At 40.7% G+C, this 52823-nt stretch overlaps 3 protein-coding genes and 1 long non-coding RNA gene across 5 annotated transcripts; 3 read left to right on the top strand and 1 right to left on the bottom strand.

Annotated features, from left to right (window-relative positions):
* The first annotated feature begins 725 nt into the window (after window positions 1-725).
* LOC145449829 (estradiol 17-beta-dehydrogenase 11-like) lies at window positions 726-10203 on the top strand. 2 transcript variants are annotated; one of them, XM_080328268.1, is made up of 6 exons: window positions 726-949; window positions 2258-2400; window positions 3897-4046; window positions 4138-4296; window positions 4757-4913; window positions 9298-9469. In XM_080328268.1, exons 1-6 carry the CDS (start codon window positions 879-881, stop codon window positions 9332-9334), a joined length of 717 nt encoding a protein of 238 aa, XP_080184394.1. In that variant the 5' UTR covers window positions 726-878; the 3' UTR covers window positions 9335-9469. The 2 variants fall into 2 exon arrangements, with proteins under 2 accessions (XP_080184394.1, XP_080184393.1); XM_080328267.1 differs by having other exon boundaries at window positions 728-949; window positions 9327-10203.
* Window positions 10204-10997: 794 nt separating this feature from the next.
* Window positions 10998-18559, bottom strand: LOC145449811 (uncharacterized). Its single transcript, XM_080328244.1, has 2 exons — window positions 18035-18559; window positions 10998-14476 (listed from the first exon to the last, which is right to left on the bottom strand). Exons 1-2 carry the CDS (start codon window positions 18380-18382, stop codon window positions 12620-12622), a joined length of 2205 nt encoding a protein of 734 aa, XP_080184370.1. The 5' UTR covers window positions 18383-18559; the 3' UTR covers window positions 10998-12619.
* Window positions 18560-30619: 12060 nt separating this feature from the next.
* On the top strand, window positions 30620-31651 carry LOC145449949 (neuropeptide Y receptor type 6-like). The gene has a single exon (XM_080328390.1). The coding sequence runs from the start codon at window positions 30620-30622 to the stop codon at window positions 31649-31651; it is 1032 nt and encodes a 343-aa protein (XP_080184516.1).
* Window positions 31652-46318: 14667 nt separating this feature from the next.
* LOC145449846 (uncharacterized) lies at window positions 46319-49610 on the top strand. The gene is made up of 3 exons (XR_013918366.1): window positions 46319-46701; window positions 47986-48116; window positions 49445-49610. It is a non-coding gene; the product is annotated as an uncharacterized LOC145449846 (long non-coding RNA).
* Window positions 49611-52823: the final 3213 nt, after the last annotated feature.

Genomic DNA, 52823 nt, shown 5'->3' with positions numbered 1-52823 from the left:
TATGTGTAGGCCTAACTATCTCAGTTATATATTATGAACTTTCTGATTAACTTGTTTCTGTCCGTGGCGCAAAAAGCCTTCAGTTGTGATAAGCGCCACTCATGCCAATGTTTTTACCTATAATAATAATAATAATCAAGCAGAGTTATAAAAGTAGGTTTAACAAGACTTTAACTTGAAACTGAGCAGTCAACACAATGACTAGGACTCAGACTTGAGTCATAATACCATGACTCGGACTCGAACCTCTGCTTGATGACTTGGACTCGGACTTGACTCGGTGGTGAATTGAAAATGAGAAAACAGTGAGATTGACTTGTGACTCGGAGCTTTGTGACTTGGTTACAACCAATGTTCCCTCTAATTTTTGACGGGTCTGCGCACACTTACCACCTCACTGCGCAGACCTTCGGAAAACAGTGCGTAACGACCAAAAAAAGGTTATCACTTCGAATTTTTTTGTGCGCAACTCGGCTTTTCTGTGCGCGGAGACCGCGAAAGCACTGCGCAATTGTGCACGTGCGCAGCTTACGTGGAACATTGGTTAAAACCCTGCAATTGAATAATATAAATCCCAATATTTTCGGCACACAATCGTCAGGGGTATGTCAGGAACCAGTTGAGATGTGAAATAAACAATGTATAGTATATCAACAATCGTATCAGGTATCAGTTTAATCAACAGGGTATCGTTGGATATTTATGGTAGTCACTTTGCCTAACCATGTATACCTATAAAACGGAAAGTGATCATAATTTTCAGACTTCTATTGCGTCTCTAGTGTAGCAACGACTTTGCAAAACTCCGCATTGGTACGCTGTCTTATACGAATGCAGGAGTCGGATAGTACGAGAAATAACATCCGTCATCGTGAAACATGCATTTCATACTTGAGACCATATTGTTCATACTTGACATGAACGTAATTTTCATCAAAGCGGCCTTCAAGTAAGTGTGTAGGTTAGCGAGTAAAGATAATTATAAACAGCCATAGCAATTGCAACTTGGCGAGACCGAATAATGAAGTTCATATATCGATGTAAATCAGGGGTGGCCAACCTTTTCGGCCTAAGGGCCACATGAGATTTACGAACCATTGCGCGGGCCGCTATGGTCATGGTGGCCACTTGAATGTTGATGTCCGTTTTTAGTCGTCCGATAGGAGCGAACCGAATCAGGTAACGTTGAAAACAAGACTTACATCGCTACGCTTTAAAATTGATAACAATTATGTCATGAAAACTCTGTGTGGTGTGTGCAGTGCGCATTTATGTTCTGGTCGCGCAATGCGCGACATTTTTTCAAAGGTAATGAATGAATTCCATATATAAATATGTTACTTAATTGCATGGGGGGGGGGGGGGTCGCCTCTGTATACGATTGGGCTCATTTGGCAAGGACAGGATTATTCGGCGTTTAGACATACCTATATCGAAGGCTTAGGTGAACATGCTTCCATCACTTTGTGCAGATGTTTCATCGCCGACGATCTCGCTGCCAGCGCATAAGCGAAGTCGTTCAAGAGGGAGCTCCAATACTAAATGCAAGAAATCAAGTGACAATAAATCATGCAAACTGCTAAGAAAAAATTTGAAGTCAAATAAATCTGCTACGAAATATTCTGCTTTATAGTCATGGTCATATACAAAGATCCACGATAAATGTGACGGGCTCCTCGTTACGCCAATGCGTTGGAACTGATGTTTTAGTCATCATCAAATTTCGCGGTCAGGCTAATCAAATTTTGGTTGGCCTCGCAATTTTACCTGATGTTATAACTAATTTCGAGAATTACCTCGCTGGCCACACAAAACCATCTCGCGGGCCACATTTGGACCGCGGGCCACGGGTTGGCCGCCGCTGATCTAAATCTTTGATTCACAGAAGGTTTAACCTATTCTGCGACACGGATAGAACAATAGTCCAGGGTTCAAAAGGAGTTCCCTTACGGATTCGGGTTTCACATTATCATATTTCGCGGTCAGGCTAATCAAATTTTGGTTGGCCTCGCAATTTTACCTGATGTTATAACTAATTTCGAGAATTACCTCGCTGGCCACACAAAACCATCTCGCGGGCCACATTTGGACCGCGGGCCACGGGTTGGCCGCCGCTGATCTAAATCTTTGATTCACAGAAGGTTTAACCTATTCTGCGACACGGATAGAACAATAGTCCAGGGTTCAAAAGGAGTTCCCTTACGGATTCGGGTTTCACATTATCATATGTATGAGACTTACGTTCATGTATTTATAGATGGATATGGCCCAAAACTCGGAAATCAATCGCCGGAGAGGTTTGTCTGATAACTGGCGCCGCCAGAGGTATCGGACGCATGCTGGCGCTAGAGTTTGCGAAAAAGGAAGCCAATCTTGTGCTGTGGGATATCAATTCGAAAGGTTTGCCTGTAATCAACCAGTACTCTTGAGAGAAAGTCAGCAACGATTCGTAACTATTATGAAAAATAAATAATATTCGACAACTGCAGGCACTTGTTTGATACTGTTACCAATAAGCTTGTTCCTTAGAAGAGCCTTCTTGGGAAGCAAATTGCTATAAAGGTCGCAAGAGGAATCACGATATTCAATCCCGCAATCTGGTGGTGCATTTAACTGACGAAAATTTTAATAAAAACTGCACACAGGATTTACAAACTACCGATTTTGCTAGAATCTGAGCGAGCATACAATCGTTCTTGAACTGCTCCTTGTGAACACGTTCAAATTAGAACATTTGCTATAGTTTTCCAATGTTCAAGCACGAATTCTTTACATAATCTAGCACAGGGGTCGCCAACTCAAAACGGGTCGCGGGCCACTTTTCAAATTTCGCAGCGGCCGCGGGCCGCATGAACTCAATATCGGTATAAACTTAGGCAACCATTGTTTTGAAACTCTACGTCAGTACAACGCCGTGCTACTTAATTTAGGCAATGGGCATAGTGACCACAAAAGAAATAATATTTTATCAAAGGAATACAAATACAACAAAAAATCATTATCATTAATTTCATTTTATTTTGGAGTCTGAGCTGTGCACGACACTGGAAACGCTTTTCAGCGAATAAGGACTCAATATTGGGGCTAGCGAGAAACGTTACTTGCTGGAAGACCATCCCCACGTAAAGCTTGATCTTGTGGGGAAGTCTTAAGCCAGTAGTTCTTCAACAATTTTAGACACGCACCACTTGATACTGAAAACTTTCGCTCCCCCCTTATCGTCATATCACAAAATGCAACCAGAATGTTAGCAATCTTAACGGATAGTTTGATGGCATTAAAGGTTATGACTGTTGATATATACAAAATACACGGACCATACACAAAATTAAAATATGTTGTAAATCGCGCAGAGCGCGAAAAATTTTTCAGTTGACCGCAGGTCCGCGCCCTCTTCAGATGCTTTCACTCCCCACATAAGGGGCGCGCACCCCAGTGAACCACTGCTGTATGCCGTCTTATAGGCGTCCCGATCTTGGCAGTGTTTTGGCCATTGCACGTCTAGGCAATATGCCCAGCCCATTCATCTCAGCAGAATATTCTTCCTCGATGGAATGCTGTTGCCATCTCCAAAGCCGTTTTAGCTAGTGACGAATAGTGATGTTGGGCACATGAGAATAGCTTATTTCGAAACAACAACAACAACAATACTTGAAACTGCATTTTGAAATGGTTTTCTCAGCTTTCTTCTGAAATCTCAAATCACGTCGCGGGCCGCAAAATATGACCTCGCGGGCCGCATGCGGCCCGCGGGCCGCGTGTTGGAGACCCCTGATCTAGCAGCATTCACATCACAAATGGTATCTTGTGCCATACCTACAGCGCTAAAACGATGCTTGTTATTGTAATGCCAGTTTTTCGTGAAAAGTGAAAATGATGCTCAAGTTATCTTTTAGGGCTTGAAGAGACCGCTTTGCTTGTGAGTGAGTTTGGAGTGAAAGTATATTGCGACTGCGTTGACATTTCTAGCCGAGAAAACGTGTACAAGGCTGCAGACAAAGTCCGGCGTACTGTGGGCGACGTATCAATTCTAGTCAATAACGCAGGCAAGTTTTGAGTAGGCCTACACAATGCACGTAAGCGAAGTTACCAATCTTTGAAGCGATTTATGAATACGTTGAACATATCTGTTCCTAGGTATCGTGTACTCCAAAGATTTCTTCGAGCTCACTGACGAAGAAGTCATGAATACCTTTAATGTGAATACTCTATCTAACTTCTGGACGTGCAGGGCTTTTCTTCCTGCGATGATGGAGAAGGATCGCGGCCATGTTATATCCGTAGCCAGCACCCTTGGTAAGGTGGAATACTCGTAAAATCGTCTTAAGGTAGTACTGCGCTGGCATTGTTTTAAGATTTGTGGTACGGTCTATAAAAGGAATTGTTAAATATGCTTATCGGAAGCTTATAAAAATCAAATCGAAACAAATAATGATACACGAATACTCGATTCTTTACAGTAACACCCAGGCACTCGATTTTTCCAGCCCATCAACTCATGAGTTGCCAACAACTGCGCTAGCGCATAAGATTTGTCTACGTTGCGGTAAAAAAAGTACAGTTGAATCATTTCGAGGCCCTTGGAACTATTGCCGTATCCATTTCGGGTAGGCACAAAACACTAGCTTCACAAATTCTGGTGCCAGAAATTTATAAACACCACCCTCGAGTTGACTGATGCGGGCTTATACGAATGCGTACATGTAGCCATACGGTGTCATATAGGTGTAACTATTTTATGAAATTTTCGTGGTAGGATTTTTGGCAGCGCCGGGCGTGACAGACTACGTTTCCAGCAAGCACGCGGTTGTCGGATTTCACAATTCCTTGGCGTTCGATTTGATAAAACGGAGAAATTACGGCATAAAGACGACGTTGATATGTCCTCACCTAGTCAAAACCGAAATGTTTGAGTGAGTATCAAGAGTGGAGTGTACGTGGTATTGCTTTGATGAAATTTGTAAAAGCCGACTAAGCATGGATGAACGGAGTTGATATTTTGTAATCCGTGTCTGTTCCGGATTCAGCAGTCAAATCTCGTAAGTCAACTCTCAAAACTCATAAGTCATTGCCTCCCATTCTAAGTTCATAAGAGGCGATGGCAGAATGTCGCCTAAAAATCACATGCTGGAATAGCAAACCGATTTGCAAGTCGACCTAGCGAGCTATGGTTGCCTATTAACCTGTTTCTGGAAAATACGACTGTTGACATGCAACGTTCTTTCGAATTCTCTACTATAGTTGATGGCGATTACCCCTGACGAATGGCAGCCGAACATATTTGGGTATGTTCCAATAATATGAATAATCTATATAACATAGTTAGGTTTGGCAAAGGGTGTAAAACTTAAAATCATATCAACTTGAAGAAGTAGAGAGAGTAGATAAAATATATACTTGAAGGGCTTCGTTACTGACCACCTCTGATCTACACACAGTCACACATTCTCATGGGATGAGGGCATTACGAATCAGCCTGGCTGTGAATTCATAGATAGAAAATAGGGTAAGATATACGTCATAGGACGGGGTGTAAATGAGGCAAACGGTACTTTCACGTAGAAAATTGTGCTTCACACCCATTGGGTGAATGGGGTAAAATGGGCTATACCAATCTTTATTGAGATGTATCTAGTGGTGTAGTGGATTACGCAGGGCTGTGGAGTCGGTAAATTTTACCACCGACTCCGGCTCCGACTCCGACTCCACACATTTTCAATATACCGACTCCGACTCCGACTCCGACTCCTGAGTCTTCAAACGTACCGACTCCGACTCCGACTCCGACTCCTGGGTCTTCAAACGTACCGACTCCGACTCCGACTCCGACTCCAACATTATTACCAATTTACTTCGAAAATTACATGCCACATTGTCGGTTGAATGACTATCATACAACCAATAAACATATGCAAACATATGATTAACGTTGACATGCTAAATTCTTTCATTGTGGCACAGCTCGAATTATCCACTATGCAATTAACATGAAAGAAAGATTTGCTAAATATCCTTCCTTTTTCAAGTTTTTATAACATGGACTCTCTAATATCCTGAAATGTATTAATCATTCAAATATGGCAGATATCCAATCCTGTATAAGAAAAATGTAGATAAAAAATCCAAGTGTAGCTATGGTGTATGAGTCAGCAAATAATAAAGAGATTGAACTTACTAATTTTGTCATTGCACACTACCCTGATTACAAGCACACACACTCTTACTAATAGACATTGGTCATAAATGGAATTTAATAAAGTAGTCAAAGACCATAGCCTATGTCTAGTCTACATGTAGGCTACTTAATCAAGTATTCAAGGATTGGGACTTGAAGTCTTTCTTAATCATTTGTTCGACCCAAACAGCTAAGCTACACTACATATATTTTTAATTTTGTCAAGTGGGAAGCATCGTTTGGTCAAATTTACATCATTTTTACAATTTTACAAAACCAGCCGATGCATTTGCTTTGTGAGAGTATCATGGTATGATTCCAAAAATTGCATCAATTTTTACTGCATCGCGAAAACGCATCTTGCGATTTTCTTCCCCTCTGCAACTGAGTTGTAATTTGCAAGTAATGTCGAATTTTATCTATATCAGGGGTGGGCAACTTTTTCGGCGAAAGGGACACCTGAGATTTAAGAACCATTGCACGGGCAACTGGAATGCTTGATAACCTTTTTTTTAGTCGTCGATAGGAGCGAACCGAATTAGGTAACATTGCAAACAAGACTTACATTAATACGCTCTAAAATTGATAACAATATGTCATGCAACTGTGCAGTGCGCAATCTGGCCCTGGTCGCGCAAAGCGCGAAATGTTTTTGCAAGATAACGACTGAATTAGGTAGGCTATATCAATGAATATGTCGCTAACATACATTGGGGGTCGCATCTGTATACTACTGGGCTCATTTGGCAAGGACAGGATTATTCGACGTTTAGACATAGCAAAATCGACGGTATCAGTGAACATGCCTCTATCATTTTGTGCAAATGTTTTGTCGACGATCTTGCTGCGAGTGCACAAGCGAAGCCGCATGTTGGACGACACGTTATCTCCTAATTGCGAATATAGTTAGACTCAATTCTGTGAATAATATGTATTTATAATTTTCAGAAGGGGGCTCAAATACTGAATGCAAGAAATCTAGTGACAATGAATCATGCGAAGTACCGAGAAAAATTTCTAGTCAAATAAATCTGCTATGAAATATTCTACTTTATGGTCATATACGAAGATCCGGGATAAATGTGGCTGGCCCCTGGATACGTCAATGCGTCAGAACTGTTGTTTTAGTCATCATCAAATTTCGCGGTCATGCTAATCCAATTTTGGTTGGCCTTGTAATTGTAGCTGATGTTTTAAATAACCTTCTCGTGTGTCAAATTTGGCCTGCGTGCCACGGGCTGGCCGCACCTGATCTGTATGGTTATTAATAACAGTGATTGGTGGTACATAAAAATTATATGAAAGCAAATGTTTTCATGATAGAGAAGTTGGAGTCGAAGTCAGGGTCATTCTCACAAACTCCGACTCCGACTCCAGTCAGTATTTTCCCACCGACTCCGACTCCGACTCCGACTCCGACTCCAGCTATTATAGTTTTCACGACTCCGACTCCGACTCCGACTCCATCAAGCGAAAATTACCCCGACTCCGACTCCGACTCCACCGACTCCGACTCCACAGCCCTGGGATTACGTGAACCAACTTCATGGAATTCCTTGGTGTATTTGACTGATAGTCGCCCATTGGAAGGGTGTGAAAGCAGAATTTGGTACTTGAAAGCACGATGTACTGTACACCCTATACGCCAGTGGTTCTCAACCTTTTTGTCTTCGCTAACCCCTTTTGCATAATCACGGACCCCCACGAACCCCCTCAACTTTTAGTTCAAATTTAGCTCAATTATCGTGCAACCGTTACCTGTCATGTGCAAATATTACCCGAAGACTAGTAATAAATAGCAACCAAATGACTCTTCTTTAAAGTAACATCATGCTATATGTAGAAAAGGGATATAAAGACGCAGTCGTGTCTTCAAAACCCGCGCCTTCGATTTGATATACGGGTTCCGAAAATCCATTTACACAAAGATAAGTGGTGGCGAATGTAATATTACCGCATAACGCTTCCGACGACACCTTTGAGTATGATCGCAGCATATATGGCACCAAAATTGGCGAACATATTTTTAATAAAGATCCAGCCTTGTCATTTCTACGTTGCAGCTGACCTTGAAGCTATTTTTGAATAGTGGTTATGTATATATCACAGGAGAAATGGATTCCGTGGCGAGGTTTTTATCCCTTTCTTGGGCCATATTAGGAAAGGAACTTCAGGAATTTCAATTTCAAACGAGTGTTCACTAATTTGCTGAGACTGACAACTTGAAATCCAAAATGTTTTGCAAACCCATTTCGATGTCCCCCTGATTGACGTTACTACAAAACATCCCTATAAACGGCAATATGTTTGTATCTGTAATAGGCTATTGGGAATTGTACCATAAAAATCAGCCTGAACAGTAGGATATTTCATCGCAGACGGCCAAGTTGTGGATGTGAGTCCTGAAGCTTTAACAGTTATGAAGCGAAACTGACTCGCGATTTCCCTAATTTATAAATACAAATTGGGTTATCAATCATTCTGCAAAGTTGGAGGTTTCGCGAACCCTCGGTTGAGGTGGTCTACGAAAACTGAACCTATACTGGAGAAGTCAGAAGCGATCAAATATTTTACCGGATTTGTTAGCTACTGAACAGTATTTCGTTATTTGTGTATTTTAATTGGTGTGGTTTAAATCATTGTTACAAATACTACGTGCCTACACTACATGCATGCTTTCAATAGTCTATTTGTCCTTACGTTCCTTGGTACTCCATTTGTGCTAATTCTAGTTTGTCAAGCATCATTTGGATAAAATGTTGTGTTCGATTTACACCGCGGTATAGTTCTGAGGTACAATCTTAAAATAAAAAGTGTGTATTCACACTCTCGTACCACACGTGATATACGGGTGTGAATGTACACCCGTGGTACACAAAACCAGAACCAACCTCATACTTACACAACGGTATAAATCAAATACAATATGCTTACACGTAGCAAGGCATCACGTATAGGATTTATACCCGTGATATATAGTTCTGAGTTAGGTTCTGTTTTCCTGTAGGCTACCCCCGTAGGGTGTCAATACACATCCAGAGTGTGCTCTATGGTGCTAATCGACAAAAGTTTCGGTCCCTCGACAATTGCATTTATACCGTTAAAATTGAATTGCTTCACAGGTACTTTAATCGCTGCGTTATTTATTTAGTGATTTAGCTCCTCAACGATATCCGCCGCCACTGGACGCAGAATACTGCGTAGCAACCATAATGGACGCGGTGTTGTCGGACAAGCCACATTTGACCATGCCGAGGTTTATGTATTTTCTACACTGGCTGACCACGCTCCTTCCGCACGAAGCCATGGTCAGAGCACAATTTCACTACGGGACATTTGACTTAATGGAGGACGTCGGCGAAATAAAGAAGAAGAACTTTTAAAATCATCGAATTTTTCACGGATACGTGCTGTGCGTGATGGGAAATTATAGAGATCAAGCATATATATTGGCAGATTGGCCAGGCCATCCATGCTAAGAGCGAACAGCGTATTTTATCGAATTATTTACACCGTTATTGCGTTTGTGTTAATAATACACTCCTTACACTTCTTCCAAAATTCAGAAGAGAACTTATTGCCAATCTTCAGAAAATATAGTGACTGACAGTTAGAGCTGGCCACACTGATTCGAGTAATCGAGTCTGAACCGAGTGTTAATTCCTATGATTCGAGTTGAGCGGAGAGAAAGGATTTTTTCGAGTGCTAAAATTATTTGATCTCTCCCACTAAGAGTTAATTTACCAACGAAAACTATATAGTTTCCAAAACATTTTCCTTCGTGGAAGCCTTCAAAGCTCGATTGATCATATGGTAGCATACGAAAAATGTATTACACCGCTTACCCATCAGCATTGTCACCAGTTGTAATTAAACAGGTATGTCCAAAAAATCACCAAATTATATTTCATGTGATGTAAAGCAACTGGCATTATATTATTTATGGTATAGAATGAAAGGTACATATCTGAACTTTCTATTTGAGAGGATCGGGTACCGATTTCGAAATTTACGCATCGAACACTCCCAAACGTGAAGTATAAATATTCGTCGAATTCAATATAATAATCGTTGGATTATAATTTTCATTCGAACAAGTTACACACAATGTACCCATGCGATAAGACACAATGCGATGTAACGAACAGATAGGAGGATGTCGAACGACACGCATCAGTAGATCGATCCTTCACTCTAACATCCACCTGGGCCTAGAGTCACAGTTCTTTTCAATGTTGATCTTTTTAAAGCCGCGGCCCTTTCTACTAGTTATTTCCATTCCTTGTGAGTGCTTTCTTTCTTCTGGTCTTTTTTGTCGCCCAAACTGCGCTCATTACCACTCAATGATGCATATTTATTAAGAAGCTTCCTTCCTCCATACTGCATCGCAACAGATAAATAATAATGAATCTTAATTCGCAATAAGTTACAATGTAAAAGTTACAAAAGTCACAATGCAACACGAATGAAGGCGATTGGGCAGATCGCCAGCCATAATACACGAATCGTCATCAAGAATATACGTAAGAGCAATTTTGGAACAAGAAAATTGACAACTTTAAGTCTGCATTTCATATCACCAGATGTCGTAATAATAATAATAGTGATTCTATTTCGAGAGATGGTCAAAGTAGTCACCGTCGGTACTCAAGTATAAGTACATTTATGAGTAAGTAATGAAGTAAGTATTTTAGGCCTATCTAAAAAGTAATAGCTTTTTAAGTAGAAGTAGAAGTAGTCCAAAATCATAACTACTTAAGGAAGTTAGTACGAGTAGGCAAAATCTGCTTGAAGTAATACCTCATTAGTGACCGCCTCAGGATGAAAAGTGGATAGCGGAATGAAATTTCAACCGCGATGTAATATCACAGATCCATCGCTACCGAGTCAATAGAGATGACATAATTGTAGAAGTCTACAATTTTGATTTGAGGTACTTGAGGATCAGTGATGCATACCATGCCAAGTGCCGATGTGCCATAAAGGAGGGATCATTGCAAAGGAAGAAATAAACAGGCTTTTATAGTCATGCGTTAACCTTGGTAATATATGGGGTGAATCGAAATGTAACTAATTGACAGATATATCTATCACTGCTTTGGCATTATGAAAATAATTGATGTGTTTTCGTAAAAAACGAAAGTAGCCTATAGTGCCAACAGTAGAATAATACTAATCGTGTTAGTATTTTTACATGCACATTACCAATTACACATCAACTCCGAAAATAAATGCGTAAAAAGCAATCTCGCATCCATCCCACTGAATATCTATTGATCCTAAAAATAGAGACACCGCGTCGCAGTCAAATATCTTCGTGACTCTACCAGACACGTCGCAGTCAGCACCAACTGTGTACAATTTCCCGATATTGATTAGTCTTGCGTTGATCGATGGTAGGCTAGTTCACTCCAGATCGTTCTTAGAGTTTACAACGGCGTGACTACCTATTGATTCTAGTAACGATCAAGCGTTGTGCGTGGAGTCATGCCGAAAGAGGCGCGGCAGCACAGCCTATATTATCACACAGAGTTGGACAATTAGACAATTGTCATCTTTTCCAAATTAGATTAGAATTAGGGTTACTGAATTCGAAAAAACTTTGATATTAAATTAACTTCCTGATTCGAAAGGTATTCAGTTTATGTAAAATCAGAGCGCATTATCATAAGCACGATATTGGCAAATGTCTGCACACCGTTTCGTAGCCTACTATACAGTTCTCCTGCAGTATTTTCACGAAAACCACAAATTAGATTCGAATTAACGTTAGAGAATATAGAAACATTTCACAAATTAGATTAGAATAGAATTACCAGCATTCCACTCTAATCAGTCTATAATTAGACAACTCGAAATATCCAGCCGTCCAAGTCAGCCATCGCAGTAATTGATCCCACCTACCAGAGATGAGCGTGGATTAGGATTAGGATTTGAAAAAACCGGATTTGCGTAATTTTGTCGGATTTGGATTGGATTGGATTAGAAATTTTTTTCTGAATGGATTAGGATTTGGATTTACCGATTATCTGGGAGACTGATATGCCGTATGGCGAATGGTGACAAACTTTATTCAGATCGGTTATTAATGTACTTGAGATGTGCAGCCCTATGCTAAGTTATCCAAATCAAGAGAATTGTTGTTTGTGAAGGAAAAAATTCCAATTCCTCCCCTGCATAAATTAACATTTTTACTCAATTAGGATTAGGATTGGACATGGATTTGAATAAACAAAAGCTATGGATTCGGATTCGGATCAGGATCTGTGGTTCCGGATTTGGATTGGATTAGGACATAGAAATTTCAAATCCGCTCATCTCTGCCACCTACACCTACAGAATCGTCGTTTTTGTGTCCGTTTTTCATATTTTGGAAGCATATGTTCGCGGGATGATTCACTTGCTGCTACCTGTTCGTCAAGTTTCTGGTACATCTTAACTGGTTCACATTTTTGCAGTTCCGTAATGATCCGGGGTGCCCCACGATACGTTCCTCACCACAGTGATGGATGGCGCTTCTTTGCGCTTTGAGCCGCGAATCAACTTAATAGGCAGCGTCTTTGTATCCGACGCGTAACGCGTATCTCCATGTAAACTGGCCGGATTCCGTGGTGTATTAACGCCAGCTTTGGGGTACCTCGCTGAGCTACTACGACTACTATGACCGATTCTAGGGTTGACGATGTTCTTATTGGTCCGCGTGCGAGGCGTTTCTTCTGTTTTAGAAGCGCCGTCTCTTTTGCAACGCTGGCAACACCCGAACAACAAACATGACAATATAATCTTAGCCGCCTCCTTGCGAAATTTCCGCGATCCAGCGCAGTAAACGAAAAAAGGCGCTACGCTAGCGATGACGTAAAATATCATGAATATAGCGGACATGGTCGTTACCCAATTCTTTTTGTTGGCTGCTGTCGACTCCAGCTCAACAATGTCACTGTCAAGGGTACCGGTAATGTGTTCAACGAAAACACTGTTTTGTAAATCTACTCGGGATCTCGCTGAAGGCAGGGATGAGGTGTTTGTGAAACCCATACTCCGTGTGACTTGCTGGTCGTGTGAATAGAACGATCCCATCGCGAATAATATCATCACTGGTGCCGATAGTAGCGTGTAGAAAAGAAACGAGATCATGGCAACCTTTGCTTGGCGTATATTACCGAAGAATGCTTCAGCTTTCACTTCGATTATTTCGTCGTCGTTCGGTTCCGTGAGCGACATATCGTCGTTAGCCATTGATGGCAACGAAGGAAAGGAAACCATTGACTTTGTGAAAGGCTCGATCATCGATTCCGGCCTTGGCGGGGGCGGCAGCGATAAATTGTCCAGACTCACGGTTGATACACGAGACAGCGATACTGGTGGGGGTGGAATACTTGACATGGACGACTCCATGTCCGGCTCATCAATAGAAAGACCATCCGGATCCTGTCGGTTGAACCTCGTACTTCTCAAAACCCCCGGCGTTCTCACAGTGTCGGATCCCATGCGAAAGACGGGCTGAGACCGGCTCCCATTATCTCTGCTCTGCGCTTCCACGTATTTGAACAGATCTTTCGAATGCTGATAACCAGGTAAATACTTTGCGATGCTCGTCAAAGTGTGGCATTTTAGCAGCGAAGCTGATATCAAAATGATACAGGCGACTACTAGCAAACCGATGGTGAAGCAGTAGGTGTAAACGTTAGTAGGAAACCAGCCAGTACCGTACGATATTAGTCCATCAATGGAAGGTGCTCTACCTGACTGAACATTCAACAACATACCGTATGACTCAAATTGACCACCGAACACTGCCACCGCAATGGTCGCAATGACTCCAGAGACCAACGGCACAAGAAGTGTCATCACCAAATCGAGAAAGGTGTATGAATTCTGAAACGTATCCAGGAACGTGTCTTGCATCTTCCCGATTTTTATCTGATCCCGCTTCGGTATTACGTCCGGATCGGTCCTCAAATTTCTCGTTCGACTTCTTGTGCTGCCGCGAAATGAATTCCCTTGCTGCTCTTCGTTACCAGTTGTGATGTATTTATCAGGATGAATCGTCCTAATCTCACGATATCTTTCAGTCATCATGAGCAGCAGAATACAATACGACGCTACAAGGGTAGCGTGAAACAAAGCAGAAATCGTAAGATTGTAACCGGTCATCGTTTCCAGTGTATCGCCGTGTGATAGCACAGAGTTTGGGAACGGAAGAGAATATGCGACTCCGGTAGAAGCTAGGATTACAGGAAGTAGTATGACCGTTGTAAGTAACCCGTTGAACGCGAAGGCCATACGTAGTCGTTCTTGAGTCTGCAAGGCAAAAACATTATCGTAGGTATAGTAGCTTGAGATGAGTGATTGTCTCCGCGGTTTTGCATTACAATTAGACCAAGAGCCGACGACCAAAGGAAATCACCGGAAAAATTCTTACTAGAATGCATGTGTGACAAAACAAAATTGATTATAACATTAGAAAATATGAAACTGGATTTTTTCAATGCTAATTCGCCCTCAAAAGCTCCACGGGAGGCAAATATGCTGATGTAGGCTACTTATTTGTGTGGAGAAACATTTATAACATGCGGCGAGTTGACAGTGCAATAGTACATCAGCTCATAGAGCAGTGGTCGGGAACCTATGGCTCGCGAGCCATATATGACTCTTTTGGGCATAAGATATGGCTCTTTGCCAAATATTTATTTTTGTACTGAATTGATCAATATCGCAGCGACTTGTTGCTAAATTTTCATCACGGCCAAAATAACTATTCTCGTGGCAGTATAAACATGTATTTGAGAGGTAAAGACAATGCCGTCTTCGGGTTTAGGGGCTCGGACCCCCTCTCTTCAAAATCATCAAATATAACTTACTGTCACGCCGGCGGCCAATATCACTCGCAAATTCCATGCGCCGGTATTGTTTGTAATATACTGGAGCCGAATCTTGGCACTTGTTAATTGGCACGCTAATGATTAGTTCTCTGATTGCGCCGTTTATTTAGTTGCCTGACATAACGACTTCGTGCTGTTAAGATGTCTCTTCTGTAATAAACGTTTATCGTGTGGCGACATCGTTTCGTGGTGCAACAGGGAGTACAGGCTCTGTATCCTGGCGTGGTGGCAGCGATGAGATTCGAACCCACCCCATCGAAATGACTACTGACTCAAACCTCCTGGCGATGTATCCGAATCGAAATCATGAATTGTGCGATGCGTTGAGTCGAAGAGCACAGCAGATATGGCGCCGCCCATTTCAAAACGCAGTTTTCAAATACACATTGTCTTCCTGATCTACGGCACAAAATGAACTGCTGTGGATGTGACATTCACAATTACAAACTCGAATCACAAACAACGCCATAGCTATCCACGTTCCGTTTTCTCCACGTTCTGTGTAGTATAAAATTTATGCGTGTAGCGCAACGTTATGTTACCGCCGAATACTTTGAGAATGGAGAAGTAGATAAGTATTTAAAGCGGAGATAATAAAGTTGGATTAGCAATTAAAGTCAATTATCGCCTTCGTCAGGATATAGCAACCCAGGATTAAGGAAACCGGTTGATCGCAGCGCATAAAGTTAGTGTTAATCTCTTGATTTATCAAACCGAAACAAACTATAGATAACTTGTTATCGATAAAAACTGCTTACCATTCCTACGCACAAATATTTCCGATAATGACCGTGCCAATGGTATCCTAGGTAATAGCTTCAGTAATTATGTACCCGCCATTGCAGAGCGATAGCAATATTCTATAATCCATTTCTTAGCTGTACCGAACGAATTGGACACGTCCTTAATTTCGCGATGATGATAATTCGACATATCACAGTGGCAGTGTCGCTATCAGCAGGCTGCTGTTGTTGAAAATGATGATTTTCATGTTACATGAGACATATAGCTGTTTCATTCAACAAATTGACAACTGATGGCCTTTAACTAACGCGTTTTCGCATTATGATGTAACAGATAACGCCACTTGATTGAAAACTCGGGACACCTCGACTAACCATCGGGCGTAACCTTTTCATCTTGATGAATCGCGATTAGCAGTATTCAATCACACGATTAGCATTCTCCCGGATCAGCTGACTTTATTATCTACGCCCTTGGATTTTCGGAATCAGTGTGACAGTCACATTCGATTAATATCAGTTGTAATAAATTCTAAGCTACTTATACAAGGAATTGCGTTGTCCTTGGTGGAGGCTTGGCCCGTCTGCCTCTTACCTCTCGTTTCGAGCTTTATTTTCGAACAATAAATATCAGTTTTTACAGAGAAAATGTGGCGCACACGAGGAATCCCATGCAGTGAGTTCGAATTAATGCTACGATGACGTCACGAAATTCCAATTGTGACGTAACAGTTGATTGGCATGTATGGCTCTTTGAGAGTTGAGATGGAAAAAATAGGGCCAATATGGCTCTTCGGGCAAAAAAGGTTCCCGACCACTGTCATAGAGGCTACTGTACCTGAGTGGTTCCATGTATCGCTCAATATTAGCTCAAACATAAATGGCTTGATATTGAAATCGACAGCATAAACACAAGAAGATGGACAATATTCCTGGTATACAACGATAGTTTGGATTCAACACTATAGGTAGACTTGTAGAGCAATGTCAATGCACCACAATAAACCAGATGTTACTATGATGCATGATTCTGCAGAAAGAGTGGAGGCCTATAAGTGGGTCGCTATAAATTCATGCAACAGGGGTTATGCATATGAATGTGTCATCTGATTACAAATGATATATGTCCCCGTCGCATAGGCCTATATGTTATGATTCACGTGCTAGTTAAATCTTCATGTTATTGGTTGCCAAAACGTGTGATTTAGAAACTTTGTATCATCCCTTATGGAAAGCACATCGATTAATTTGATACGCTACTTCAATTTGGATTAATCGCCAAGTTGATCGATACGGTCATATTTGTCCGTCACGAATTGGTATGGTGAGAAATACGGTCTGTTAGCTCAGATTATTATTATTCTCAACAGTTCAAAACACCACAAGATTGCGATATAATGAAAAAATAAGAGAGTATTGAAACAACTTCGAATAGTCTTTCAAACATCTACTACTTTGGCCCTAGAACAATGGTTTCCAAGAATCCCAACGAGGGTGATACCGCTCCCAGTGGGCGATTTTGACAAACAGGTTGGTGAAAATAACGAAGGGAGGAGTTGGGGGGGAGAGAAACCGTACGAATGAGGCGATAGGAGGCGAAAATGTTATAACGGCTATATTTAACTAATCGGCAAGAAATGCACATGAAAAACGGGTGGTTCTGGATCGTTCTCGAAAGATGACTAAAAAGAAGGTACACTGCCACCGATTATTTAAACGCGGCTATCGGACTTTCGGGAGTCATGCCGAAAAACTGACTTTTTTCATATTCAATTCACCTGCGATCAGAGTTTAGTTATATAAAATTTCATGTTTCTATGTCCTCTTTTTCGGCTCTGAAAATCTGGAGGAGGGATATGGGATGGGGAGGGGGGGGGGTGAGAAAATTTGAATCGAGCTTAATAAAGGGGCGATGAGTCGAGAATGAATAGGAACTACTGACCAAAAAAAGCCATGTGAACTGAATTAAAAGCAACAGGAAAGATCATGAAAAGAACCAGTCACGAAAATGAAGTGGCATGTTTCGGTGGGAGAAATATATGTCACATCGTGATCAAGTAATCTGAGCGCAGACAATTATGCATAGCAGTAGAGTCTGCTTGTATTTTGAATTGAATGTGGCCGTGCAGACATGATAGCTGTAAAACTACAGCAGTTTCGTAAATTAACTAGTGATGGTATGAATTTGTTAAAATAAATGTTGATGGTCTATCTTGATACATCTATGAGCTTACCGTCATTGATAATGCGTAGTCGGCTGCTTCTTTCATAATCCGAAGGTCAAGTTTTCTACGCTTTTCAATCTTTCTGGCCGAGGAAGCCGCCTTGCGTTGTAAAATATCACCTCGTAAACTTGAATAAGCCATCATAGTTGCTAAATGAATAGCAAAGCACACCACTGCTAAAATGCAGGTCACAGACGCTGCAGCGACATTGGATGATCGACATCGACTTGGTAGTAGAGCCCACAATGATTTTCCTTCTTTTTCATGAGTCGAGATGTTCACCCATGCCGAAAACGGAGCACAAAACGGCACCTGATGAATTATCTCGGAATAGTGTCGATTCGTAGTTATTTCCATACCGCAAACTTGATAGTAAAACAACTTTGATAACACCGTTCGTTTATTTGCAGAAGCCACGCCGCAATAAGCTAACCGCTAATCAAATCAGGCACGAAATGTTGACAGAGCACAACATCGTCATGCATGTCGGATCAATTTGTCCAGAATGTCTGATACCGGCTATATTTAACTGAAGATTTCACGAATTTGACATGTTCTAAAACTATTGATAATTCTAAAATATCTACAGTGATATCTGGAATTGTAAACTAATCGCGAGGGCTACACGATAGCAAACAAGAGCAAAGTAGCATAAAGATGCAACAGACTGACCGGAACTGTATTCGTCGCGTAGGCTGCGTGATGCGATATTAGGAGCGTATAAAATCAAAGAACAAGCGAATCAAATAAGCCATTTCCAAATCCCAACTCAGTGTAGTAGTATTTCAATCGCATTTCGCAGAACCGTAGCGAACCTAGCAAACGACAAATCAACAAAGGATGACATCTTTCCTACACACCAAAAAGCAACTTTAATGCCGCAACGTAACTGAAATTGCCTGCGATTGATGCATCCCGTTCACTTGATTACAGACAGACGTTGCAGTGGGACTGGAATGGCGGAAAGGTGGAACTCTGTGTTGATAACTGGTTGTTACAAACTACGAACGGACAGACTACTGACCCTCCATTAGCTGAAATGTATTTCATATTCATTATTTGTTCTTGACATTTGAAATTACAGTATACTATATTAGAAAACAATGAAATTAGCACATCCAGAAGCCTTTCTACTGGACCAGTGCCGCATCAGAATTCAAATATTCGAACCGGATGTTCGAATGATTCGCAAAGGCATGATTTCATTCGATCGGATTGAAACTGATTTGAATTCCCCGCGCGAGGGCTTTTTGAGTGGTGCGCGGTGTGGCACCAGATTCACAACGAAGACCTAGGAACTGAGGAGATTGGCTAACTAGGCTAACAGACTGATTTATCAATATAGAACGCCGGATGAATTTTAATCATGGCGAAACGAAAGTATAGTTCAGAGTACATAAAGTATGGAGTCATTGCAATCGAAGATGGGAGATAATGTTTGTCTATATGTTTTGTATGAAAACCTTTTTTAACACAGTTATAAAGTCCATCCAGCGGCACTTTGATTCCAACGACAATTGAGATCCCGTGTCGACATTGGGCTGGGAGCATTGATCATGGGTTATCGGCGCTGCTGGCCATTAATCGGAAGACACGGAATCGTCAAATTGTGCCTGGACATGATCTCCGATGTCCATTGAGTTGCTGTTTTTTTTGTGGAATTCACGGTGCTTGTCGATTGCTATGGTCATTTACACCACGTCAATTATCATCATTGTTATTCCATAGCTACCGACTTGTAGCACGGCCCACTTCTAGGCTTTTATAAGACACTGTTTTCACGGATGAGATGGCGCAGGTGAGCCTAGGCAAACCTCCAACACTTGGGTAGGAATTTTGAAGTTGACCCCGGTCGGACTCGAACCCGCAATCCATTGGTGTAGCAGCTGTGGATAATACCACTACGCTATCCCGCCAGCTCTACCGTGTGTCCATTGAGTAATGTTATGCCCGGGACCGTAACAGCACTTCGTCAGCCTCCCAAAACGTCGGTATTGGGCCCCTCATAGGGTGATAAAGCAAAGCGAAGCCCCCAGAATCCCCAACGGGTTATTAGCTTTTGCCGCGACGTATCACCGACATTTGCTGTACTCGTCAGCGAGGCGGCTTATTTTGCCTAACGTGGTAAGCGTGAAATTTTTCAACAATTCATGATTGAATCGGTCAAAATGATCGGAAATTGCATATATGTGGCTATCAATCCTGTCTGCTCACGTAATCAGATTTTCCGCTAGAGCTGAATGAAGTGTCTTGGAAACTGTGGGGCCGTAAATATGATAATTATAAACATATTCAGGCGAACGGACCCGTTGGTATAATGACTTCATTAGATTATGTTATTTTGTGACCTCCTGCCTGTTATAACAAAATACATTGAAATCGCCCAAACGTACTAAACTACAAAAGACTCACACGATTTCAAATTGGTATTTCTTCACTGGCAATTAAATTTTCCCCGCGGATAGGCATTTGTATTGTGGGCTTCAGATTGCCAGGACAGGAACATTCGGCGCCATCCATTTAGGCGCCTATTGACAATTAAGGTATATGCATATCTCGTTGGATCAATTACAATTACAATTACAATTACTTTCATGCATGTTTCAATTACATTACAATTACAATTACAATTACTCCTTGCATGCTTCAATTACATTACAATTGCAATTACAATTGCTTCTGTTGAACATGTAATTGAATAATCATAAATTCAACCGTGCTCCTTGACAACCGCAGCGTCGTAATTAACAACAATTCAAGTATTCATGTTTCATTCATGATACGCAAATACCCGTTAATAAAAAGAAAAAACGTTTTCGAACTATTCCAGTATGCAGTATGTCGTTGAAAAAAGTATTATAATATATGCACGTGTTAGATTTGCGTATATAGTATATAATTAAAGAAATAATATTATTTTTATCGAGGGACGTAGGAATTAGGATGAGGAGTAAAAACAAAACCGTGCTTTGTCAGATAAGACGTTATATAATATCCAGTGGTCTGGTTAGTTAGCCAGACGAAGTAACGATGCAGCATCGTGATCTGAAATCGTATTGTAGATTGCCAACCCACGGATAGATGCGCAAGATGTGAGTCACGGATGAATGCACCGACAAACGTACTGCAGAGTCAGCTAAAAGCAGCAAACTTTGTAGTCCTAGAGCTGGCGACCCAAGCGTCCAAATTTGATGCATCTGGTCTTTATCGTAAGCTATTGATGCACTAATTCCGAAAATACAAATTAAAATCTCGTCAGGGCAATGTAACTGCTCCAAAATAGCCGTTTAAGGCCGACTGTTCTGAAAAGTGAGAGCACCGCAGCAGCATGACCACAACAATGACCAATTACGCCCAGCGATTGTTCAGAACAATGCCGATTCCCAGACTTTCACGACTATTTTGGGATGGTACCATGGCCTGGAAATATACTTTTATCGCGGAATCAGTGCAACACTAGCTTTCGATTAGGACCATACATATCAAATTTTGACGCTTGGATCGCCAGCTATGGGACTATCAATTCTGCTGCTTTTAGCCGGCTCAGCAGTTCGCTTCTCGGCGTATTCAATCGTGAGTCACGTGCTGCGAATCCATCCGTTGGTTAGTAATCTAATAATTGTATACAATGGCAGCCGAGGCCAGCATAGCGGTAAAAATAAAAAACTTCACCCGCAAGGGCGCAGTCAAGGGCTTCCGCGAATTGATCCACCAAATTCCTTGTCGACATTTAAAGAGAATGCATTATATGTCAATTATTTTATGTTGTGCTTGTCAGGCCTCAATAGCAATTTAATGTAATTGAAATTGTAATTGAGCAAAATTTTTGTCAAATTACAATTACAATTACAATTACACAAAATAAAAATGCTTCAATTACAATTACATTACAATTACATTGAAAAATGTAATTAATTACATTCAGCTCGATTACTAATTACAATTGATCCAACTCTGATGTATATTATATATCTTTCGCTTTGACACCTGATGAAGGAGCTGCGCTCCGAAAGCTCATGCAACTAATAAAGTTATATTCATTCGCAAGTGGACGTCAAATAGAGTGTGAAAGCTACCAAGATCTTACGTTTATATATATCGTCTGCTATCGGCGCAACAAAGTATATATATCAAAGTTTTCGGTCAGCATAAGGGCAGTCGGTTTCGGCCCAGGTTTTCTCGCCGGCGATCGTTACGGCGCATTTCTTAGTATCGCATGTTACATGGCCAAAAACTGTATATGTCTTCGTACGTCGTGGCGCGGTAATGGCCGACGCCCAAACGTACTAAACTAAAAGACGTGGACGATTTCAAATTGGTATTTCGTTACTGGTGAATAATGTTCCCTGCGGAATGGCATTGGTCTTGTGGGGCTCAGATCACCAGGTCAGGAACATTCGGCGCCAGCTGTTTAGGCGCCTATGGACAATTAAACATATATATATTGTATAGTATACATATCGAAGTTTTCGGTCAGCACAAGGGCAGTCCTTTTCGGCCAAGGTCTTATAGCTGCTGGTCGTTCTGGCACACTTCCCGGAGTCGCATGTTACATGGCCTATAAGTTCATATGTCTTGGTAAGTCATGGTACGTAATGACCGACGCCGAAGTGCCCATTTTTATAAATCATGCGTATTTTTTGATGGAGGAAGGGTACCCAATAATCAAGAAATTTGACAACATTAAATCGCGCGCAGCGCGAAAAAAATTTGAAAAAGTTTTTTAAATTTCCAAAACGTTCTCTATGATTTACGTTAATTCACAAAATCATTTTGCCCCCCTTCGAGCTTGCTCCCCCAATTGGGGGTTTGGGGTGCGGCAGTTACGGTCCTGGTTATACCCCATATGGACAAGGTGACTCGGAAGAACCAGTTGTATTTATCACATTCTTGCTAGACATTGGTGTTTTGGAAACACTGCTTTACATTCTGAACCATGATATATTGTCTGGATGCACACTTTTACGGAGGCAACGCGATTGGCCTTATATTTGAATAGCCTGATTTGATCTGATTGTCATGGTTTTATTCGATCGAATCAGAAATGATACGACTTCTCCATGGTATATCCCTAATCCATGGAATATGAATATCAGATCACGAAATATCTGAGAACTGTTATATGTGGTATTGCAGTATTGCAGTATGTAGTATTGCAGAGAACGGTGGTATAAACAGATTGGCGCGGATAAACAATTTTATTTCGCACGGATTCCGTCATTGTACGCGCTGTAGGCCTACTAACCCTGGAGATAACGTGGCTAAGAAACGACTCATTGGCGATGCTGATGCTCGTCCATGACCAGGGAAGAGCTCTAATTGCTCACATGTAATTACCCCTAACTGAACAATCATTTTGAATACCTTTCACTTTAGCATTACATAATATAATCATCATTATATACGAGCTAAAATATACAGCGATGTTATTACGACTCACGTCATAAATTGCTTCAGTGGCAAACCGAAAGTGTCGGGCTTAATTCGTTAAAATAGAAAGCTATGCGAAACATGAAGCAATCGCGAATATAGCAAATTCATATAATAGCTACCATAGGCTAATTGTTTATGCAAGATAAAACAAATTACAATGTCAGAACTCGGAAAAAAACATCATATTTCAAGTAAAGTGTCAGAAGAATATAAACTTATAAATTTAACATGAAATTATTAGATTTTGTGGTATGAAGGGAATTATTTCTTCAAAGTAAATCTTCCGATCCGGAAGCGTTAAGTGGTCTTATTTCAAATTACAACTTTCGTTATTACACATACCGTGACACACCCATGGATCACACGAGCGCCGTATTGCGGATTTGTAATCAAAATCTTTTAAAGCGCAGGCGTGCACCAAACGTAGAAGATATATTCCTGAAAACGTCTGGTACCAGGCACCGTAACAGTACAGTGTGCTGCAGTGTTTTTCGACCGGGTGTATTATTATTACCAGGGTGTGGTATTTTGATAAGGTCTATCAGGGTGTGCCAGATACCGCGACACAATACGCATATGACTATCTCCATTTATAGGCAGGCTCATGCTTCAGTCTCTTCAGACCGAGTTGGCTGGATGTACTGATAAAACGTTTGTCTTGTAAGTTATCACATTATATTAGTGATGTCATATTCAAATATTTCTCCTGGTATAATTAAACCCAATGGTTCTTAACCTAGGCGCTAGCGCCCCCCCCCAAGGGGATATTTCGATTGGTCCGTGGACATATGAGCAATTGAGCATGCGACATAATAGCAGGCAACACTTCGGCATTCGACAATTGTGCATGCGACAGATGAGCATGTGGAATAAATAACATGTTACAGCTACAGTTAGTTTAGGACAGAGGAGGGCAATCCTTTTGCTAATCACGGCCGCATTTCGATTACTTATGTACAGGCCGTGTTATTTTTGGCATTTCAGGAGCCAGATGCCAAAACTGCCAAAAATAAAAATTTGAAAATGCCAAAAATAAGCAATTTTTGGCATATGCCAAAAATAACACGGCCTGCCAAATAGTGTATTTCGTTCATGGTGGTGAGTTAACAGGACCGCGATACAAGCGAGAAGAGCGTTCGTGAAAGGCAGGTTTCTTAATCTGGGTCCAACCCCTCCCATTAGGGGTGAAATCATACGGTCCTAAATGGTGTGGGCACAGCGAGATTGAACGGCTGACTGCATTTGGTTTACGTCATAGGCCTACTTTCCATTTTTCCAAAGGAACTTTTACGACCATTTTTGACCGACTTGACGAGCGCTAAATTTTATAAAACGGGTATCAATTAGAAGCTGCCGCAGTACTGATTATTAAAATATAAATTATATTCTGCTCATGGAACTGGAGCCCCCACGATTCCAATGGAATCAACCACGATTTTTGCATTGTGATCGAGTTGAACATTGTGACGCAACAAACTGTCTGGCTATTTCTGAGCTGCATAGTCTCGTTTTGCCAGTCAGTCTTGTTGCGTCAATGTTCTTAAACAAGCTAACCTTCCCAGGACTCTTCCATGCGAGTTGGTAATAGCCACCTGAAATGACAAAAGTCCTCCGAAAATATATCGGTAGACTGAAGGAGAAATGATAGTCGGGCTACTAAATAGAATGTGTTGAAAGACAACACAGGAAACTCCTAAAGGATCGGGGAAGAAAATTCTTTCGGCGATGAGTTCGATGGCACTGGCGAAGTGATCTCTTTTCATGATGCATGGAAGGCGGTTCGGTCCTCTAAAGATTTTGAAGCTCTGAAAACCTTTTGTGGATGAATGGCAACATTCTTTCCCTAAACGGCTACTGTTGAAGCCGATATTTCCCAGATTCGCTGGGCGAGAAATGAATTTAGGAGAAACTTAGCTGACCTGAGTTTAGAAGCACTGTTACAGTGCAAACGATTTAAGTCTATTCAACAGCTGTACAATCAGCTGTTGAGCGTGTTTGTTAGGCTTTTCTTTCTTTTTTTCTTTTTGCTTATTGGCATTGATTTCGATGGATACTGCACATTTTGTGGTTTCGTTTGACAAACCAGCCCGAATAAAGCGTTTTTGTGACTAATTCAAGGCTCAAACTATCTATTTAGAGGACGATGCCAAAACTGCCAAAAATAAAAATCGAAAAATGCCAAAAATAAGTTATTTTTGGCAGTTTTGGCATATGCCAAAAATAACATGGCCTGCTTATGTAGCCTACGGCTGCATTCCAGGGCATAGCCGTAATGAACTAACTGGACGCAAAATATGTTAAACTGTCCATGTCCATTTCCGGTGAGCTCCGGTCTATTCTACTTTTCATATCGGCCTATTATACGCACCGAAATCGCGAGTGGTAATGTTATGAATATTTACTGGGATTGGTTGTGGTCGCGCGAAGATCGAGAATCTTTCAGGTTCACGAATGGATTCCGTCAATAATAGTAGCAGTATTACATATTACTATTATACAATTGAATAGTATATTCATATTGAAATGAACCCGAATATTTTCGGCTGACACTCGTCAGGGGTAATCGTCAGCAACTAGTAGAGAATTGGAAAGAACATTGTATATCAACAATCGTATCACAAAATATGACGTCACCAGCATGAAATTTCGAATGAGAGAGCGTTTAATGTACTATTTTTAGGTGATACACGAACTTCTTTTGTTGACAGAGTTTTGGTTGGTGTATTTTGATAAAAGTCGACTCCAAGTCACACAAATGGAATTGTGGAATTGTGATATACAATGTTCTTTCCAATTCTCTACTAGTTGCTGACGGTTACCCCTGACGAGTGTCAGTCGAAAATATTCGGGTTCATTTCAATATGAATGAATATACTATTCAATTAGCAGAAATCTTCGATATCGATATGTTCAGATGCCGAATAGTCCTGTCCTTGCAAACTGAGCCCAGCGGGCGGTATACAGTCGACCCGCAATATACCCAACTATTAATAATATTAACTTTGAAAATTTGACGCGCCTGGCGCGCCTACTGGGCAGCGCACTCGTTTTTCAATTTCATGTGGCCCTTTAGCCGAAAAGATTGGCCACCCCTGGTCTATATAGTAGGGATGGTGTGAACGAACGTGAGGTTGACGTTCGCGTTCTGTGTGTGAACCTCGGGAAATTTTAAGATTCGCGTTCACAACAGAACCTTGGTAGGTTCTGCCCTGTGAACCTTTTTCATATATTAAAATCTTTACTTCATTCTAAAATCTTTGGTTCACATTTATTGCAATTCAACTGCAAACCACTCTATGCATGGCGCTGGCAGCATAAACAATCAACACTAAACCAGCATGCACCTTGACAATCTCAAAAATTTCACTTGCCTTGTTACAAAAGTTTGCTCGAAATATCAAGCTTTCCGTTTGTGAATACATTACATGTAGTCAGCGAATGATGCTTATTCAACCAATCAGTGAGAGTGATATCGTTTTCTGATGTAGAAATCTAGCGGGCGTACGGGTCAATCATGACTTCATATGTTTACTGTATCACAATAAGCAAATCCGTGCAATTAGGGTGTTGGCTACTGCTGTATAACTTGTTAATGGGGTAATGTCGGTAGCAAGTATAGAAACCCGTTCAGCACTCTGCTCAATATCCACGTATAACAGTACTCAGACGCCGAAGACATTGTCCGGTCTGGCCTAGACCGTTCAGGCGTAAGCTTATATTCGCTGGCAAGTCCTCATCGAAATTGTTGGCAAAGAGACGGAAGATATTGATTTTATGTGACTATTATATCATTTGATTGCCTCAGTTGATACATTTAGCGACGTTTAAAACGTCAATATGTAGGGCCTACTTCAGCATTCGGGCATTATGTGGCACGAGTCATCGAGTCATCATTATTATAGTCTATCACTTCATTGAAATATAGGGTTTAAATTAGCAATATGACGTCACATGACGTCACAAGGTTCACGTTCGCGTTCACACAGAACCTTTCAACAAGGTTCGCGTTCACACGAACCTGAACCTTTCAGAGGTTCACCTTCACACCATCCCTAATTTACCCGTAGGCTAGTTATCTATAGCAGTGCTCTTCAACCTTTTTCGACGTGGTACACCCTTTTAACGTTTGCTCAAAACTCGTACACCCCTGTTCATTAGGGGTCTTCAAAAATGACTTTTTTCCTCAAATCGTACTGGCTTCTATATAAAATTGTTAGGTTACCGAACTTAAGCCTACACACCAAATTTGGTTCAATTCCAACCACTAGCCGCATGGCTAAGGAAGAAGAAAGTTTCTATTTATAATATAAAAATAAATATCAAAATATGTGAAATTTTTTTGTTCACCCCATGAAAGTATTAGGTTGTCTATAAAAATGATGTTCTTCAAATTCGGTACAATTCCAACCAGTAGAAGCGGAGTTATTGCCGTCAAAAGATTTGGATTTGAATAAAATAGTATTTGCATGGTCACAGAATCTATTCGCAGCCAGTTGGGCCGCCCGCCACGCAAATTGGAATTCATTTCGTGTCAGCCCCAAAACAGCATGACATTACGAACGATAATCAACCTAAACGTAACAGTATTGGGGAGAGTAGGTAAAGCTACTGCTGCAGAAGCGGTAATTCAGATCAGCGATGATAGCAGGCGCACCAGCCTACTGCGTATCAGGCCTGCCCCACACCACACACCGTTGATAGTAGCACATGGGCTGCAAGAGATGTCAGTAACCTCAGATCGTATGCCGCCATACAGTCTATTGTCGCCAATTTGCATCACTAATAACAAAATACTAAATTGAAAATGTATGGCGAAATCGTGGACATAAAATCGGCATTTTAAAAGGAAAGGGTTTCGATTTCAACATTGAAGCTGTTTCGATCCTGGCCGGCTTCGTCACTTCATTTATGTGCATTGCGGTATGTATTAACGTCGGGTAGGAAGTACTGATTCAAGAAGTCTGAGCTATTATCGCGGCGGTTTCCTCAAAAAATCACTAAAAGACAAATGACTAGCTGAACACATGTTTGTTAACTGCATACTTTCCAACACCAAAAGGAACCATTGATCTATTGCCAACGGCTAAATGAATAGGAGAAATATTTTCTTATGACATCAGAATCAACCGGTGTAGAGTATTACACTTGAGATAACATCGTACCATATTGCTCATTAACCTGTGCGTCAACCTGTACTGAGCCATTAACGTTAACCTGCTGTCTTTGTGATAGCTAGCCATTGGCTCATTGTAATTCGGATCTGGTACACCCCTGTACACCCCATCCGAGTGGTACACCCTTCGCAAATTCTGGTACACCCTAGGGTGTACGACAACCCCGGTTGAAGAGCACTGAATCTATAGTAATCTAGAGTCCGCCAGCCGTCAGTAACATGGGATGCAGCAACGAAGATATAGATGTCGCCGTGTCGGCTTGTGACGCCATAATGAATACTTGTCAATTGTCGATAACATCATAGTTGTACCAGAACGCACTTTACTCCATGGCATTGCTGTGTACGGTATGAAAATTCTGATGCGGCGTTTTAACACTGGCACCGTACTCGTTAACATTAAGCCATACAGCTCGATTCAATCTTTAAATAAGCGATTATTATTCAACTGTTACTGTAGTAAGAGCAATATGGGCGGAGATCACGACCTGATCAATTAGAAATTCGATTTGTACCAAATGGCCAATGATTTGACGTTTGATATTGGTGCACTCGTTACCAGTCCATCCGGTGTCGATCAAGTTTATCGGAATATAATATTTTCCCATTGAAACGAATCGAATAATCGAATTAAACACTGTGCCATTGCGCCATGTCCACAACGAATTAAACTATGCAGTATGCACATTAGGGATCTTCAAAAATGACTTTTTTTCTCAAAGCGCATTGGCTACTTGATAAAATTGTTAGGTTACCTAATTTAAGCCTACACACCAAATTTGGTTCAATATCAACCAGTACTACAGGAGAAGAAAGTTTATATTTATTATATAAAAATAAATAACAAAAAATTTGAAAGTTTTCTGTTCACCCCATGAAAGTGTTAAGTTGTCTATAGAAACGATGTTCACCAAATTTAGTTCAATTCCAACCATTGGAAGCGGAGTTATCGGCGTCGAAAAATTTGGATTATGAATAAAATAGTATTTACGGTGACCAATTCTTTAATTATTTATTATAGTAAATACTATTTTATCGTGGTTTGCTTGTATTTCATGTTGTTTGTTTCTTTCTATGACGCCATAATTGGTTGTATGCAATGTAGCTAGATGCATGTTTTTGAAATTCTCCATTTGCTGACGATTGCCCTTGAAGAGTGTCAGCTCGAAAAGCTTCGGGTTTCAATAGATTTTGCAATGAATATAATATTAAAATGTACACTAGGGCTGTTCAAAAATAACTTTTTTTTCCGGATTCCAGCCAGTCACTTATTAAATTGTCAGGTTACCCTGAAAAACGCTGCACACCAAATTTGGATCAATTCTAAAAATGTATAGGACTCCGCAGATTCAATTAAAATTTCTAATTTATTATGGAAAATTAAAAAAAAAAAAATCAAATTTTTCTGCCAACCCCATGAAATTGTTGAGCTTTCTTCAAAGACGTTGCAAAACAAATTTGAGTCAATTCCGACCAGTAGAAGTGGAGTTATGTGAGTTTTTCGTTGATAAATCGTGGATTATCCACCAATCAAGGATAATGTATGAGTTTTGAGGTTTAGCATTCCATTTTTATAGTTGAAGCAGCGCTTTGAAAGGAATCCAAAGCATGGTATGTTTCAGCTCCAGATTATTCTCTCACGCAAATGAGCTTTTCAAAGCTAGATGTTATAACGAGATAATCAGATTCAAAAATTTTTTGGAAAAATATCGCTAATTGGACGAAATCGACGTAGTACAACTTGTTTTCGGGAAATTCTCTCGACAATCGGTAATCAGACTGCCAAAGGCGCTTAACGTGCCGTGGTTTTCAACTTCTGTTTAATAACATGGCTTCCAAGACATGAAGATTACCTTAATGTGCCTATAATTCTTAATTACGAATATACTTTTCAGTCAACAAAAGTAATGGATTTCGCTGATCGTTTTAAATATATATGTCAGACTCGATTGTTTTTTTACGAGACAGTTCGCATAAACTTGATTAAAATGAACAACAGAACTACTAGTAACTCAAGTGAAGTTCCGGGAATTACTTTTGAACCGACGTACGGAATCAATGCTTCAATACATTGTCTCTCGCCAAACGAAATCATCACGACGTGGGTGGCATCGAGCGTGGTATGGATTTTCGGAGTGGTCGCTAACTTGACTACTTTTGCGGCGCTCTGCAAAATGAGGCAAACTCCTCTCAATGTCATTATCATGGGGCTATGTTGCTCTGATATTCTGTCGGCGATTGTATCACCGTTCATCGTGAAGCAAAATATTGTCTCTTGCAGCAGTGAAGATTATCCTTGGAGCATTTTCGTTTGCAAGACGCTGTACCCTATTGCAGCGGTAGCATCTGGAGTTACAATACTGCTCGTTCTGACCCTGTCGATCTGGAGATTTCGCGTCATGCGGAGGGGTCATAAATCAAATGGCTGCATGACCTTGAAAAAGGCAAGAATCATGGTGATTTGCATCTGGATGATTGTTCCCGTTGTGATTATGCCACTGCCAGCGTATTATCTTGAGATTATCCGCTCCCCGTGGGGTATCGAACAGACCTGCATCCTGAAACTGTCCAACATGTGGCTCGCTCACATTTATCATTTTATTGAATTAATAATTGTGACCTTGGTGCCGATATCATTAATCATTATTCTGTGCTCAGTCATCGGGTTTTTTATGATCCAACGAAAGATAACGAGGCAGAAACGCACGACCGACGAATCCTTTCGCGAAGAAGAGAAGCAAGCCTTGATTCAACTTGCAGCCATCGTGGCCTGCTTCCTCATCGGTTACATACCAAAGTTTATCTACGGTATCTGGTACTACGTTGGCATAACGAGCCGTCGGTCACACGCCATTATTTACCTGGTGTCGCGTTGGATTGTGAATTTATCGGAAGCGATCAACCCGATAATCTACAATGTTGCGTCGAAAGATCTCTGGACGTCTGTGACGGAGGTTATCGGAGGATGTCGCGCAAGGGTAATCTCTCTCGCGCATGTATCAAGAGCCCGACAACTATAGCAAACTTAACACTATAATATGTATAGGGGAAGAAGTTTTAGTCTATGTTCTAGTCTATGGTGGGATTATCAAGTAGTACTATTTTAACCAAAAATTCCAATGTTACACAGTAACAGCGTTTGGATCAAGTCACTACCTTCGAGTCACGAGTCATCTCGAGTCATTGCACATTTTGACTCGAGTCAAGTCAAGTCAATCGATTTTCGAAGGTGACTCGAGTCAAGTCAAGTCACTCGTTTTTTGGAGGTGACTCGAGTCAAGTCAAGTCAAGTCACGAGTCAAGTCGCGATTCAAGTCAAATAGGATTTTCGAAGTATAAGTGATGATGCAAAGTCATTACATTTTGCTAACTGGGTGAAAGACAGATTAATCGGACATTTATGTTGCATCAAACTACAAATATGAAGTTAAATATAGCCTGCATGCAAAAATGCGTTGTATCGCTCGCGCATACTTAGAACTGCTAATAAAATACTTGAGTAACTGCTGCGTATAGCTACAATGATAGTGTGTTATTAACAACCGAAATAGAGGATCGAATACGAAGCCTCGAGAAGTCGCAACAAATTGATATGTTACAGTAGCCTACACTACTCATATACACTGACATCCGCGAGAATATAAACGCATAAACGATGTTCGTTCGATCTAAATTATACAAGAGGTTTGGTAAAGGTGAGCACTGCGTAATGCAAGGACTGAGCCGTCCGAGAAAGAAAGATACGTTGCTATTGGATTAATCTACTACTGCTACGACAACGGAAGCTGTGATCGTTTCGTTCGCGGTCAATATACAATTAGTAAATGACTGGTTGCCCTCACAAGTTACATCGGCGTATCGCGAATAATCCGAACATACATAAGATAAGGGGATTTAATCGACACCGTTTACTTGATGACTTGGAATTGACTAGTAAATTTTACTCCGAGTCAAGAGTCAATTGACATTTTTGAAGCGCCGAGTCAAGTCAAGTCAAGTCATTTTGCAAAGTGACTCGAATCAAGTCAAGTCATACGAAAATGCTGACTCGAGTCTGACTTGAGTCTGACTCGAGTCAAGTCGTGACTCAAGTCATCCCAACACTGCGCGGACCCCAGTTTAAGAACGTCTGATACATAGGTTCAATCCCCGATCTAAATAGATTAATGACAGGAACGTAAAACTGGTGCCCGCGGTTTCCCCGCTAGGATAAAAAAATGATGGTGCAAACTCGATAACCTTACAAAACGTTCTATTGCATCTTCCTGGTCAAAGCAAATCGATGGATTTATTGTGATGAGAGCGATTGTTAGCTATAGTGACGTGAGTGCAATGTATTAACAAAACTGATCTGATAGATCAGTGCTCTTCAACCGGGGTTGTCGTACACCCTAGGGTGTACCAGAATTTGCAAAGGGCGTACCACTCGGATGGGGTGTACAGGGGTGTACCAGATCCGAATTACAATGAGCCGATGGCTAGCTATCACAAAGGCAGGTTTATGGGTCAGTACAGGTTGACTCACAGGTTAATGAGCAATATGGTACGATGTTATCTCAAATGTAATACTGTACACCGCTTGATTGTGATGTCATAAATATTTCTCCTATTCATTTAGCCGTCGGCAATAGACCAATGGTTCCGTTTGTCGGAAAGTATGCAGTTAACAAACATGTGTTCAGCTAGTCATTTGTCTTTTAGTGATTTTTGAGGAAACCGCCGCGATAGCTCAGACTTCTTGAATCGGTACTTCCTACCTGACGTTAATAAATACCGCAATGCACATAAATGAAGTGACGTAGCCAGCCAGGGTCGAAACAGCTTCCATGTTGAAATCGAAACCCTTTTGTTTTAAAATGCCGATTTTATGTCCAATATTTCGCCATACATTTGCAATTTAGTATTTTGTTATTAGTGATGCAAATTAGCGACAATAGACTGTGTATAACGGCATACGATCTGAGGTTACTGACATCCCTTGAAGCCCATGTGCTACTATCGACTGTGTGTGTGTGTGTGTGGTGTGAGGCAGACCTGATACGCAGTAGGCTGGTGCGCCTGCTATCATCGCTGATCTGAATTACCGCTTCTGCAGCAGTAGCTTTACCTACTCTCTCCCCAATACTGTTACATTTAGGTTGATTATCGTTCGTAATGTCATGCTGTTTTGGGGCTGACACGAAATAAATTCCAATTTGCGTGGCGGGCGGCCTAACTGGCTGCGAATAGACTCTGACCAAATACTATTTTATTCCAATCCAATTTTTTTGATGGCAATAACTCCACTTCTACTGGTTGGAATTGAACCAAATTTGAAGAACATCATTTTTATAGACAACCTAATACTTTCATGGGGTGAACAGAAAAATTTCACATTTTTCGTTATTTATTTTTATATATTAAATAGAAATTTTCTTCTCCCGTAGCCATGCGGCTACTGGTTGGAATTGAACCAAATTTGGTGTGTAGGCTTAAGTTAGGCAACCTAACAATTTTATCAAGTAGCCAGTACGATTTGAGGAAAAAGTCATTTTTGAGGACCCCTAATGAACAGGGGTGTACGAGTTTTGAGCAAACGTTAAAAGGGTGTACCACGTCGAAAAAGGTTGAAGAGCACTGTGATAGATAACATATCAAGGATAATTATGGTTTCAATAGTTTCCACTATGGACGGTTGTAAACTTGGATTGACTGTACCGCATCATGCGCAGAGGTGGTCAGTAACGAAGTACTTCTACTTTTTTGAAGTACTCAAGTAGTTTTCCTCTACTTCTGGTACTTACTCAAGTCGATCTGATTTTCTCTACTTCTACTTCTACTTCGTAATATTTTGTGATCTACTTATTTACTTTTCGCTATTTTTAGTTTGTCAAGTAGAAGTAGTTCAATCTTCCAATCAGGAAGATAGCCCAAGAAATTTCGGGGCTGTTTTCACAGAGTATCAACATTTTATTTTCACAGAAGTTGAGCAAAGCCAAGAATTTTCGTCGCGCTTCGCGCGCAGTGGATACGGAATGACCAGTATGATTTCATGAAAGTATCGATGAATATAATTTAGGTCGCGGGTTGGCGTGGGTCCGTTTACACCACATTGTCGCCCTTCGCCCGTATTAAATATTTCATCACCATATATATGTCTCATCATAACGTTTGAAACAGATGTTTCGCAATCTAGCATTTACTTGTCATATCGTAATTTTGCATGTCCATGGCGTGTCCTAATCTGGAAAAGTGGACTCTGACTTTGTTTTTAGTTTTAGAGCTGTTTTAGCACACCACCTTTGAAACTTTCTGGACTAAAGGCATAAAATACATGCTCCACTTTTAGGAGTAGTAGGCCTATTTATATTTCACTTCTAATTCCCAGTATCATGTACTTTGAACTAATATCAGTTCTTTTGTCTGAATAACATACATGTTGAAGTATAAAAGCAAGTGTAGTAATGCCTTTAATTTCCGGAAATAAAGCTACACAATATGGCATTTTTACCGTCCACTATGTTTTTTTATTACCGTTTACTAATCGCGCGAAGTGTTTACCCCGTATCTCATGAAACTTCTCCGTATATACTATATAGCTCTTCCACTAAACTACGGGCCTTATAATATGGGGGGGGGTGGCACCGTACCATGCCATTTTCTGAAACGAACTATTCGAGAAAACAGAGGATTAGTATCGCACTTCCATATCAATACTATCATGATGTTGATCAGAGGTCTCAAACTCAAATGTGCTCGCGGGCCAGTTTTCCAGCTTTGACGACGCCGAGGGCCGCAGCATTTATAGGGGTATTCTGTCTTTCCAAGTAGGCCAAAATTGGCGGGAATGAAATGTCCTATTGAAAGTGATCCATCAGACTGACAGTAAACACACATCTTTAAAATGTGATTTACTCTTGTATCAATTTAGGCCTGGCACGAAAAGAATCTTCATATTTATAACTATGTGAATAGAATTGTTATTGTACTTGATATATATTAATTATAAGATATAGACACCATATGGGCGGACAAATGTATGATGCAATCATAAAATGCTATCTGGTTATAATTTTGCAGCTACTATGAATATTTTGAATTTGACAGATTGATAATGAGACTGATCTGATATCAAAACATTTTTAGGTTGAGCAATGTAATTCCAATCCAGGATTCGGGTATACTTCTGATAAGTAGGCTGTTAATCTCAATGCCAAATATCAAATATAGGAGCAGAAAAAATATAAATATAATTTAAATATGTTAATGAATGTGTCCTAGACATTGAAATGTCGGAACGCCGAACAGCCCATTGTTGTTACGTGGTTGGAGCGTACCACTACGGTACTCGGTACCTTTAAGTGGCTAGTTGGAGAAATACCAAGCTGCGACCTTCTGATCTATTACTATTCCCCTGATACGCGATTAGTTTGTTGCGTTCATGGCTCTAACAAATTCACGGCCTTCCGAATCCACTCGAGTCATGTTCATTTTGCCATCGAGTTAGCCCGAGTCCGAGTAATTCTAAGAAAGGTCGCGTCCAAGTATAGATAACTAACCTACGGAGTTTAGTTATCTATATAGTCCAAGTCCAACTCACAACTTTCAGTCACGACTCGTCTAAGGGTCGGGTTTTGTCATCATGAATTGGAAATCTGGCGAAATAGTGAATCGTCCACTGCATGGTAGCGTTTGCAATTGATGTGATAGTGTCAGGCTTTCGGAGCAATTTAAACGGGAATTTTCACTTTATAACCAGAAAAGATATATGTCACACTTATATATTGACAAATTATTAAAAATCTAAAATGTCGTCGCGGGCCGCATAAAATGCTCTGGCGGGCCGCGTGTTTGAGACCTCTGATGTTGATGAATGCTTATGCTATCGAAAATTGGATATCTGTTGGTATGCATCAATATGAATCAAGCTCGTCACCTTTCGCATAGCTCAATTTGCACCTTTTTACAATCCTACAATCCATGTGAACGAATTAGGATCGTTTTCACAACTACTTACTTACTTGGGTACTTTTAAAGTCAGTCAAGTCTACTTCTACTTCAAGTAGTTTTAGGTTGCTTATGGAAGAAGTACTTCTACTCGTACTTGAGTAGATTTTTTCGTCGCTACTTCTACTTCTACTTGAGTAGATTTCTTGACTACTTTGACCACCTCTGGTCTTCTGTGTGTAAAAATACCAAGCAGACTGATTTTTCAAACTTTGTAGTATGACTGAGCCGATTTTCCATCCAGCCATTACAGCGAAAATGAGAGATTTTCGTCAAAATAGCCCCATGGATTATCTCCAAAACGAGAGCCAATTTGAAAAAAAACAAGGTCATATTCGGAATCAGTGCCATTCAGAACCCCTAAAACCACTCTTACCTTGTCTGCCTAAAAATTTGTGTTGACCAGTTACCTTCATGCGAGTTGCGCAATTTTTTTGTCTTCATGTCGACAGGTGTGGGTGAGTCTCAGTCGCAATTTCAGACATGAACATTAGGGCTCTTCAAAAATGACTTTTTTTCTCAAATCGTTCTGGCTACTTGATAAAATTGTTAGGTTGCCTAATTTAAGCCTACACACGAAATTTGGTTCAATTGCAGCCAGTAACCGCTTTGCTACAGCAGAAGAAAGTTTATATTTATTATATAAAAATAAAGAATATAAAATTTGAAAATTTTCTGTTCACCCCATGAAAGTGTTAGGCTGTCTATAGAAACGATGCTCACCAAATTTGGTTCAATTCCAACCAGTGGAAGCGGAGTTATTGCCGTCGAAAAATTGGGATTTTGAATAAAATAGTATTTACGGTGACCGATTCTTTGTTTATTTATTATAGTTGTGCTCACCGTAAATACTATTTTATTCAAATCCAAATTTTTCGACAGCAATAACTCCGCTTCCACTGGTTGGAATTGAACCAAATTTGGTGAGCATCGTTTCTATAGACAGCCTAACACTTTCATGGGGTGAACAGAAAATTTTCAAATTTTTATTCTCTATTTTTATATACTAAATAGAAACTTTCTTCTCCTGTAGCAAAGCGGTTACTCGCTGGAATTGAACCAAATTTTGTGTGCAGGCTTAAATTAGGTAACCTAACAATTTTATCAAGTAGCCAGTACGATTTGAGTGAAAAAGTCATTTTTGAATAGCCCTAATGAGCATACACCTGTCAGCAAGGGGTTTTCTGAGGTAGGCAATTGATTTGACAAATCCAAAGTTGGATCATTGTCATGGTTCTGGAAAACAGACTAGGTCAACTAGATAATTCTAGTCTAATTTCACTAAATTAGAGCAATATACCAGTAATCTAATTCTAGTTTAATTTGTGAAATGTTTCTATATTCTCTAATTCTAAGTCTAATCTGATTTGTGAAGTATTCCTATGCTCTAATTCTAATCTAATTTGGTAAATTTTTCTATACTCAAATTTTAATTCTAATCTAATTTATTGTTTTGCAGAAAATGCCTCTTTGTCGACGGCATTTTGCAGCAAATGACCAAGGATATCCCTCATGAGCAGGGAAGTTCAGTGCCAAGCCGCCGTCACATTACTTACATAGGCTACACCGTACAGACATAGTAGTCAAATAGATTTTTCGACGAATAATGCTGGCATAGTACCTTCTAGTCTGCGAACGACCTTCTAGTTTCGATCAGATATAGGCCGTGAGTAAGTCCGGATTGTGGTGACCCCTTTTCGAGTAGTCAGCTTACCCAATTTCGAGGTGAACCACGGAACATTTTCAAATTAGAAATGGAGTCGAGATCATCAAAGATTGGAAAACCCCGGATGTGCAACCTGCTAATGCGGACCGGCATTTGGGCTCATAAATAGGCCTAGTCTTATCCGAGTGACATGAACATGAATTAGCGATGAAGGCCTGCAATTACGTTTCCTGCATTTTCGAAGTCATCATCTCCACAAATTGAAGCTCTATCGCTAGCTTTGACCTCGTAAGCCGAAAGAGGATAAAACTTTTACAGTGATACATGAAAGAACCAACATTATTGACAGAATTAATTCACAAAACTTAACAACCTGATGCACATAGAAACCAGGTGCATACAACAACACTCGAAAGGATGTACTTTCCGCTTTTAGTCAAAGTATGGTTATTTTCGCGTAGAAATGCCACTGCGACAGTCGGTATGTGGGACGCACTTCCCAAGGTTTGTTGGAACGCATCAAGCAGCACGTTCCTAAAGTAATAAGATAGGCATCACAATCGCTCGATTTGGAAAACCTGGTACATCAATACAAAAAGGCGTCAAACGGCGCATCATATAACCAAGTAGCAGCGCGCAATTTATCCGCCGGTCGACATTTATTTGCATGATAACCCTGTTTGTGCCGAAAACTACGGCCAAATATCCTCTCTTTTTTAGATTTTGTCCCCTTTTTTGATAATTTTGGTTAAATATAGGGCAAAATTACACTGAGATACAATAAAACAGCATTGAAGTAACGCTCCAGCGCCTATTTCGGGAGCGGAGCCGGAAAGTTGACCGCCATATTTTCAGGATTAACCCCGATATTGCCACATACCAAAATATGGTAAATCTGGTCCCATACCAGTGTTTTTGGGCGGGGTTGGCTTAAAAGTGTTGTTTCTGTCCTGGCTACAACACGCAATCACATACAGGTACATAATCTATTACGATCTATTACGATTACGATATTTCGAAATACAGTCGATTCCGCTTAATTCGGCCAAAATGCTCATGAGCAGAGCAATTTGGACACGGGGTCGCAATTCTTATCGTTGGGCTATGGCGCAATAAACAGTTCTTCGCGCTCGTTTCCACACAAGATGATAACTGATTATTGTAAAACATTGACGATCGATGCATCAGGAATCGATAATGAACTCATACGAATATTCGTTCAAAGAAAATGCTGCAATCGTGGCAATCGATTACGATTACTGTCACTATTACTAAATGTCAGGTCCAGAGATGTGATTCTCCGGCATTTACGATACGTCTAGCACAGTGTCTCTTAACCTGATTGCCAGTGCCTCCTAAAGGGATTTTTTGGTTACGCCCCGCGACAATATTTGCTACATATGTTTTCATAAATGTGTTGGCTTAAACTTTGCTGACCATCGAAGGCTCGTGACGAGGGGTCTTGGTGGCGAAGCCCCTCAGAGTTTTGGTTTAACACCCTATGGGGGTCACGACCCTTCATTTTGGGGGAGATGATGAAGTGCTGTTGCAGCCATGCGTCTTTCCCATTGTTTTTATTACAGTGCTTAAAATAGGGGTGGGGGCGCTGGAGGGAAAAGGTTACGAAACACTGGTCTACCACATCCTACCCTAGCTCATAACATGTTGCTAAGAAAGCATGCTCTCCCTTCTCTAAATGATAAGAATGCTATGTTAACGAAGACCAACGAAACAATATCCTCGAAATGATTGCGGTAACGCTTTATCTCGGTTACAGCGGAATAAGTCAAGCCTGGCCGATGATATACGCAGAGAACCAGTCAAATCCAATTCAGGATGCTGCATCTTCAAATTTTCATTGCATAGAGATACCTCCTCCTAAGATCCCTGTATATGAAGAACTTTTAAATAACCTACTTGCTTATAAAACGACTACGAACCACTATGGAGGGTGAGGGTGAAGAGGTTCAATCGACTCGAGATTAGCGTGTAGACTGTAAGACTGTGTCAATTATTCATAGTTTTATGTCTTAGATTAAAGTGACTTTCTCACATCAACATCAAAATGTAATGTATCTTTAAGTAGATATCTGAAAGAAGATTGATCCATTAATTCACGAAGAAGCCATTCAACTGAGTCTAATATAGGATTGAAGAGCTATCGAGGAGGGTAAATTAGCAGTTTTGTGAGTGCAAAGAATCACATCAATCCTCAATTATCGCATACCATCCAAACTACATATTTTTCTCGCAATCGAAGCAAAACAACTTGCTTGTTCTCGAATACAGCCATGCCATGGGTCAAAAGTCTTCTATCGGCAAACATTCACTGGAAAATCATACGTGTTCTGATAATTATCATGAGGACAGGTTCTCGATATCGGCTAAGGATCGCAATTTATTCCATTTGTCTATTCTTGAGACCGTCATCATCCCTGTGAGTAAACCTAGTCTATGCCAACTGAAAGAATTTGGATATCATTTGAAAATCGCGCAATAACTTGTTGTTGTTTTTTTTTGCAAGGGGAGGGGGGCATGGCGCCACAAATATTTTATTGTGACGTCCCAATAGAGTATTGCCATTGGCAATTAAAGATGCAAATATGATGTAAATATGGCTCCTTGACGAAATAGGCTTCCGACCCCTGTCACAAACGGACCAGAAATATCTTTAACCATGACTACACCGAATTGTCAGCGGTGTTGGAGAGTCAATCACCCAATACCAAACCATACAGATCATACAGATCATACAGATCACAATACCAACCATCTACGAAAACAATTCAAAATCGTTGCTGACAGGTTTGAACTTCACTCGCTAACCAATGGTTAGAAATCACGAGTGGTTTTTGTATTCAATATAATATGAAAAAAATATCCAACGTGCAAACAATAAAACAGTAAAGGACTGAATATTTGCAGGCCTTTGTATGGTACGCAATACGCATTGATGGGGGTTGCTTCTTGGCGACTGCGGCACTTTGCATTGTGTAAGTGTGTATGTATAATAGCTCATTGATAAAACTATATATCCCTATTGTCCAACGGGATAACAGTGATTGGACCATATGCTGACATTTTCAATGACAAGTTGAACGCAAATGGAATTATATGTACGCATTGGCCTAAATACAGCATAGGTCGCGCGTGTCGGCTACTAAGTGACAAAATGCACGAGCGGTGACAACAGGAAAATGCCTATAGTCATTAAGCTACCTCCCTAATTGCTGGATATCATTTACTACCCGGGTTGATTAATCCACGGACCATAGTATATTGGCGCGCAGGCTCTTCTGTATATTGCGAGACGTCACGTTCCAGTGACGGGAACAGAGAGTCATCAATAAATCGGCCTCAACTTTATTCTTCAACAAACACATCGACAGCTCTAGCCTAAAACAATCGAATCCGAAATAACGTAGCAGCATCAGACGTTCTTCGGTAACAGATCGCGCACATACAGCCTCACTGGATCGTCGGTTAAGAAGTCGGCTAAAGGTGGTCAAAAAGCGGTGATATCCTTTAAATAAGCAGTTGGCGACAGGATCGCGCACAATCTGCGCAGATGATTATGATTATTCAAGATGGCGATTGGCGGTGAATTAGTGTGCTGATCCGCCATCGTATATCGTAAATCCTAATTTCAGTACTCGACTTTTTAGCCTTGACCCTAAGATTTTCATTCGCATTACATGGATCATTGACCTCAATTTAGGAATTTAGCGTTAAACACTTGTTTTGTTGCTTCCTGTAGACTCATTTCAATACTTGTTGACTTTTCTATCTAATACTATTATAAAAATCTGTATTTTCAAAAAGCCTTATTATTGGCAGTTAATTATAACACGGCCTGGGCATTGGCGTTGTTCAGATTTAAACATAACTAATGGGATGCCGGAAATTTGAATATCATCGCCGCTCTTTGTGTAAACGAAAACGTTGCATTCTCTTTAGAAAACCTTCTGCCCCATTATCGTTCAACTATCCTCGGTATAGAATTCATACATTCCTGCGAACTGGTTCTCTAGTCTATATATATAGTTTGGGTTTACCATATTCTGGAAATCTAAAAAGAGGACACTTTTTCAGAAATTTGAGACTTGCAAAACCGGAGAAGAATTCTCAAAAATCGGTGAATTTTTCCCACTTTGTGATCGGTTGACTAAAAAAAAGGTCAACTTTCACGCTCAGGGCCCAAAATACCGTTTCTTCCTCCACATTGGCGGGTGGTTGACTAAAAAAAGGTCAACTTTTCGCCCAGCCGGAGCGTCACTTCTGTGCTAATTTACGGCATATCACTCGCATTTTGCTATAAATATGACCTAAATTTTCGAAAAAGAGGACAAAATCTCAAAAAAGAGGACAAAAGGGTGTCCTCTGAGGAAACTTTCAAAAAAGAGGACAAATCCTCTTAAAAGAGGACGTATGGTAACCCTAATATAGTTAGTTTTTTCGTATCGTTTCATATTAAATGATCTTGAGAGAGGCAAAAAACATCATCGGTTGGAAGCGCGGAGTGTTCAAAGAAAAAACGTTAAAACCTAATTTTCACACAGCACGAAAAAAATATAATTAATATTTATTTCAGATCAATCATGCACAAAACAATATCAATTTATACAAAAGTATTACCGAATGTCTCAAGTATTGCGAAAATCGTCATTTTAAGTCATTCTTTCGTGACATCAGTTCGGATTATATTTAAAAATTACATGTGATTAGCATGTCTATACGAAAGCGAATGAGAACAAGTCAACGAATACACAAAATACATATTACACAATGGGTATTGCTTCAGATTTCCCGTTAGGCCCAAAACATGCCCGAAATATTTCAGGCCCACCTCTGGTGTGCATTGCAGCTATGCAAACTAGCAGTAACCACTTGCAACACCCCCGTTAGTATTTACGGTGGGCACCACTATAATAACTAATTAAAGAATTGGTCACCGTAATTAAAATTTTATTCATAATCGAAAATTTCCGATTTATGACAAAAAATAAAATTTATATTTATAAAATACTCTTGCTTGGCTTGGTTGTGAATATAGACTGCTAACGTTACGTCACTGCGGTTTCTATGCAATGTGCCCTAACTTTCCAGTTGAACGAGCAGTAGCTATAGATATAAATAGGTATTGATAACTTCCAAAACCGGAGGAACATCCTGAAAAAATGGTAAATTTTCCCACTTTGTGGTCGCTTGACTAAAAAAGAAAAAGAGGCTCAACTCCCGGAAAATACAGTTTTCTTTCACATTAACAGGTGGTTGACTGGAAAAAAGGTCAACTTTCCGGTCCAGCTCCTGAAATAGCCGCCGTAGTGTTCCTACAGAGATGACTTAATGTATATCAGTCGAATTTGGCCCCATATGTAACCAAAATCCTCAAAAAAGAAGACATTTGGGCGTCCTCCGAGGACACTTTAAAAAAAATCAAAAAAGAGGACAAATCATCTCAAAAGATAACTAGATGTGCAACACGTGACTCACGGTTGAATACGCCGAGATGCATACTGGTTAGTCGGCTAAAAGATGCATAATTGGTAGTACTATAGTCAGGGCCGTAACTGCCGCACCCCGAACCCCCCAATTGAGGGGGGGCCAAAATTATTTCGTGAATTAGCATAAATTATAGAGTATTTTTCAAAAATTTATGCAACTTTTTCAAAAAAATTTCGCGCCGTGCGCGATTTCAATTCGCCACATATTATTGGGAACTCTTCCCCTAGACAAAATACGCAAGATTTATAGAAATGGGCATATATCAGCGTGGGCCATGACCGCACCACAACGCACCAAGACATATAAAGTTTTAGGCCGTGTAACATGTCACTCCAAGACGTGTGTCAGAACGATCGGCAGCGAGAAAGCCTTGGCCGTAAAGGACTGCTTTTATGCTGACAAAAAACTTCGTTATATGTACAAAATACATATAGGCTTAATCGTCCATATAGGCGCCGAATGTTCTTGTCTTGGCAATCTGAACCTCACAAGACAAATACCATCCCGCAGGAAAGAAAATTATATGCCAGTGAAGAAATATCAATCTGAAATCGTGTGATCTTTCAGTTTAGTAGGTTTGAGCAATTCTACATTTTTTGATATAGCAGATATGAGGTCACGAAATAACATCATGTAAAGAAGTCATAACTAGGGGTCCGCCCGCCCGAAGATGTTTAATTTTACGGGGTCTGCAGTTTCAAAGACACCTCTCACTCAGCTCTACCGGTAAATCTAATTACGTGGGCAAAGAGGACAACCATGCAATTCCCGATCTTATTCACCGATTTTATCATGAATTATCGAAATATTCGCGCGTCGCGCTGTCTCACTAAACAGTACAACTTTAATTTCGTGGCAAAAGCGAACAACGTGATGCAGGGTTATAGTTTATCACCCTATGGAGATGTTTAATTACTATTGAGGGGGCCTATACCTTTTCAAATACACCTCACTCAGCTCTACCGGTAAATCAGATTACGCGAACAGAGACAGGATGAAAACTGATAGCAATACATGCGATTCCCGATCATATTGACCGATTCAGTCATGAAACTAAAGAAATTTCTCGCGCTTCGCGCGTTTAGGCGAGAAAAGCTGATTCTCTCAACGGACACCCAATGCAGCAGATAAGTCGCGGTAAACAGTGTACAGTAGGGCTGTTTTTTTCGGATTCCAGCCACTCACTGATTAAATTGTCAGGTTACCCTAAAAAACGCTGCACACCAAATTTGGTTCGATTCTAACAAGTATAGGACTCCGCTGATCCAATTAAAATTTTTAATTTATTATGGAAAATTAAAAAAAAAAATTGCCAAATTTTTCTGCCAACCCCATGAAATTGTTGAGCTGTCTTCAAAGACGTTGCAAAACAAATTTGAGTCAATTCCGATCAGTAGAAACGGAGTTATGTGAGTTTTTCGTTGATAAATCGCGGATTATCCACCGATAAAGGATAATCCGCGATTTCTCATCGAAAAACTCACATAACTCCGCTTCTACTGGTCGGAATTGACTCAAATTTGTTTTGCAACGTCTTTGAAGACAGCTCAACAATTTCATGGGGTTGGCAGAAAAATTTGGAAATTTTTTTTTTTCCATTTTCCATAATAAATTAAAAATTTTAATTGGATCTGCGGAGGCCTTTACTGGTTGGAATCGAGTGAAATTTGGTGAGCATGATTTTCTACTGCAACCTGACGATTTAAGAGGTGTCGACCGGCTTGAATCGGGGAAAAAAAGTTATTTTTGAACAGCCCTAGTGTACAGTTTTGAAATCTCGCCAGGGCAATAAAACTACTTCGAAATAGCCATGGTGACTGTTTGGGTCCGTTTCATAGCCGTAGTATTCGTGCGCCCCGACCGTACTCTGAAATTCTAAATTTGGCCCTCACACCGAAAAAGTTCGGGAACCACTGTTCTACACTGTAAAAAATCTGGTAGATTTACGGGGAAATCTCTGTAAATTTTGCAACGAACGACCGGTCGCAGCCAATAACTGTGCGTAGCTTATAATTTTACATTTTGATATGTAATATTACCTCAATTTAGCTGTAAAGTCAAGTAACCAGAATTTCTTCGCAAAATTACTGACAGTTACTCGTTACTGAAGTTTACCAGGCTATTGGGAAAATTGATTAGCTTGAAAATCTCTGCAGCCAATTTATACGTGGAACTGAATGTTACTGATATCATTCTCGTGGTGATTTGGCCTGATTCAACCTCGTTCGCGAGACTGGGGTCTGTCATACGGAAATTGTTGGCCCTAGTACCAATTTCAGTATAGTACATAGGGTAAAAGAAACAACTGACAATCGTAGCTAATGTGGTACACCATAGCCACTATATAATATTATAAGGCTATGGCTATAATGCCGATCTCGCTGGTTACATTCGTTATCACGGATAGGACTGATGAGTTAGAATATCAGTTTAGGATGTATAATATTGTTCGGGAAACTAGAAATATCGGCACCGCATGCTCCGTTGACCATTTGTAAATGGCGAACAAGGTTCCGACTGTTCCGAGATTCGTAGTAAACAACCAACGCACAACTGTGACATCACAAGCAACGTCTGATTTAGTAGGTACGGTAAGTAGTGAACAACATATGGAATAAATATCAATTTATACGCAATTAGATGGAGAAGAAAGGGACTATATGTAATGATAAATGTTTCGGTATGAAAAAAACGACCTAAATCAAACATTATAACGCAGTGGCCAGTAAATATTATTGGTGGCATGTTAGCGGATGAATACTGCTTATTTCGAAATCGTTCGAGTGTCGTATCGTCGTCTGGCCAATATTGAGATTTGAGCGAAGGGTGGAGCGAAGCTTGTTGTGCTCGAAGAAAGTGGACACTATCGTTGAAGATTCCTAGGAATGCTGAATGGCATACGCATCGTAAAAGGTACAGTACTACATAGTATTCTTTACCGTGAATATCTACGACTGTGCACACCACCGGGATGACTTTGATTTCATGATTGAAATATTTCATTTGCCGCATTCTCTGTTCTATTTTGGGATATTAGTCGACTTGTATAGTGACCTGTGACACCACATACTCCGCCGCGGATGAGTTGAAACTGTTGGTATATTTATGTCATTTTCGGGCCACAGCATAGAGATGTTTTCATCCACTGCTGGATTTGTTTGGCACACATGCCACCTCAAATGAGGAACCTTTTGCTTCAACACATAAGGCTAAACGATTACCAGTGAACCCAGCCCTCGGTGAACCCAGCCTTACAAACTCGGCCCTCGGGAACTTGTGTAATTAAGTGTATTAACAAGTATTATTATGAATTATTAAACTAATTATGTTATTATCAACTGATTTGTCGATCTTGTAAGGAGGTCAGGGCATGCGTAGATCACGCAGTCACGGCGTGATCAGATCACGGATTGCGCAAGCGCCAAGCGCGGGAAAGAACGCGACGTTCACATATCGATCAGACCTCGGTGAACTCAACCTTACAAACTCGGCCCTCGGTGAACTCGGACCTCGGTGAACCCGGCCCTCGGTGAATTCCGCCCTCGAGAAATTTTGTATTCACTGGCAACCCTAATACCCCCCCAACCCTCATATCCCACCCCCGGCAACCCTAATATCCCACCTCCGACAACCCTAATATCCCACCTCTCGGCAACCCTAATATCCCATCTCCGGCAACCCTAATATCCCACCTCCGGCAACCATAATATCCCACCTCCGACAACCCTAATGTCCCCCTCCCCCAACCCTAATATCCCACCTCCGGCAACCCTAATATCCCCCCTCCCCCAACCCTAATATCCCACATCCGGCAACCCTAATATCCCACCTCCGGAAACCCTAATATCCCACCTCCACCAACCCTAATATCCCCCCTACCCCAACCCTAATATCCCACCTCCGGCAACCCTAATATCCCACCTCCACCAACCCTAATATCCCCCCTCCCCCAACCCTAATATCCCACCTCCGGCAACCCTAATATCCCACCTCCGGCAACCATAATATCCCACCTCCGACAACCCTAATGTCCCCCTCCCCCAACCCTAATATCCCACCTCCACCAACCCTAATATCCCACCTCCGCCAACCCTAATATCCCACTCCCAGCTTTAATACAAAATTTCCCGAGGGCCGAGTTTGTAAGGCTGGGTTCACAGGCAACCGGCTGAACATGTGTTTCTCAACCATTTTCAGAAGACGATTGTTGAAGATGAAACTTATTTCGTATTCAAGAAAGCTCGCCAAATTCAAACTCCAGCGGTCGCGCTCAACTTCATTTGAGCAAATTTTTGATATTCTTTGAAGATTTAGAGGAATTCCCACGTGTAAGTCATTCATTATTTTATAGCTTCCCTTGCCCTTCATAGCTTGCCCTCAATTAAGCTACCCTATATCAACACAATTTACTTCAATTCCAAAACTGATCAAATTGGGCATGGCAGTACAGAACGACGCCTTGTTCTCTGTAGTCACTACCAGCATTAGGATTAATCTCAGTGCAACCTACTTCGAAATAAATTGATGTCCTGTTCAATGTTTTTTTGCTATTTTCAAACAAGTTTGGGGAAATTTGTCAGAAATGTTAAAGACTGGAATACGGATTCAAACTTGGCGTAAGACATACCATATGCATACTAATAGATCAGTGATGGGCAACCTGCTTCAGTAGAAGGGAATTGGTGTGGCCGTCGACACCTAATTCAATTAGTATGTGTTAGCATCCCTCGACATGCAAATTGAAATTAATAATTCATCCCAATTTTTTAAGAGATTTTAATTAATCTTGAAATTTTCTTCACGCTCCACGCAATTCAACGTAACTAAATTTTTTGATTCTAATATAGTAGCGCCCTTCTAAATCTGAGCAGGAATCAGAATCGTGTGCTCACGAAAGAAATTTTTTTATGGTACATTTGGGCGATTTCAATATATTTCCACTACTGATACGATGGACAATCCTGATGAGAGGTCAACAAATAACAGCATGCAACAAAGTGCATGACTAATAACAATTATCCCACACAAAGATGCATTATCAATTATTACTTGCCCTAAATTTTCGAAAGCACTCCGTCCATGAATCCTACCGGTGAATCTGATGATATGGGCTGAAAAAGGATAAATATTTGACAGTAATATGTGATACTGCTACTATTACTTACGGTATTCATTCGTGAATCTAAAAAAATTTCGCGCTCCGCTCTGCGCGAAAATATGGAATCCCAGCAACTACTCATCCCATTGCCACTCGCGATTTCGGTGTGTACAATAGCCCTTTGTGAAAAGTACAATAGTCCAGAGTTCACCGGGAATGGATATGGACATTGGACAGATTAACATAGCCTATCTCTATATTAGATGATGTGCTCTTTTTGACATGACAATAAGTGCAGGGGGCGCAATTTTTTTGGCCATCGCCAATGGGGGCGCATGTTCAAAAAGATTGAGAACCGCTGCATTAGATAAAGAAGTCATGACTCTCTGCTATATATCATGTAAAAGGCGGAGCCGTCATCACACAATGTACCAGTACCGGTACTTCAAAAATTGTTATACTTTTGTTAGCCTATTTGTCTTAGTAGTCTTTATAATGTCATGTCTAGGTTAGGAACTTTGCTTAAAATATAGCGACTTACGCATGAATTCTTTTTAGTGGAACTGCAAGATACTAGTTACACAGAAGGAATGAGGACGAGAAAAAGACACAATTGGAAGTTTGGCCGATGGTGGGAGATCACTCGTGTTACTGCATGTCTCCTAAAGAAGAATTCGACCTCCAGCAGCAATACTTTTCCATCGATAACCTTCTCATCGTGAATCATGAATGAATATACAGTTTGTTCCAATGTCGTTTTGTGGGTGTGAAGAAGCTTTTGCTATATTTTAGCATCGGGTTGCTTTGCGATAGGTATGAGATGTACATGAATTTACAAGCTGATATGTAATCCTGATATACACAGACAGCATGTAGGTTGGTAGGCGGTAGAATTACAGTCTCAGTGGCAAATATACAGGAGGTGACTGTAACATTACAGTCTGGCGTGTAAAGTAAGGTTACCGGACGAGTGTAACTTAAATTTACATTGACTAGCGGTAATGTTACATTACCACGAAATGTCTGGCTACCGTGCTTCCAAACATTTCGCGGTAAATCGAGGTTTTTTTTTACAGTGTACTATTTTCCTCGCTTTTTAGCAGTTTCTGGCCGCTTATTCAAATATAAGTACCATTAGACGAATTCCAAATAGTGCGTTTACTTTACTATTCCTCGAAATCACAATGAAATATCTGTCTTGGCCGTTTGAGTCTCGGGTCATGCGCAGTAACTCGAGTCCAAGTCGAGTCGATGCACAGATTGACTCGAGTCAAGTCGAGTCATTTTCAATTCACCACTGAGTCAAGTCCGAGTCATGGTATTATGACTCGAGTTCGAGTCCAAGTCATGGTGTTGACTGCTCAGTTTCCAGCTCAATTCTTGTTAAACCCACTTTTTCTAACTGTGTTTGTGATATCGAATAGTTTGCACATATAATATGGTATTTTTTCTCGCATTTTTAACTATTCTTCGAAATTACAATGAAATGGTCTGTCTTGGCCGTTAGAGTCTCGAGTCATAAGACTTGGTTCGAGTCATCCGCAATGACTCGAGTCCAAGTCGAGTCAATACACAGATTGACTCGAGTCGAGTCATTTCCGTATTTTGAGAAAATGACACGAGTCAAGTCGAGTCATCAGAAAATCGTGACTCGAGTCATTGCAACCCTGCCCGTGCTACAAGTCGGCAGCTACGGAATAAAAAATAAGGATGATCGCTAATCGGCCGGGTGACCAATGACCATGAATAACATAAACAAACATATATAAACGATTGTATAACGAGTATATGATGACTTTTTTATGAACTTAATGCGCCATAATGAAGTTGACTACAATCACATTTGAAGGTACATTGGCTTGCACGGTAGATCGGGAATCACAACAAGGAATATTAAGCATACTGTAACCTTAACGAAGTAGCCTAGTCGAGGCAGCAACAACAACCGATTCCACCATATACAACTGAAAGGCCATCCGAGCCCATTTTAAAACGAAATTTCAAACCTTTTCTCCTCAAATGAATACCTCTCGGATTTCTTTCCAGCTGTCCATGAGATGAAAATCAGAATCAACGCATTAGTGAGTTGACGAGTTTGTCAGGTTTCGAACAAGCCATCTGCATGGGTCATACGCTTTGGAAGGTATCGAAAAGATTAAATATTAAGTTATAGGGGCGGGGGTTACGGTGTGAGACTTGATATCCCATTTCATACCTTCAGAAAACGCAGCGTGCTTTCTGTTGAGATGCTCTACCGTCTTCAAACGTACTTACTGAGCATGTTTGGGGCCTTGCATTTCACGCCACGGGTTTCAAATCACTGAAGTGCGCTAAATTTACCACTCTAAACGCCCCAGAAGCGGGTCTGCTTTTCGAAACGGTGGGAGATCACTAACGGTAACTACGTGGCAACACAGGGCCCCGGGGAATTTTGTGTGACGACCAACTTTCACACCTTCTTCAATTTCATTTGACGACTAAAGAATATCACTAAGATGTCTAACGTATCGTAGAATTATCGGCTTTTCCAATGGAACTAACCGTCAATGTCATGGACAGACAGAGAAATCGTAGTCGTAAAATATGTAACTGATCTTTTGGAAAATCGCATCAACCCACTTAATCTGGCGACAATTGAACAAAGTGAGTATCAATTAAATTTTTCAATCGTATTATGTCGTTCTTTGCGATCATGTTCACATACATTTTAAATGCTCGTTGACACTGTTTCCTGTGCATAACTGCATACCAACAAAATCACATCCTGCTAAACTCTAAATGACATGATATGTCGTGAAACGGCTAGAGTCCACTTATGGAGGGTAAAAAGTTCAATCGGCTCGAGATTTGCGTAGGTGCAGCGGCCGACATTTGTTATCCCTAATTTCGCTTCCATTCGAATGGATGTCTCATATAAATAACATTACGTGTGTCATTACGTCGAGATGTATATGAAAGTAGACGGATCCATTAATTCGTGAGGAAGAGGAAGCCATTCAAGAACTGTAATAAAGGATTGAACTGTAATCTAGGATAGTGAATTAGTTTCATTTTGTAAGTGTATATAAGGACATCGATCCGCAATTTTCGTATATCAATCAAACTAATTGTTCTTTTACTTTTAACCTCCTGGTGGCGGCATCCGCATTTAAGCCGGATATTTACTTTGCCATTAAATATTTATCGTACTAGTGAGCGCAGAGCTTTGTTGCAAATGGTAGATCTGTATAATCTCTCGAGAAAACAATCAACATATCAACCTCACACTCATTTTAACTTCGCTGGGATAGTGGGATTGTTTCTAATGTTTTTAACACTTGCCGAAATCGCGTGTCACGCGTCAGTGTTGAGGTGAGTCTCTTTACTACGTCTCAAAGACACAATGATTGCACAAAAATTGTCGCAAAGTAGTCACCCACGTTTTTAGGCAATAACTCGCGTACGCAGCAAGGTAATTCTTCCACTGATGACTTGATTGAAAGCTGGCAGTCGCCACAGCGATAGTAGCACTGATTTCTGACGCCGCAAGGCGGACCCACCACCGCGAGAGTGACAGAAATTTAGGGTGGATTGGACAGATGCCGATCAATCCGTCATCGCTGATCAAACGTCAGTAATCGACCTGTTTCCGTTGCACAGATGACAATTAGACACTAATCGGAGAATTGAAATCGGTCAAATTTCAGCCGCAGAGTGAGGTCTCGGAAAAAGTTGATCGGCTCTCGTCTGGTGAACCGACATGTCTCGCATAACATTCCAAACATATCACAGACATGGTGTCCGAGTGACGGGCCGGTCCAGTACATACCCCAGACATGATGTCCGAGTGGTAAGACCGTCCGAACATACTACATACATAATTTCCGAGTGCAACATAGTCCGAGACCCCAGACATGACGTCAGAGTAGCAACGTAATTCGACATCCACAATGGCCGA

Source organism: Botryllus schlosseri, chromosome 11 (genome assembly GCF_051294905.1).
Source record: "Botryllus schlosseri isolate E-star chromosome 11, Bs_hap1, whole genome shotgun sequence".
Classification (NCBI taxonomy): Eukaryota; Metazoa; Chordata; class Ascidiacea; order Stolidobranchia; family Styelidae; genus Botryllus; species Botryllus schlosseri.
This window is presented reverse-complemented; position numbering and strand designations above follow the sequence as displayed.

What these genes read in the sequence shown, in the direction of transcription:
- LOC145449829 (XM_080328267.1), top strand. Translation starts at nt 879, where the DNA reads ATGCATTTCATACTTGAGACCATATTGTTCATACTTGACATGAACGTA. An exon ending in TTCATCAAAGCGGCCTTCAA is followed by an intron (nt 950 to 2,257) that starts GTAAGTGTGTAG and finishes ATGTATTTATAG; the next exon opens with ATGGATATGGCCCAAAACTC. An exon ending in GTGGGATATCAATTCGAAAG is followed by an intron (nt 2,401 to 3,896) that starts GTTTGCCTGTAA and finishes GTTATCTTTTAG; the next exon opens with GGCTTGAAGAGACCGCTTTG.
- LOC145449811 (XM_080328244.1), bottom strand. Translation starts at nt 18,382, where the DNA reads ATGGAAATAACTACGAATCGACACTATTCCGAGATAATTCATCAGGTG. An exon ending in ACTACGCATTATCAATGACG is followed by an intron (nt 14,477 to 18,034) that starts GTAAGCTCATAG and finishes TTTGCCTTGCAG; the next exon opens with ACTCAAGAACGACTACGTAT.
- LOC145449949 (XM_080328390.1), top strand. Translation starts at nt 30,620, where the DNA reads ATGAACAACAGAACTACTAGTAACTCAAGTGAAGTTCCGGGAATTACT.